The sequence below is a fragment of the Musca domestica genome, unplaced genomic scaffold (assembly GCF_030504385.1).
Source record: "Musca domestica strain aabys unplaced genomic scaffold, Musca_domestica.polishedcontigs.V.1.1 17, whole genome shotgun sequence".
NCBI classification, from domain to species: domain Eukaryota; kingdom Metazoa; phylum Arthropoda; class Insecta; order Diptera; family Muscidae; genus Musca; species Musca domestica.
In genome coordinates, this window is record NW_026712230.1 from 12690883 (window position 1) to 12751830 (window position 60948).

The following is a 60948-nucleotide window of genomic DNA, read 5'->3' on the forward strand; positions in this document are numbered from 1 at the left end:
TATTTTTTGGCCCAATCAAACCTATTTACCATAACACATATGTCGATACCATAGAGAGAAAAGCAATTATCGTTGTAAAAATGTTTATAATCTTGCAGTTCTTTAACGGTATAAAAACATTTGCTCTGTTCCAGAACCTGCAAGAGTCTACTGGTTTTGCATTTTTTTTTCGAAATCATAAAAGGAAAATCGGGTATGGTAGTAAAAGATTTTACCTTCTTGCAGTTTATGATCATACCAATTAATTCTGGTATTCTGTTTCACCCAAATAAATATAAAAAGTCTACAAACATTCCGTAAATACTAAATTAAAAATCGATTCAAAAAGCCAACTTATCAACTCAAAATGCCGATACATCGATTAATCGAAAGTCGGTCTACGTATAACCTACGCTAATAGATACGGTTATTTTTGTGGAGAGAAAATATTAAAATAAAGGAGTTCCTCAAATCTAAATGTGTTCAATCACTTCCCTGTCAGACCAATTAATAACCTTTGCTCTGAAATAGTGGGAAAAGTCTCTTCGTATGCGTTTTACCGTCCTAGGCCACTACTGATAGTGTTTCATCGTTAATGTCAAATAAATTTACAGATCTATTTATCTTCATTAGCGCAGTTTTTATTTATGTATACCACCTTTGACTTACTTAAAATTTATTAAATATGTGATCTGGGATGCCAAGTTTGTGGTTTTTTCCGCTACTTGTGGTGTATGTTTTGCTCTTAGCAAGTAAAGATTTGTTGTGGGTTTTAACAACTTGTCTGTAGGGATTTTTACTTCAAACGGGTTGGCATCCCTGCATCTGATGTTGAGAAATTAAGATAAATAATTTAGTAGAGTTTTCCACCCCAAATCGATGACTACATCCTAGCGCCACAACAAAATCCTGCAACCATATGTTACTGATACGTTGCAGTTACGTTAACCTAAACGTATGTTATATATGTTGCACTTTATTGTCGACCAACATGAATATGAAATACTCTGCTACCGATAATATTTGGTTTTCACCAAAGACACAATCCTTATTAGAAAAGGGACAATGTTGGAATTCCAATTTAGAAAAGTAAAGACATACACCGTTGAAAACTGTTCTCACAAGGATGGTAATGCAGTTCCATACAATTATAAAGGTATAATCAGCGTTTCTAGATGGCGCTGAACACCAGTTGACAAACAGACTAAACTGCTCTATCATTTTTAACTTGCTTATCAACAATATGTTTAAATTCAAATACTACTAACTGGCTATTTCCTAATATGGTAATGCAGTTATGGAAGTTTATAACGAGCTTTTCAAACGCGGGGCGTTGCCTAGATGGCGCTTATGATATTAGTGTATTTTTGTCAATTGACACATATTCTTCTATTCATATAAAAGAGGAAAATGTTTGTACATTTGAATGTTCCTTCAAAGTTCCGCACATACTATAGTACCCCCTGAAAGTAATATAGGCTATTTACATTTTTTAAATTCCACTTGGAACTGGAGATTTAGCATCAGATATACACAGTATTTAAATTTAGAGTGTGTAACGGAATTTGGTATAAAAAAAAAATTGACAAATTATAGTGAAATGTGTTCAGATTTGGATGTAGCTCCTATATGCATATATTCGGCCAAATTCATGTATTTGATGCACCAAACTCACTGTTTGCAATTACATTTGGAATATGTATCGGAATTGGTCCATAAAAATATTTGCCAAATTTTATTGAAATTAGGTTATATAATTTGTAGCATCAAACAAGCTATGTTTCCACAATTTCAATGAAATTTGGAATATTTTATATTAAAATCGATTCAGATTTGGATATAGTTCCTATATAAACTTTTCGGCCGATTTTGGGTACTTGATGACTAAACGCGCTATATATCTCCAATTTCAATGAAAATTGGAATGAGTGACGGAATTGGTCTAAAAATATGTTTAGTCATTTTATAATGAAACCGGTTTAGATTTGGACATTATTAAGAAACATAGATCCACCATGCCTTTGTAATGGTGCAAGGCTAACACAACAATTTAAATGAGTCTACTTTAATTATGTGGAAGTATGTAGCTTCAGATGTGTTTCTACCTCGAATCCCTATAATAGCAACAGAAATACCATTCAAATTTAAAATATTGCAGTTCATTTTTTAATGTAAGTCTCGGAACAAAAGAAATGTACAAACTTGATAAGTACCATAAAAAGTATAAATTTCCGTTTTCTTTCGAATTCGCCGCAAATTTTTTTTTGTAATATTACTGTCTAATTGCCAGTCAGTGTTTTGGAAAATTTGATTGAATTCGGTTTGTTGATACCCTAGTATGCATTTTTAGTAGAACTCCTGCAACAAAAAAATTTATTTGAAGTATTTTAAGTAGATCATACCACTTATTAATCTTTGGCTTTAGAGCAGTTATAATTTTGTTTCAGAGGGAACTTATATCGAATTGATTTTTACTAAATTTGAGGTAGACATTCTTATACCAAATAGGATTTTTATAGAATGCATGATATCACTTCGAGAAAGGTTATATTAAAAACCAGTAAAGAAAGTCTTAAAGTCGGGCGGTCATACACGCTATGATTATAATTATAATTTAAAATTCAAAGGACTAAATATGCCGAAGCATTTGTATCTTTTAAATTCGGACTTGTATTGCCCATTTGGTGCACATTTGAAATTTGAAATCGGATAAATATATATATGGGAGCTATATCTGAACCGATCTCGATTAAATTTGGCAAAGATATATCTGAGCTGTATTTGATATATTTCCCTGAATATCGATGTTACGGAGTGCATATTACGATTGTGGGTAACATATATAACAATGAACAATATATATGGGAGCTATAGCTATATCTGAACCGAATTTCACCAAATTTGACATACTAGCTTCTAGACTCAATTCGTTCGTAAGTGCCAAATTCCATCCCATTTGGACGAATATTAGACGTTTGGCGCACAATAAAAAGTAAGCCGGACGAAGTTATATATGGGAGCTATATCCAAATCTGAACCGATCTCGATAAAATTTAGCAAATGCATTTCTGAGCTGTATTTGCTATATTTCCCCAAATATTGTTGTTACAGAGTGCATATTACGGCTGCGGAGGACAAAAATAACAAATCGGATGAACAATATATATGGGAGCTATAGCTATATCTGAACCACGATCAAATTTGGCATACTTATTTTTAGGCCTAATTTGGTTGTATGTGTAAAATTCCATACTATTCGGGCTGATATTACACGTTTGGTGCACAATAAAAGACAAATCGGACGAAGATATATATGGGAGCTATATCTAAGTTTTGACCGATTTTCACCACTTTCAATAGGGTTCGTCCTTGGGCCAAACAAATGATCTGTGAAAACTTTCATCTGGATAGGGCAATAAATGCGAACTGTACTTTGTTTACAAAAATACATGGACAGACGGACAGACAGACGGACGGACGGACGGACATGCATAAATCGACTCAGAATGTGATTCTATGCAGATCATAAAAGGAACTTTGGGTCTATCTCGTCTCCTTTTGCCTGTTACAAACAAATGCACAAAGACATAATACCCTGACCACTTTGTGGTGTAGGGTATAAATATATATAGCAGCCGAGTTCCACCAAATGGAAACGTTCGTCCCGAAAGTCACTCCAATTGGGCTGATATCAGCCATTGTTTGCACAATAAACCTGAAATCGGATTAAGGATATAAATGGGAGCTATATCCAAATCTGAGCCCATGTCTATAAAATTTGGCAAAGGTATTTCGGAGCTCTATAAGATATCTGTTACCAAATATCATTTTTGTCGAGTGCATATTACGAATATGAGGGACTTAAAGACCAAATCAGATTGCTTCTGGACTGAATTCGGTCTGATGTGCCAAAATGCAGGTCATTTCGACTGATTTTAGTCATCTGGTGCTTAATTAACCCGAAATCGGTTGAAGATATGCATGGGAGCTATATCCAAATCTGAACCAATCTTGATAAAATTTGGCAAAAGTATTTCTGGCTGTATCTGAAATCTGGTACCAAATATCATTCTTGTGCAGTACATATTACGAATGTGAGGGATTTAAACACCAAATCGTATGAAGCATATATATATGAGCAATAGCTATATCTCAACCGATTTTCACCAAATTTGATGTACTTGCTTCTAGACTAAATTCGGTCGGATGTGCCAAAATTTGTACTGAAATTGGCCATTTGGTGCACAATTAACCCAAAACCGGTTGAAGATATATATTAGAGCTATATCTAAATTTGAACCGATTTACAAATTTGAAGTACTGGGCCTCAATTCTTGTTCTATGAAAATGTGAAATGAAAACTTTTATAAAGAGAAGAAATGTCAAATGAGAAATTTTATAAAGGAAATTTTCTTTATTTCATATTTTCATAGAACAAGAATCAAGCCCCTGGTTTATAGGATGAATTCTGTCGGACTTGCCAAAATGCAGTCCATTTGGGCTTATATTATCCATTTGGTGCACAATAAACCTAATCTGGACCGATCATGATAAAATTTGACAGATTTTTTTTCGAGCAGTATATGATGTCCGTACCAAATATTATTCTTCTGGAGTGCATATTACGCATGTGAGGGGCTTAAAACCCCGAATCAGATGAAACATCTGAACCGATTTTCTCCAAATTTGATTTATTTGTTTCTAAACTCAGTTCAGTGGGATGTATCAACATACAATTGGTGCACAATTAACCCGAAATCGGTTGAAGATATATGGTAGCTATATTTAAATCTGTTCCGATTTTCACCACTTTCGATAGGGTTCGTCTGTTGTAATCACGCTATATTTCGAACGAATTGAGATAGAAGGCTAGAATTTTGCACATATGTTTATTTTTCCAGTAGACAGTTAAGAAGTTAGAAGATGACAGTTAAGTTCGTAAATGTGCCATGTAGGTCCACGTTTTCATATAGCCCCCATATAACGGTACCTCCCGATATTTGGTATTTTGATGATTTTAGCGATATTATTTCACGGAATTGTTTCAAATTTGGTATTTGAAGTTCGTAATGAAAACTACAGCCTAAGACAGAAAATTGTTTGTGCAGGTCCACGTCTTCGTATAGCCCCCCTATAACTGTACCTCCCAATATTCGGTATTTTGATAATTTTAGCGTCATTATTCACCAGAATTGTTTCAAATTACATATTTAGAGTTCGTAATGGGAACTACAGTCAGTTACATAAAATTGTCTAGACCTCATACATCAGTACTTCCCTATATTCGGTATTTTGACGATTTTAGGTACAATACCCACCGAAATTGTTTGAGTTGTCATATTTGAAGTTCGCATTGGATGCTACAGCCTGTGACAGAAAATTGTCTATGCTGGTCCAGGTCTTCGCACGGTACCTCCCTATATACCATATTTTGATGATTTTAGCTTCAACGTTTATTTCAAGTTTCGAATTTAAATATGGCTTATGACAACGAATGCCTATGTAGTTTCACGTCGTATAGACCCCAATATAAGGGCTATATTCGGTATTTTTAAAATTTCAACAGAATTTTTTAAGGATTTTATTTTTTGAAAATTTCCAAATTTGTTCCCAATGGTGGAGGGTATTCAAAGTTCGGCCCGGCCTAACTTACTATTTTTTAACTTGTTAACTCTACTTTCGTAATCTGTTGAATTTTTCCTGTAATTTTTGAAATTTTTTTATTTTATCGCACAGTGTTATATGATAGTAACGGCATCTAAATATTGTTGACGGCAAACTTTATTTTGTTCCAAATCCTATGGCATTGGGTCTTAAAATAAAAACCAAAGCGGAAACACTACCCTTATTGTAAAACTGCATTTTTTTCATTTTAACAGTATCCTCTGCCATAATATATATGTGGCTTTCAAGTCTCTCACACAAAGCTTTTACACACAACAGGACAGCTTTCAATATGACACGGCTGTGTCGTTATTTCAGAACTCTCAGTTCGTTGTCAACGGTTGTACGCGCGTGTTGTAATTTCGAACTGTAGCAGGCACAACTGAAGGAATTCGGAATATTACAACTACAAAAGAAAATTTCTTTTTTTACAAAGAAGAAAAGGGAGCATTGCTCGGGACAAACAGATTTTAAAAATTTGTGTGTAAGCAAATCTGTGGAAATAGTGAATTTTCTAAAAGAAAAATCCATAAATATATTTGGAAATAAGCAAATCAAATAAATCTAAAATGAAAAATGCAGATTATGTAGCAGTGAATGAAAGTTATATAAAAATAATCTAAAAGTGTATATCTAGGATTTGTAATTTCCCCCCCGCACCAACAGGACCTCCACAACCACCACCACCACCACCACCGCAGGAAAAATAACAACGAAGTATCATCTAAAAAACCAGGTGAATGAAAGTGGAACATGAATATTTTTTTTTTACGAAAAACAAAATCCTAAAACGGAAACACCTACAAAAGACTCAAATATCTACACCAACAACACAAAGAAAAAACTAACAAAAATTTGCTCATAAAGTTTTCCATAATTTGTTAGGAAAACCACACCAAATGGCCATAAAGAAAAGTGTGTCCTAACAATAAATAATTCGACTATCAGCAACACCCCACACCCCAACTCCAACCACTCAACAACTCCCCCACAATACAGCAACACATTTTGGCCCCATGACTGTCCAGCAACAACAAAACAACAAAAACAATAATGCGAACAATATAATAATTTTGGTATTTGCGTGAGTTGTAATGAAGACGAAGACAAGACCCACTCTGACAAAAAGGGAAAAAAATTCACCATGAAATCATACCTCCTTGATTAGTTACATTCAACAATTATACTAACCCGACATCGACGACGACGACGACAACGGCGAAGTAGACGTTCTACCCGCCAAGAAAACAAAAAGGAAAACAAGATAGGAAGACAACAACTTAAAGCCTTAACATGAAAAACAACACACATACATACCTGCTGAAAACTTGTGCTTTAACTTTTTTCCTTTGTATAACTCGGAGCGGGGTCCAAGGGCGGGGGGGTTGTAAATAAGATTTAGTCCTTATTTTATCCTCGGGCTGTATACGACCGTGTATGTGTGTGTGGGGTTGCTATCGATTTTCCCGCCACAACTTGTTATACATACACAATTTACACACATACGCACACAGCGGCGAAGATTTCGACGACCCAACGACCGAGTTTTACGCACAGCAGTGCCCCAAAGTTGTAGACTGCCATCAGCACCAGTACCATAACCACAGCTGCAGCAGGCAACATCAGCTCCACCAGTAACAGTTACAAAAGTGTATCTGTTGCCATTTCAAGTCAAATAAAAACCCACACCACCCACCCCAACCCCCTAAAAATACACACAAAGAAAACAAATGTGTTACTCTAAGGATAACCTTTTTTTCGTAGAATTATAGACTGAAAGTTAGCAAACAAACAAAATTCCTTTTGATCTTTTTTGAGGGATGGGGAAAGGGGGTTGAATGATGTGACATAGCTAATGTTTAGGAATTTTTAAACAACAGGTTTTGGTTTTCAGTAGTTTAGTCTGAGTCACAACCAGAAGATACTTGGTATGTACCACTAAGAGGGGGCGACAAGTCAATTAGTGGGTCTCTTAAAAAGACCGGACTTGAATTGCATTGGAAGGTCATGAGAAGACATTTAAAACTTAAACACGGGAATATTTTGAAAGCAAGTTCTTCATAAAAGATCCAAGGGATTGCATATGAACCAAACCAAGGAGGTAGAACGGAACATACACACTACAGTCAGTAGAGTACTTATAAATATAAATGAAATCAGTAGTTATAGACTACCTAGATATATTACAGGCGACCAAAATATGGCAGAAAGGAATTTTTATACATGAAAATCAATAGAGCATTTCAGGGAACCTGAGAAAATAGTACTTATATTCCTATCTTTCTTATCAGAAAAGTTAATTGTTTCTAGTTTTCTCACTGCCACATTTTACCACACCTCACCTTGTACTTGATACGAAATATTTCTAGTTTTAGTGTCACTAATTAAACTACCTTATAAGATATCCTCCAAGGGCAATCAAAATGCAATCTGTGCCGAATTCTACAGAGAAAATTCAGTAGCTACCCTTTACATAACCGAACAAGTAAGCAAAGGTTATAGTCGTGCGGGGCCGACCATGTGATACCCTACAACACTAAAATGGAAGATTTCGCTTTTGAAACTCTGTGCTAAACCCTAACTTCATGCGAGATTTCGTGTCCTTTGGTTTCTATTTGTGACCTTTATAACGGCTGCAAAATCAGGAACATATTTAGTTGTTGGTCCATTTCAACCACTAAATATATTTCGGATATATTTGAAAACAATAGGCCTAGCTCAGAGCCTATCGGACGATAATTGCAATATGTATATAATAACCCCAACCTGTGTTGTAAGGTGAAAAAATATTACAAAATGTACACTTCATTATTATAAGTCAAATTGAAACAAGAAAAAAAAACATTAAGTTCGGACGGGCCAAACTTTTAATACCCTCCACCTTAGGGTACAGGAAACATTAGAAGAAACGTGGCAAAAATCATTAAAATGCCGAATATCGGGAGGTATCGTTATATGGGGGCTATACCAAATCGTGGACCTACATATGCAATGTTTCGCCAACGGAGCTAGAACCCATTATGACCTACAAATACCAATTTTCAGACAAATACGTGAAAAAATGTGGCAAAAATCATCAAATTTCCGAATATCGGGAGGTACCGTTATATTGGGGCTATACCAAAACGTGGACCTATAATTAGAATGACTCGCCACACGAACTGGGACCCATTATGATCTACAACTACCAATTTTCAGAGAAATTCGTAAAAAAATGTGTCAAAAACATCAAAATACCGAATCTTGGGAGGTACCGTTATTTGGGGACTATACCAAAACGTGGACCTATACATACAATATTTCGTCTCACGAACTAGGACCCATTATAACCCACAATTACCAATTTTCAGACAAATCCGTGAAAAAATGTGGCAAAAATAATCAAAATACCGAATATCGGGAGGTACCGTTATATGGGGACTATACCAGAACGTGGATCGATATATCTCATTTTCAATACCAACCATCCTAGACACAAAACAAATTGCTCTGCTAAATTTTGGCGCTTTACGTCAATTAATGTGGGCTGTATCGTGATTTCAACAGACAGACGGACATCATTAAATCGACTTAGAATTTTATGCTGATTATGAATATATATTTTATGGGGTCTACGACGAATATTTAAGGATGTTACAAACGGAATGACAAAGTTAATATATCCTCCTTTCCAAGGTGGAGGGTATAAAAATCGAATGCGATAAAAAATATGAAAAAATAAAACAGATGTCACAAAATACTACAACATCTATATTAACATCATTATTGGCATCATTTAATGCGATTTTTTACATGTTATACTTTTATGCCAAGAGGGGATTCTGAATTGACAAAATTTGTCAAAATCGGTCCAGCCATTCTTGAGATATAAGCATTTTAGTTAACATCGCCTTCCTTTGTATATACACATTGTATATATTTCGCCATATATATCCGATATGTTTACTATCAGCATCTATGTAACGGTCAGAATTGACCTGTTCGTCTATTTGTGATTTTGCCGGGAATAAAAATATTCGCGGTTTAATGTAAAATTTGACTTGTATTTAACACAAATGTTATGGTCTATTTCTCGCACTAAATATTACCCGATGACCATCAAAATTGGAAGGCTTCTATCCAGCCTTAAGCTCTAGCCACTTGCTCACTTTCGGTTCGATTGGTCCATAATTGCGACCTGTACATCAACTGCAAAATCTGGAAATTGTTCAGTTTTTGGTGCATTTCAACCCTTAAATATTATGCGATCATCTCCAAAAGCAAAAGGATCCTATTCTTTAACAAATGATCAAAGGGACTTTCCACAGCTGACCAGAAAAGACTCTTCGTGGACGACGAAAGTGAATTTTTAGACAGCAAGAAAGGAGTCTTCTTAATTAGCAATGTGACAAACAAAAACCAGTAAGGAAAAGTCAAAAGTTGGGCGGAGTCGACTATATGATGCCCTACACCACTATGCATATTTAGTAGAGCTCCCGTAACAAAAGAATTTATTTCAAATAGATCATAATACCTATCAACATTTGGCTTTAGAGCAGTTTAAGTTGACTTCGGGAGTGCATATTACGCATGTGAGGGACTTAAACCCCCAAAGGGAATGATTATGTGGGAGCTACAGGTATATCTGAACCGATTTTCTCCGAATTCGATGTGCTTACTTATAGATTGAATTTGGTCGGATGTACCAAAATTCAGGAGTTTTGGACTGATATTGGCCAATTGGTGCACAATTAAACCAAAATCGGTTGAAGATATATGGGAGCTATATATAATCTGGCGGGCACACTTAGAAAAAAATTGTAATCAGCTGGTAGCTCTATCTTAATTTTTATTGTTCCATGGCAGAAAGTATTTCGAATTTGGGTCCTCATTGCATGAAAAACATAATATACAAAAACTACACTGTTTCATCTCACATTAGGAAAATAACCTTATATTGAGGTAACGACACTAAGGCAGAGAACATTCACGCTATCATGGAACGACCGCTCCCAATTATTCGTATCTTGAAGATTTTACTTACAGTTTTCCGCTGAATGATCTACAGTTTGGTATCGTTGGTTTGTAGTCATTAGAAACCATTGTATAGCCCAAGAAAAAATCCTATGGAAAATTGATGTAATTTGACAAGATCTTTTTTGGCACATATGACCGAATTCGAACTCGAAGTAAGTATATGAAATATCCAAATACGTTGCAGCGTTCTAGGACTTTTGTGATTTCTTTACCATTTCTGATTGTTTATTACAACTGTTTTTAAAAACTTCCACTTCTTATTTCATCAAAAAGTTTTCGTTGGTGTCGTCCTGGAAAAATAAAGAATATTTGTATACCCTCTACCTTGAAAATTAGGGTATATTAACTTTCTCACTCCGTTTGTAACATCCCTAAATATTCGTCGTAGAACCCATAAAGTATTATATTCATGATCTGCCTGTTGAAATCACGATACAGCGCAAATTATTTGACGTTGAGCTTCAAAATTTGGTACAACAATTTGTATTGTGTCTAGGATGGTTGTTATTGAAAATGAGATATATCAGTCCACGTTTTGGTATAGTCGCCACATAACGGTACCTCCCGATAGTCGGTATTTTGATGACTTTTGTCACATTTTTCCACGGATTTGTAAAAAAAAAATTGGTATTGGTAGGTCATAATGGGTTCTAGCTCCGGTGGTATTGGTAGGTCATAATGGGTTCTAACTCCGGTGGTGGAACATTGTATGTATATGTATACGCTTTCGTATAGCCCGATATTCGTAATTTTGATAATCTAATTTGGCATTTAAGACTCGTAATAGAGAATAATCGTTGTAAAGTTGTCTACAGGGTTGTCCATATTCGATGGACCCATCTGGCAGCACCATAACTTTTGACAGAGATGTCACATCGCTTAATGACATACCGCGTTTGAAGCGTCAGTCCAAGCAGATTTTTACCATGAACCAATACACGCCAAGCGAGCGCTCTGAAATTTACATTCAACAGAAGAAGTCAATTGTGAAAACTCCACGTGCTTTTAAAACATTAAAAATGTGAGAAGTGCGTCTTCTAAGAACTCCATTAAGCGTTTATACGAAAAATGTTCGACTGGTAAGGCTCTTTCTAAACCGAAGAGGCCATATAAAAGTCGACCAAGGCGATCGGCCGAGAATATCGCTGCCGTACGAGCCAGTGTTGAGAGGTCCCCAAGAACATCCCAAAAACGCCGTTCTCAGCAGTTGGGCATGGCTCGGTCCACTTTACAACGGATTATTCGCAATGATTTGCATTTGTTCCCGTACAAAATTCAATTGACGCAAAGAATGTTGCCTGCGGACAAGCCTCGTCGATTGGAATGGGCCCAAAGAGTCATAGGTCCGTCGAATATGGGCAAACCTGTATATAAGTACCCGTTTTTGATACGAGCTGCATTATCCAAACAGTCTTATTGGTAAATGCAGTTTAAAGTGGAACACATTTGAATATTTTATACCCAATGGTGGAGGGCATTAAAAGTTCAGCCCGGTCTAACTTAATGTTTTTATACCCTCCACTATAGTATGGACCCCACAAAGTATATATATTCTTGATCAGCATAACATTCTACGTTGATTTAGCGATGTCCGTCCGTCTGTTCTTCTATCCGTCTGTCCATCTGTGGAAATCACTCTAGCTTCCGAATAAAATGAATTAGGTTGATAAAATTTTACTCAAATGTATATTATGTCTGCAGGACTTTTGGTAAATGGGTCATGTAGGTCCACGTTTTGGTATAGCCCCCATAAAATGGTACCTCGCTATTTTCGGTATTTTGGTGATTTAAGCGACATCATTCACCGGAATGATTTAAAATTTTGTATTGAAAGATCCGAATGGGTACTACAACCTATGGCAAAAAAATATCGTATGCAGGTCCACGTCTTCGTATTGCCCCCATATGACGGGTTTTTTAAGTGGTAGTTTTCGAATATTTTTTGAATTTTTTCAAATTCCTTTCAAATGGTGGTGGCATTAAAAGTTCGGCCCGGCCGAACATAGCTCATTATACCCTACACCACAAGGTGGTCAGGGTATTATGTCTTTGTGCATTTGTTTGTAACAGGCAAACGGAAACGAGATAGACCCATAGTTCCTTTTGATGATCTGCATAGAATCACTTTCTGAGTTGATTTATGCATGTCAGTCGGTCTGTCCGTCCGTCCGTCCGTCTGTCCATGTATTCTTGTGAACAAAATGCAGGTCGCATTTATTATCCGATTGAGATGAAATTTTCCAAACAACATTTGTTTGGCCCAAGAACGAACCCTATTGAAATTGGAGATAATCGGTAAAAATTTAGATATAGCTCCCATATATATCTTCGTCCGATTTGCCTTTTAATGTGCACCAAACGTGTAATATCAGCCCGAATAGTATGGAATTTTGCACATACAACCAAATTAGGCCTGAAAATAAGTATGCCAAATTTTATCGAAATCGGTTCAGATTTGGATATAGTTCCCATATATATTTTATCCGATTTCAAATTAATTTCGCACCAAATGGGCAATACAAGTCCGAATTTAAAAGATACAAATGCTTCGGGATATTTAGTCCTTTGAATTTTAAATTATAATTATAATCATAGCGTGTATGATTGAATTCTCCCATAAAAACTTTTAATTATTAAGTGGAGCTCAACTAAATTAGCAAAGTGGTGTAGGATATCATAAAATCGGCCCCGCCCGACTTTAGGACTTTCTTTACTGGTTTTTACTTGTTATATATTGCATCAGTAAATTCAGTAATGTAGCTATCTCTACCAAACCTAATGAAGTAGTTATTAATCGAAATGGCTTTCCATCGAATATGTATAAAATAAAATCCATTCTGATTATACCCCGAAATGTATGCATTGTTTTCATGAAATCCCTGATTCGAGTTAACTTTGATTAAATATCATCCCCCAATAACTGTCTTGTAACTTTATAAAAGTTACATTAAAAAAACTTGACATTTGAACAGAAAGTTTTTTTTTCGCATTCTATTATTGTTTTATGGAGTCCCAGAGACACTTACCTTTCAAAGATTAACTTAGACCCTTCTAATTTATGTCATTAAAATTTCATAAAATCAAGGAAAACATTTCGTTAACGTTAGCTTTTTTCACGTGTACCCTTTTTCGTGGCTGCTCGTAGAATATTAATTATGTTTTTTTTTCTCTTTCCTTTCGGGGAACAAACATGCTACTGCAAACCGCATTTTACTTCACACAAAGACAAAATCGCCATAAAGACACTGACTCATAGAGTTTAGTGTCTAATTTCTAAAAATATAATTCATTACCCACCACCCAGGTTTGTCATGATTATCATCACCTTAAACCCCACCTCCCATCATTCAATTAACTTGAAAATAATACTTTTTAATTAGAATTTTCAAGAAAATAAGAAATAAAATGGTGGTCATCGACCCCTTCAGGAACCGCCAAACGACATTTGTTAATTTGTCATTTGACTTCAACGAAAACAAACCTGGGAAACACTTCAAAAATGCCAAGTTTCATTAAACCTTAGGGTCAGTCAATGGCTGTTACTGATAGGCATTTTGGCATGACAAGTGCTAACCCTCTTTACGTCCATTCGAAGCTGCTAAAGAATCCTTGTTGAGCTATGACACAACTCGTTACTGTAAATACTTTGATTGCAATCAGATTTCAAAAGAACAAAATCAGATTTCAAAAGAGCAAAAAAAAATCATGTTTTCATAATCTTTTTAGTATAACCCAGTCGGTTAGCACTGTAATTGACCTACATTGTCCGCCACATTCATTTGCCCAGAAATGGAAATGAAAAGGATGACGACAAAAGGGGTCGAACATAAAAGTTTGCATATTTACAAGGGAAATCCTCCTCCTAATGGCTATGTACATACATATGTAAATGAGTAGCTTTTACTGTGTACGAATTGGTATTCAGTCGGCTGTGTGGCTTTGTTGGAATTCGATGTAGGCAGTATTTAACCAGTGGTGTCAACTTTGTAATAAGAGAAGCTCGCTAGGGCGTTGGAATTTCAATCAGAGGAAATAGATGAGGAAGTAATGGTATGGTGCTGTTGGTTGGTTGTATCAAACCGGGCGTGGAAACATTTGAAGGAATTAAATAGTTGAAAGAATTTAAGAAAAAATGGATAATTGGGATCCACTGTTCTACCCATGACAAATAAACGTTTATATAAACGTAATATGACTTTAGAGCGGTTGAACTTTGAAATCGTGAGGAACTTATACATGTTATCCCTCAGGTATTTAAATTTAAAACGATTTTCAATAAATTTGACAAAGCAGTGTATGTAACCTCTTGTAACAGATACCACGGCTATAGGGTGCATTTTATGATTCTATGAAGGCTTAAAAGAAAAAATCTATGAAACGTATGTATGGGAACTATAGCTATATCTAAATCGGTTTATTCTAAACTTGGTACAACTTATTGTAGTCGAGATTTGAACGTACGATCTAAAAATCCATCTAATTAGACAACCGTAGCATGCGGTATCAAATTAGAGTGAAATACAGGGCGAAATTAAAAAACTGGAACCAATTTCAGACTGCTGTCATTTCTAAGCCACTCGTCCGACAGCTGTTAAAATAATTCTAGTGACAGCTCATTATATTGTTTACAAGCGTACAAAAGCATTTTGGTGAAAATTTTCCAGAAAAAAAGTTATTTGTGATGAAATTTAAGCGTGTTATTGTGATTTCTTTATATTTGGCTGGAAAACCACAATTGGCTATCGTTAGAGGACTCCAGAATTTAAATGTGAATAAATCTTTTATGTCTCGTACCATCGCTCGTTACCGTGGTACTGGTAGCGTAGGCCGACGTCAAGGAAGTGGACGGAAGAAAACAGCAACATCAGCAGAATCGGTTCGAAATGTTAAGAAGCGACTTGATCGAAACCCACGTCGCATTGGACGAAAAATGGCTCGTGAGCTGAACATATCGCAATATTCCATTCGGCAAATATTGAAAAATGATCTCGGGGTAAAGCCATTGAAATTCCAAAAAGTGCAAGAAATTACACCGCAACAGAAAGAAAATAGACTCAAAAGAGCTAAAAAGTTGCTTCCCTTCACCGAAAGTGGTGAACTGCCGAATTTGGTTTTCACCGATGAAAAAACATTCGCTGTTCAGCAGTTTGTAAACAAACAAAATGACCGTCTTTACTTGCCAAAGGGACCAGCTGAAAATGTGCACCTTCAGTTGGTCACCTGAAATCAAGCGCCGGTTATGGTGATGGTGTTGGTGATGGGCCGTCATAATAGCCGATGGTCGCTGTCCTTTCGTTATTATCGACCGTGTCATCAGAATAAATGGGGAATATTATCGCGAAAATATTCTGGAGGGTGTATTAAAACCTTGGGCTCGCAAACATTTTGACCGCAGACATTGGACATTCCAACAGGACTCAGCACCATCGCACTCAGCACGCGCCACCCAAGAATGGTTACAAAATGAGGTTCCTCACTTCAATTCCAGCGCACAATTTCCACCAAAATCTCCGGATACCAATCCGTTGGACTGTTGTGTCTGGGGTATTTTGGAAAGCAAGTTTGGCACTGAAACACACCAAAGTGTCGATCACCTCAAGCAAGCACGTCGCCGGGAATGGGCCAAAATACCGCAAAGCAACATTGGGGCAGCGTGTGACGGTTTCATTGGCCGTTTGAAGGCCATAATTCGTGCCCCCTAAGGAACATCCTCATATCCACTACTTCGTTCTTTGGGAAGGACAGATTTCCCATTATATTTTAATGTATGTTTTGGTCCTTTTCATTCTCGAAATAATGTCACACAATCCTGAAAACAATTTATTTTGGCTTTCGATTGAAACCACAAGGTCATGCAAATCTTCGAAGCATCTGCCCTATATTTACGTTATGTGTCGTATTAATGGGTGATGAAAACAATATTTGAAAATATAGATTCCTGTATATGATTTCCTATATCTCCGATATTTGCCTATATTCGTCAACGAAATCAGCATCAATGTAAAGGTCAGAGGCGCGCCTTTCATCTGTTTGTGATTCCGGTAATTTTAGTATTTTTTTCAAACAAAATTCCATTTCCATGTCTACAACAAAATATTATGACCACCCAAAATGGTAGGCTTCTGCGCTGTTCCAAACTCTAACTTCATAAAAAAATCCCATCGGTCCTTGGTTGGGAACTGTAGTACAACTGCAAAATCTAGACCTTAGGGTCGGAATAGAAGCCTATCGTTTTTGAATATGTACATTTAGTAATTCAAATGGACCACAAGCGGAAAAACTTCTAATTTTGTCGTCGCTCCACAGGACACAATTAACCAGTAAAGAAAGTCTTAAAGTCGGGCCGGGCCGACTTTATGATACCCTACACCACATTCCTTATTTACTAGAGCTCCACATAACAATTGAAAGTTTTTTAACTCTCCAATCATACACGCTATGATTATAATTTAAAATTCACAGGACTAAATATGCCGAAGCATTTGTATCTTTTAAATTCGGACTTGTATTGCCCATTTGGTGGGAAATTAATTTGAAATCGAATAAAAATATATATGGGAACTATATCCGAATCTGAACCGATCTCGATAAAATTTGGCAAAGATATTTCTGAGCTGTATTTGATATATTTCCCTGAATATCGTTGTTACGGAGTGCATATTACGATTGTGGGTAACAAATATAACAAATCGGATGAATAATATATATTGAAGCTATAGCTATATCTGAACCGATCCTTACCAAATTTGACATACTAGCTTCTAGACTCAATTCGGTCGTAAGTGCCAAATTCCATCCCATTTGGACAAATATTAGACATTTGATGCACAATAAAAGGTAAATCGGACGAAGTTATATATGGGAGCTATATCCAAATCTGAACCGATCTCGATAAAATTTAGAAAATGTATTTCTGAGCTGTATTTGATATATTTCCCCAAATATTGTTGTTACAGAGTGCATATTACGGCTGCGGAGGACAAAAATAACAAATCGGATGAACAATATATATGGGAGCTATAGCTATATCTGAACCGATTTCGATAAAATTTGGCATACTTATTTGGTTGTATGTGCAAAATTCCGTTACTATTCGGGCTGATATTACACGTTTGGTGCACAATAAAAGGCAAATCGGACGAAGATATATATGGGAGCTATATCTAAATTTTTACCGATTATCTCCAATTTCAATAGGGTTCGTCCTTGGGCCAAACAAATGTTGTTTGCAAAATTTCATCTCAATCGGATAATAAATGCGACCTGCATTTTGTTCACAAGAATACATGGACAGACGGACGGACAGACAGACGGACTGACATGCATAAATCAACTCAGAAAGTGATTCTATGCAGATCATCAAAAGGAACTATGGGTCTATCTCGTTTCCTTTTGCCTGTTACAAACAAATGCACAAAGACATAATACCCTGACCACCTTGTGGTGTAGAGTATAAATCGATACGGAATTTTGCATGAGGTTAGAGTTTAGGACAGGGCAGAAGTCTAGCATTGCGTTATATTTATTGAGGCGAATATTTCGAGAATGACAAGTTCATATTTAATGATTTCTAAATTTTTACACAATATTTATTACTTCCCCAAAACCTGAGCCGTCTTTCACCCCAATTATATTTGTCAAGGGTATTGTCCTCTCACTCCTAGCTATGGATTTTTCATACCTTAACTTCGAAAGTCTAATTTTTCATATCGACAACTGTATGTTAACCACAAAAGCGCTACTTTGGCATTACTTTTCCATAGAAGAGTTCATTGTAAACATGAGTGCTTACATTCTCTTTTTTCCCTTCAGTCAGATTTTTGATATGCCACTGCCTTTTTACTTCATTCTTGTTGCCAACACAAAATGTCCATGAAAAAGTCCTTTTTTGACTGCGTTCAAAATTCAACAGAAATAAATGTGATTTGAATGCATACAACTGAGGACTCAAAGGATAAAGTTACACAAGAAAAAAAGAAAGTGGTAAATGCCAAAAGCAATAATCATCATCAGCATGATTGGCAAAACCTCAAAAATGCCACTTTGTACAACAAAAATGATATTGATTCGAAATCAATTATGTAAATGAAACTATTCGTAGAAATTTTCTTTCGGGAAAGTTTTTTAGTTTCGGTTATAAAAATGAAATGCATGAAACCGAAAAATGGGATGAATAGTTTAGTTTGATTGCTGAGAAAAAATTATCGAGAGGTTAACACATAAAATATGTATTAAAGTATCGGACTAGAAGGATGTGGCAAAAAAGGGTTCAAAGGGTTCAAATAATGAGAAAAAATGACAACTTTTATTTCCACTCTTTATAATTAGCAGCATCAACCCGCATCCTGTGGGATGTATTAAGGTAACTCTCAAACAAGGTTGAAGAGTAGAGTCGAACCGATAGGGGTGGAATATTAAAATTTAGAATTGGGATTACTGTGGGAGTGTAGAATTGGGGCATTTAGGAAGTTTTGGAAATTCGTTCTTATTTGCACTGAACTTACAATTTGGATCCGTGTGAACCGGAAGAGCTGGAATCCCGAAATTTGATATAAAGGTCGAATTTGATATTGTTAAAATATGGAGATGGTGTACTATAATTGTTCGAAAGATTATAAGTGGTAGTATATTGGTTAATAGGGGAGAGATGGAATTCGAAAATTTATATTGTAGTCTCTGCTGATGCTTAACAAAAATTTGGTATAAATGTGAAGGAATAGAGCCGTGAGGTTTAATATTGCGATAACTGTTGATGTCTAGGACTGAGATATGGAACGATTCTTTGTATAGTGCCCATATATAGTTCTCAGTAGGAACTTCAAAAACGAAATTTGAAACAATACCGGTGAATAATGTATCAAATTTCGTATTTGAAGTTCCTATTGAGAACCTAAGTCTTTGATGAAAATTTGACTGTGCAGGTCCCCCATATAACGGCACCTCCTTACTTTCGGTGTTTTTAGGATTTTTGCGACATTCTTCAGATCTGTTTCAAATTTCTTTATTGAAGTTCCGAGTTAGAACTTCAGTCCATGACGTAAAATTGGCTGTACAGATCCAGGTCTTCTTATTTGGCTGTACAGATCCAGGTCTTCTTATAGCCCCATATAACGGTACCTTCTTATATTCAGTATTTTTAGTGGCGTTAATCACCAGATCTGTTTCAAATTTCGTATTTGAAGTTCGTAATAGGTATTACAGCCTATAACAGAAAATTACATTTCAGATCCATGTCTTTGTATATCCCCCATATAACCATATCAACCGTTAGTTTGAGGATTTCTTTCAAATTTCATGTTTGCACTTCAGCATGCATGTGAAAGACCTCCACCATAGTATGGAGGGTATATTAAGTATGTCATTCCGTTTGTAACACCTCGAAATACACATTTTAGACCCCACAAAGTATATATATTCTTTATCAGCATAAAATTCTATGTCGATTTAGCGATGTGCGTCCGTCTACCCGTCTGTGGAAATCACTCTAGCTTCCGAAGGAATTGAAGAAGATTGAAAAAATTTTGCTCAAATGTATGTTATGTCTGCAGGACTTTTGGTATTGAAAATTGGCCATGTAGGTCCACGTTTTGGTATAGCCCCCATATAACGGTACCTCCCAATATTCGGTATTTTGAAGAATTTAGCGGATTTATTCACCGGAATTGTTTCAATTTTGGTATTTAAAGTTCGTATTGGATACTACAGCCCATGGTACAATGAATACAAGGTAGGTTAACTTTGAAAACTGTTTGACTTGTAATGTCAGAATTACTATCAAAACAATAAAAAAGCAAACAACTTTTTGCATTGATTTTGAATAAATAATTTAAAAACGCGAAAACTCAATGAAAGGTCAACATTTCTTTTCAAAATCATGTTCTATATATCTCATATGGTTTTTTTTTCGCGACAAAAACTGTAGATTTTGTCGATGCGTACGTCGCAATAAGCATTTTGAAAACACCCGAATTTGAATATTTTCTGAATAATTTTTTTATTATTGAAAAGAATACACACACATAAACAAATAAAGTTGACATATTAAGCCAGAACAATAAAAAAATTGAAATTATATGGTAGTTCTGCCCTACCTTGAATTCATTGTACCATGCTACAGCCTAAAACAGAACATTGTCTGTGCAGGCCCACTTCTTCGTAAAGCCCCCATATAACGGTACCTCCCTATATTCGGTATTTTAATGATTTAAGGGACATTTTTCACTAGAATTGTTTAAAATTTGATATTTGAAGTTCGTAATGTATATTGGACAGCCTACGACAGAAAATTGTCTATGCAGGTCCACGTCTTCGTATAGGCCCCATATAACGGTATCAACATTATAACCATTTGGTATTATAATACGTTTTGGTATAGCCTCTATATAACGGTACCTCCCGACATTCGGTATTTTGATTTTATATCGCATTTGAATATTGTAATAGCTTATGACAAATGTTACCTACGCAGGTTCATATCGTCGCATAGACCCTAATATAATAGCTACATTCGGTATTTTTAAGATTTTAACAGAATTTTTAACGGATTTTATTGTTTTTGAGAATTGCCAAATTCGTTCCAAATGAAAGTTCGGTCCGGCCGAACTTACAGCTTTTTTACTTGTCTAAGATTTTAAGAGAATTTTCAACAGATTCAATTTTTTATTTATTTAGTTATTATTATTATTATTATTATTATTATTATTATTATTATTATTATTATTATTATTATTATTATTATTATTATTATTATTATTATTATTATTATTATTATTATTATTATTATTATTATTTTTATACCCTACAACACTATGTGTTGGGGGTATTATAAGTTTGATTGGGCCAAAAATTATGTAACACCTCGAAATATTGATTTCCCACATAGGAAAGTACATATGGATCTTCCTAGCTCGCCGAGCTGAGTCGATCTAGCTATGTATGTCCGTCCGTCCGTCTGTCCGTCTGTCCATGTTAATTTGTAATCACTCTACAGGTCGCAATTATGGTCCGATCTTCACGAAATTTAAAATGGAGGTGGGGCTTTTGGTGATGATCGCATAATATTTAGGGGTTGAAATGGACCAAATACTGAAAAAATTCCTGATTTTGCACTTACTCTACAGGTCGCAATTATAGACCAATCGACCAATCGGAATTTCGCATGCAGCTAGAGTTTAGGGCTGGCAAGAAGCCTACCCATTTGGGTGGTCATCGGATAATATTTAGCGGGTAAAATAGACCATATATTTTTTGTTGAAAAAAATTCAAAATTTTTCATTAAACCGCGAATATTTTAAATCCCGGCGAAATCACAAAGCCATGACAAGGTTACTTCTGACCTTTACATTGATGTTAACATCCAACAAATCGGATATATAGCAAAATATGTGCGATATATATGTTTATCAAAGAAGATATGCTTGAAAAATCTCTTATATGTCGAGAACGGCTGAACTGATTTCGACAGTTCTCATTAATTCAGAATGGCCTCTTGGCAGGAAAGAAAAAACGTCTAAAAAAATCGCATAAAAATATCTCTCTAAAGATGAAAATATTGATTTTGTAAAATTTTCTCATATTTTTTCAATTTTGTCATATTTTTGGCATATTTTCATTTTGAATTAAACATTTGGTAATATTTCTACAGCTAACAAAACTAAGTAGTTAGGATATCAGGATATCATATACAGGGCATTTATTGGCCCGATCCTTACGAAATTTTACATGGGGATAAGCTGAGGGTCAGAATAGAAGCCTACTCTTTTTGGAGATGATCGCCATATATTTAGGGGTTGAAATGGACCAAAAAAACTGCGAAATTGTCAGCAGGTCGTAATTATCGTCCGATCCTCACGCACATTTGAATGGGGGTTACCGGACATTGCAAAAGCCAAGCAGTTTTGGATGGCCATCCAAAAATATTCAATGTGTGAAATAGTTTGCCAACTTTTGTAGACAAAATACGAAAATTTTCATAACAGTGACTTTTTGGAGAATTCACAAATACAGGAAAGACGCACTTCTGACTATTTCATTAAGGCTGATTTCGTTGAAGAATAATATCAAATGTCTGTATCTTATATAGATGCGTTTCAGTCAAAAACCAATAATAAATGTTAATCTTTTGTCACTTCTGAGAGATTATAGGTCTTTGGGAAATATTGGTTCCATTTACATGCAACATCTGCCAATAAATTGGAAATTAGCAAATTAGTTTAAGTTGCTATTATTCGAAAATTAGAGAACGACACCTGATGGTTTTCTTTTATTATTTGTCACAATATCTTGTGGAATTCTTTCGAGTATCTCTCCTATATAAACTGTATCGTTTATTATAGTGTTGTAGGGTATTTAACGGTCGGCCCCGCTCGACTGTAGCCTTTGCTTACTTGTTTTTTTTTTTTTTTCTCTCTCAGCTAATTATTTCCCATAAGCCCATCTCAAAAATTTATTTTATGAAGATAAGTTAAATCTCCTCTTGATGGGCTGAATCGTTCAAAAATTGCAAACTTCAGATTAATTTCATAGAATTATAGAATTTCAATAAACTGCTCAGTATCCAACATTTAAAAAAAATATCTTGCAAATTGTTATAATATTTCTCCCCCACCATCAACTTTTCTATCCCACTTTATAGTGGAACTAATAAATAGTAATGCAATTTAGGCAACATTAAATAAAATCTATTTATAAATGCACTTTCAGTGCATTTTACATTTTTTGCGGTGGTGAAGGAACCCCCCGTCAACTCACACCCCATTTGTAAAGCATGCAAAAAAGGGAAAAAATCAGACAATTCATAAATTTATAATTTAGTTAAGTCCAAACAAAAACAGCGCCAAATCAAATGATGCAGATTTGAAGAAAAAAAGTATCCATTTACCCTGCCACTGTGGCGTATTATGGCACTTCTCTTTATTGGATCAATTTAAATTCCGCTTGAGCCCAACAGCAAGCACAGAATACCCATACAAACACGCTCAAACACACTAACGAGCAATCGTTACAAATAGCTGTAGAAACGTGTGAGAAATACGCAAATGATGAATCGCAAGTCGCATAAATTCATCTCCATTCACAGAATGCAAAAACGTTCATTTATTTATCTCTTTTTGAGTCAGACCCCCTTCCTCCTACTTCCTCCGTTCAGCAGCAAGCAGCATCATTATTCGTGGCAATAACCAACCAGCCAGCTTACCGCCAACCACCCATCCATCCGCTCAACAGCGTAAACAAAGCACGTTTTGTAGTCATCTGTTGGATGTTTTCTTTAGCTTCTTCTGCTTTGGATATGCCCCAGTCATTCATTCATTCGTTCTTTATGAGCTTTGCACAGTGAAAAGAAAATTGGGGGGCCAACATGGAAAAAGTTTAAGTAGCAATTTAAAGGTGAAGAGGAATAAATAACAACAGATATTAACATGTGGGTGTGTTATTAACATGATAACAAGGGAGAGATACATGAATTACCCAATATTTTGCCAGATATTATACATAAGTATCCCATTTAAAGTGGGTTAAGCAAAAACGCCCATCTGGAGTCAGAACAGAGATTTTGTATTCTGTAATTTTTGTAGCTAAATTCAAAGGACATCATGACTTAACATGTGTTTTGGATTTCATTTCTGATCATTTACAGACACGCTGTGGATCGACAATGATAATTAAAAATACATTAAATATATTAGATTTAGCCCTACGATAGCGGTCTATTTTTAAACTACTACTTTTAAACTACTTAAACTAGGGCTACGGAGGGTATACATAATTTGATACAATCAAAACGTTCCTCATGGAAATAATGTTTCTAGGTGAGTTTGGACCAAATCCGTTTCAAGATATTTAAAGTCGATCTAGGGGTTATTACTAAAACTACATCGAGATCGGAGATATACAATACTGGTTCACTCCTTCTGGTACCACCCCTCACAAAAGTTCAGCATTTTTACATAAACTAATTTACCTTATAGAACGAGAAAGGATCGCAGAATTTTGAGCAAACTTTTGAGCAATAGTTTTATCAGAGTTAGTTCAGGAACGAAAGTGAAATATATTGGCTCACTCCATCAAGTACCTTCCCCACAAAGGGTAAGCATTTTGAATAATTATAACTCTAATGAAATGTGAAATAAGAGTCCTATAATACTGAATTTTCCCACATCTCAATACATTTGCCAACACAAGATCTTGCATGCAGACTAAATATATCTGACCACTCCTTCTGGTACATTCCCCACAAGGGGTCAACATTTTTGAATAACCATGACGCTCATAAAAGGTGAAACGAGCATCCGATTCTTTTCAAACTTCTTAATATTTCTACAAACACAGGGGCTGGTTAAAGATGGGATTCATCCACCTACTCCTTATGGTATCTCCCCTACAAAGGGTCCAAATTTTTCACCGCATTTTGATCGCATAAGATTTTTATACCCTCCACCATAGTATGGAGGGTGTATTAAATTTGTCATTCCGTTTGTAATCACCTTGATTCTACATCGATTTAGCAATGTCCGTCCGTCTATCCATCTGTCAGTCTGTGGAAATCACTCTAGCTTCCGAACGAAATGAAATAAATTGATAAAATTTTACTCAAATGTGTATTATGTCTGCAGGACTTTTGGTCCTTTGCGGTATTTTGATGATTTTAGCGACATTTTTTTACCGGAATTATTTCAAAATTGGTATTTGAAGTTCGTAATATATATTACAGCCTAAGGGTCAACATTTCAACAACAATAACAAAACGCCCATAAAATACGAAATAAACATTTGAATATCTTCAAAGTTCACACATCCCAATATCTTTACTAACGCATGATATGGTGTGAATTTGGTAGATATCGGCTCACCGCATTTTGATCGCATGAGATTTTTATACCCTCCACCATAGTATGGGGGGTATATTAAATTTGTCATTCCGTTTGTAACATATTGATTAGCATAAAATTCTATGTCGATTTAGCAATGTCCGTCCGTCTACCCGTCTGTCCGTCTGTAGAAATCACTCTACCTTCCGAACGAAATGAAGTAAATTGATACAAATTTACTCAAATGTGTATTATATCTGCAGGACTTTTGGTATTTAAAATGGGTCATGTAGGTCTACGTCTTCGTATAGCCCCATATAACGGTACCCCCCGATATTCGGTATTTCGATGATGTTAGCAACATTATTTACCGGAATTAGTTCAAATTTTGTATTCGAAGTTCGTAATGGATACTACAGCCCACGTTTTATAACCCGCATGGTGCCTCCCTAATTTCGGTATTCTGATGATTTTAGCTACATTATAATCAGATTTTTTTCAAATTTCGCATTTGAATATTGCAATAGCTTATGACAAAGAGCTTTTAGTGAAGAAAAGAGTTGCCACATTGCAGGATGTCTTTTAGTAAAAGTTTTACAGGTTGAAGAGCTTTCATTTCCTTCTGTATTTATGAAATGTCTACAAGATCTTTCACAGTTATACTGTAGATAGCAATCCTTCCATCTGATGCCAACTTCAGTCATGCAGAACGATTAACCGGATTAACGAGTTAAGTCAGAATTACTAAGTTCATATATATACTTCCAAATCGAGGGGCAATAATATAACGAAAATATAAATGTTTCTCAATGAAATAATAGGATTCTTTGGTATAACATTTTAGTCGATGTTAAAATTACACAAATTCGCAGTGTTGGATAAAAGAAAAGTGAATCAATAGAATAAAAGCTAAGGTGAATCAAATAAATGCTAAGGTACTGGTGGTGTAGGCCAGGTGACAGACAAAAACAGCCTATTGTTGTTAATGCTTTTTAATTATAACAAAACTGTGCTTTATTTTCAAATACAAGCTACATTCAAACCCCGGCATATATATATTCCAGCAAAATACATAAAACAAACAATAAATTAATCTAATTTTCTCTCTCTCTCCTTTTCTGTTTTATCTCTTTCTATGGCGCACCGATTCCGATGCTCACCCCAAAGCTGTCTGTCGTTGGTCAGGTCAGTCAGTCATCGTTCATTTAACAAAGATTTTAATAGAATCCAATAAACAAACAAGTCCAAAGCTTTTGGATTAGCAAACGAAGAAAGAAAAGCAACACAAAATACAAGAGAAACATTCCAAAGAGAAGATCCATTCCCTAAAAGAGCTGAGTAGAGACACTGCTGCTACAACGACGACAACAAATCTAAGCGAAACGGAGACTAGTAACATTTGTGGCAAGTTGTTCTCACCCCGACATCATAGACATCATTCAGCGTTGATTCAGTTTACAAAATGCCATTAATCAGCTTAGCTCGTTCGCGTGCGACATCGCCGTCATCATCATCCTCTTCATCAACATCGACGATGACAACAAAATTTCTCACAACCAACACCATTGTTCTGGTATTGTTGTTGACATCATTCACCCTCCTGAGCTGGCAACCGGCAGCAGCTCAGGGCAATCAGACGCCACAGCAAGTTTGTCCCGAGCACAATGAAATTGCTCCTTGTGTCTGTAGCGTGAAGAAGAATGGCCTGGATATCCTGTGTGAAACCACCGATCTGTCTCACATCACCAAATCGATGAGTACTCTGAAGGGCAAAAGTCCCATCATCTTCTATTTGAAATTGCGCCACAACAATTTGCCGAAACTTCAGGGTTTCCTGTTTCTGGCATTGGACATTCGTCATTTGACTATTCACAACAGCAGTTTGGCAGCCATCGAGGAGAATTCTCTCAGCTCTTTGGGTAAGTAGTGACATATAAAAAATATATATTTGTGTGTAGACTTATACGTCCAAATAACGTTACCCCCCATATTCGGCATTTTGATGATTTTAGCGACATTATTTACCGGAACTATTTCAAAGTTGGTATTTGAAGTTCGTAATGAATACTACAGCTTATGACAGAAAATTGTGTAGGTCCACGTCTTCGTATAGCCCCCATATACCGTACCCCCGATATTCGGTATTTTGATGATTTTAGCGACATTATTTACCGGGAATTTTTTAAATTTCCATGTGAAGTTCGTAATGTATACTTCAGCCCATGCCAGAAAATTGTCTGTGCAGGTCCACGTCTTCGTATAGCCCCCATATAACGGTACCCCTGATATTCGGTATTTTGATGATGTTAGCGACATTATTTACCGGTAGTTTTTTCAATTTTCGTATTTGAAGTTTGTAATGGATACTACATCCTATGCCAGAAAATTGTCTGTGCAGGTCCTCGTTTTACCATGGGAGTACCTGCAAATATTAGGTATTTTTATGATTTTAGCTACATTATAAACAGATTTTTCTCAAGTTTCGCATTTGAATATTGCAATAACTTATGACAAAAGTTGCCTATGCAGGTCCACGTCGTCGTATAGACCCTAATATACGGCTACAATCGGTATTTTTAAGATTTTAACAGAATTTTTAACAAATTTAATTTTTTTGAAATTGCCCAAATTTTTTTTTTTTTTTTTGAAGTCGGAATTATGTCTGTTTTTTTTTTTTTTTTTTTTTTTTTGGTTTTTTTTTTTTTTTTTTTTTTTTATTTTGAAAAATTGGTCGTCTATAGATACATTCTTCCTATAAAGGCGTCCTTCTGTTCTTCTATAATGACGTCATTCTGGTCGTCTATAAAGACGTCCTTCCGCTTGTCTATAAAGATTCCCTTCGTCTATAAAGATACCTTTCTGGTCGTGTATAAATTTCCCCTTCCGCTCGTGTATAAAGATGCCCTTCTGGTCATCAATAAAGACGCCCTTACGGTCGTGTAAAATTTTTTCTTCTCTTCGTCTATAAAGACGTTGTCCGCTTGTCGTTAATGACAATCTTATATTTATATTAAACACTATCCGGTTTTGATGGTCTATAAAGCTTTGGCTCACTTGATCTATTAAGCTATATTAAGCGTTATTTAAAATCTTCTCTTAGACAGTCTTTAAAGACTCGCCTTTACTGACTTTCTTCTGATCGTCTTCAAAAGTTCTCTCTTGGTCGTGTATAAAGATTCAATTTCTTTCAATTTATTCTTTGTTGCTCTTTCTAGGTAAGGGTCTCACTCAACTGGATGTTTCTCTCAATCAAATGAAAACGGTGCCCTCGACGGCCTTGAAACATCTTTATCATCTTTTAATTTTGAATTTGAATCACAACAAAATAACGGTGATTCATAACAATGCATTTGAGGGTTTGGATACATTGGAAATTCTGACATTGTATGAGAACAAGATCAACAATGTGGAACCAGAAGCTTTCCGGGGCTTAGAAAAGTAAGTACTACCACTAAAACAACTAAACAAAATTATGAAAATCTCTAAAATTTCAGGAAACTCAAACGTTTAAATTTGGGTGGCAATGAATTGACCATGGTGCCACAACAGGCACTTTCAATCCTAGACAACCTTAAGAAATTGGAAATTCAAGAAAATAAAATCAAAATCATTCGGGAAGGCGATTTCGCCGGTAAATATTAAAATGTCTGAATCATATTCGAAAATTTTTAATATTTCTCTATTTCCAAGGTCTTGAAAGTTTGGACTCCTTGATTTTGGCCCACAACATGATTACTTCGGTACCAGCCAATGTTTTCTCTCATCTCGGTTTGCTAAATTCTTTGGAATTGGAAGGCAATAAAATTTCCAGCATTGACAAGGACGCTTTTAAGGGATTGGAAGGTTTTTATGATCTGAAACAACAATCTATTCTTATTTCAAGAGTTGTTCTTAAAATGCTGTTGCAATTTCTATTTCAGAAAATCTTCAATATCTCCGTTTGGGTGATAACAATTTGCAAGCCATACCCAGTGAGGCACTGAGGCCGTTGCATCGTCTACGCCATTTGGATTTGAGAAATAATAATATTAGCGTTATAAGTGATGATGCCTTCACTGGTTATGGCGATTCCCTGACCTTTTTAAATCTGCAAAAGAATGAGTAAGTTAAACATGAATATAAGATTTAGTATTTTTATTTAAAAGAATATTAGGTTGTGTTGGAAAGAGAGACATTCAATCTTCTAAAACAAAGACAATATTTTGGGATTTTACAATCATGCTTCGTTGAAGGGTTGCAATATATTTAAAAAAAAAAACAAAGTGGATGTCGTTTGTTGATCTAAAAACTTTTAAAACGAACTAAACGAACTTTTAGGGTAAAGGAAAAATTTTTATATAAAATTATCTCAATTGAAGCGTGTTTCTCTTTAAACTTCATATACCAGTATGCTCTTTCGCATAATGCTGTTAAACTTATCAAAAAACCATCAAATCAGTGAGTCCGTTATTTGGAGCCAAACCAAAACGGGAACCTTTATCGACAATTTTATACTTTAAGGATTGCCATCTATCAAATCTTCTAAAATACGAATATCGGTGGGTATCGTTATCGGCAGGTACCGTTATATGGGGGCTATACGAAAACGTGGACCTATACATACAATGTTTCGCTACCGGAGCTAGAACCCATTATGACCCAAAAATACTAATTTTTAGACAAATCCATGAAAAAATATGGCGAAATCATCAAAATGCCCTTGTATAGGGGCTATACCAAAACGTAGACCTATGCATATAATGTTTCGCTATACGAGCTAGAACCCATCATACCCTACAAATATCAATTTTTAGACAAATCCATAAAAAATTTGGCAAAAAAATCATCAAAATACCGAATATCGGGAGGTACTGATATATGGGGGCTGTACCAAAACGTGGACCCATATATACAATGTTTCTCCACACAAGCTAGTACCCATAATAACCTACAAATACCATAATAACCTACAAATAAAAAAAAATGTGGCAAAAATCATAAAAAACCGAATATCGTAAGGTACCTTTATATGGAGGCTATGCCAAAACGTGAACCTATACATACAATTTTTCGCCACACGAGCTAGAACCTATTATGACCTACAAATACAAATTTTTAGACAAATCCGTGAAAAAATGTGGCGAAAATCATCAAAATACCGAATATCGAGAGGTACCGTTATATGGAGCTATAGCAAAACGTCATTTTCAATACCAACCATCCTAGACACAATACAAATTGTCCTGCCAAATTTTGAAGGTCTACGTCTACGAATGTTGGCTGTGTCGTGATTTTTGCAGACAGAGATAGGGACATCGTTAAATCGACTTAGCATGTTATGCTGATTATGAATATATGTACTTTATGGGGTTTATCATGAATAGTTAGGGATGTTACACACAGAATGACAAGGTTAATATAACATATTAAGCCAAGAAAATAAAAAAAATTAAAATCATATGGTATCATAGTCCTACCTTTATATCATTGTACCATGGGGCCGACTATGTTATACCCTACAACACTACAATATGTTAGAAGCCCCCTTATGCTCAAATCCATATTGGAAGATTTCGCTTTTGAAATTAGGATTTTGAGTAGGGACATTTGCCCTACATTTATGCACTCCGTCGGGCTGTTAGTTGTTGTAGTCCATTTTACAGCTAAATATAATCCAATGGTCATCCAAAATGATAGAATTCTTCCCTGTCCTTAACTCTCTTCACAGGCGTGTGGATTGGCTTCAAGCATCTCCAAAAGCAAAAAGCCCCTCTGTATCTTCAAATTTAGACTCATCTATATGATTTGCTTGTCTATGATATTTGGCTATATTCGGCAACGAAATCAGCATAAAAAAGCCAAAAGTTCGCCTTTTGTGTATTTCGGATATCGCCTGTAAGTAATGCTGGTATTTTTTCACACAAAATTTGTGGTCCATTGTACCCGCTGTCCTAAACTCTAACTTTATGCGAGATTTCGTGTCCTTTGGTTTCCATTTGTGACCTTTATAACGGCTGCAAAATCAGAAAAATGTTTAGTTGTTGGTCCATTTCAACCCCCTAACATATTGCGAACATCTTTGAAAACAATAGGCCTAGGCCTTCTGAACCCAACCCTACACTTGTGAAAATTTTCGGGGGGATCGGACGATATTTGCAATACTTATATAATATCCCCCAACTGTGTTGTAAGGTGAAAAAATATTACAAAATATTAAAAGTCAAATTGAAAAAATAGCATGCGATAAAAATTATGAAAAAATAAAAATATTTCACAAAATACTACAAAATCTATATTAACATCATTATTGGCATATTTTTCTGCGATTTTTTTAGATTTTATACTTTTATGTCAAGAGAGCATTCTGAAATGACAAAATATGTCAAAATCGGTCCAGCCATTCTTGAGATATTAGCATTCTAACTAACATCCCCTTCCTTTGTATATACACATTGTATATATTTCGATGTATATAACCGATATGTTTACTATCAGCATCTATGTAACGGTCAGAATTGACCTGTTCGTCTATTTGTGATTTGGCCGGGATTAAAAATATTCGCGGTTAAATGTAAAATTTGATTTTTATTTAACACAAATGTTGTGCCTATTTCACCCTCTAAATATTACCCGATGACCATCAAAATTGGAAGGCTTCTGCCCAGCCCTAAGCTCTTACCCCATGCTAACTTTCTGTCTATAATTGCAACCTGTAGAGCAACTGCAAAATCAGGAATTTTTTCAGTTTTTGGTCCATTTCAACTAAATATTATGCGATCATCTCCTAAAGAAATAGGGTTCTATACTGACCCTAGCCCCACCCCTATTCTAAATTTCGTGAAGATCGGGCCATAATTGCGACCTGTAGAGTGATTACAAATTAACATGGACAGACGGACAGACGGACGGACGGACATACATAGCTAGATCGACTCAGCTCGGCGAGATAGGAAGATCCATATATACTTTCCTATGTGGGAAACCAATATTTCGCGGTGTTACATAATTGTTCGCCCAATCAACACATAGTGTTGTAGGGTATAAAGATATATATTTGTCCTCATTTATATATAGGTATCATATAATATTATCTTCTAATATTCTTCAATGCCAAATGTACTCTACTTTGGAATTTGATGATTTTAGTACAGTTAAATCTAGTCCTTTAATACTGTTTATACCCATATAACTTGCCGATTTCAGGGATTTGGAAGGAATCAACAGCATTTTCGAGCTTATAAATCCACCGTCAAAAAAAAAAAAAATCCAATTTATGATTTATTACCTATACACCAATACCTCTTTATCTTTATATCGTCGTATTCCATTACATTTTCCAACCTCAATTATCAGTATTATTTAAAGGTCTTATCAACATTTTCCAAAACAAAAGTAATTTGAATTCGTAACTTTTAAAAGACCATGTTGTAAGTTTTTTTTTTATCAACCTCATGCATTCTAAAAACTTTATACAATAATCCTAGGATGATATGTGTTTATGTTTAATACTGCCACTAAACATTCGTCCTTCTGCTTGTTATTGTTACACTTTCTATAACTGCTAATTGGTTAACTGTTAACTGTTGGTTCCCCATAGCCGCAACATAAAAGTATGTTAAGATTTTGAGTGTTTTGATGCTTTAAGAAGTATTTTATAATCATAAACCAGTAAAGAACAAGTTAAAAAGCAGTAAGTTCGGCCGGGCCGAACTTTTAATACCCTCCACTATTTGCAACGAATTTGGAAAATTTCAAAGAAAAAAATCCTTAAAAAATTCTGTTAAAATTTTAAAAATACCGAATATAGCCGTTATATTGGGGTCTATAAGACGTAGACATACATAGGCATTGTTTGTCATAAGCCATTACCATATTCAAATTCGAAACTTGAAATAAACGGTGAATAATGTAGCTAAAATCATGAGGTGCCGTTAAATTGGAGCTGTGCAAAGACCTGGACCAGCATAGACAATTTTCTGTCACAGGCTGTAGCATCCATTACGAACTTCAAATACCACATGTCAAACAATTTCGGTGGGTATTGTACCTAAAATCGTCAAAATACCGAATATGGGGAGGTATTGATATATGGGGCCTATACGAAGACCTGGACCCGCACAGACAATTTTCTGTCACAGACTGTAGTGCCCATAACCAACTTCAAATACTAATTTTGAAACAATTCCGGTGAATAATGTCGCAAAATCATAAAAATACCGAATATAGGGAGGTACCGTTATATGGGGGCTATACGAAGACGTGGGCCTGCACAGATAATTTTCTGTCTTAGGTTGTAGTATCCATTTTGAACTTTAAATACCAAATTTTAAATTACTTCCGGGAAAGAGGTCGCTAAAATCATAAAAATACCGAATATCGGGAAGTACCGTTATATGGGGGCTATATGAAGACATGGACTTGCACATACAATTATCTATCTTAGGGTGTAGTATCCATTTGGAACTTCAAATACCAAATTTGAAACAATTTCGGTGAATAATGTCGCTAAAATCATCAAAATACCGAATATAGGGAGGTACCGTTATATGGGGGCTATACGAAAACGTGGACCTACATGGCTACTGGAAAAAGAAACATGTGTGCAAAATTTTAGCCATCTATCTCAATTCATTCGAAAGATAGCGTAATTACAACAGACAGACAGACGGACATAGCTAAATCGACTTAGAATTTTACGCTGATCAAGAATATATAAACTTTGTTGGGTCTGACATGAGTATTTCGAGGAGTTACAAACGGAATGATTGATTGGGCCAATAATTATGTAACACCTCGAAATAATGGTTTCTCACATAGGAAAGTATATATGGATCTTCCTTTCTCGACGAGCTGAATCGATCTAACCATGTATGTCCGTCTGTCCACGTTCATTTGTAATCACGATACAGGTCGCAATTATGGTCCGATCCTCACGAAATTGAAAATGGAGGTGGGGTTATGGTAGAAGCCTATTGCTTTGACTAATCGACGCGGAAATTAGCATGGGGCTAGAGCTTAGGGCTGGGCAGAAGCCTTTTAATTTGGATGGTCATCGGGATATATTTAGTGGGTGAAATAGACCATAACATTTGTGTTTAATAAAACTTTAATTTTCCATTTAACCGCGAATATTTTTAATCCCGGCGAAATCACAAATAGACGAAAAGGTCAATTCCAACCATAACGTAGAGGCCAATAGTAAATATATCGGATATAAATAACGAAATATATGCAATGTGTATATACAAAGGAAGGGGAGGCTAGCTAGAATGCTTATATCTCCAAAAGTGGCTGGACCGATTTTGACAAATTATGTCAATTCAGAATGCCCTCTTGGCATAAAAGTATAAAATTTCAAAAAATCGCATAAAAAGATGCCAATAATGATGTTAATATAGATTTTGTAGCATTTTGTGATTTTTTTTTTATTTTCTCATATTTTTTATCGCATGCGATTTTTTCAATTTGACTTATAATATTGAAGTGTACATTTTGTAATATTTTTTACCTCATCTTCCGATCCTCCAAAAAAAAATGTATAAGCGTAGGGTTAGGCTCAGAAGTGCTAGACCTATTCTTTTTAAAGATATCCTCAATATATTTAGAGATTGACCAACAATTAAAAATTTTCCTAATTTTGCATCCGTTATAAAGGTCACAAAAAGAAACGAAAGGACACGAAATAAAGGTAGAATGCACCACTAATTTTGTGCGAAAAATTACCAATATTTTCGTTCTACCGAAACGCTGAAAATAACTTAAAGGCGAAATCCGAAATACACAAAAGGCGAACTTCTGGCTTTTTTATGCTGACTTCAATGACGAATGTAGCCAAATATCGTAGACAAGCAAATCATATAGATGAGTCTAAATTACAGAGGGACTCTTGCATCTATATATGATCGCAAAATATTTAGGGGTTCAAAAGAATCAAAAACAGAAAAATTTTCCTGATTACAAAATTGAAACCAATCGACAACAAATTTTGCATGAAAAGAGAGTTAAGAACAGGAAAAAAATCTAGCATTTTGAATGATCATTGGATTTTATTTAGCTGTAAAATGGACCACAATCAATAGCAGCATGACGGAGTGGGTAAATATTGGGCAAATGTCCCAGGTCAAAAGCTAAGGGTAATATCTGGGACATCATTTCAAAGCGAAATCTACCAAAATGGATTTGGACATAGGGGGGCTTCTGACATATTGTAGTGTTGTAGGGTATCACATATAAAAATTCATAACGTCTCTTTAGAACCAGACCATTTATTTAAAAAAAATCTTTGAAAACAAAAGCAAAATTTACAAAATTTTTTAAAAATAGAAAAAAATGTATCTCTATTTCGTTTTTTTTTTTTTTTTATTTGAACATCTGTAATTAATAAACCTTTCTTTTAGTATCAAGGTATTACCTAGCATGATATTTGAAAATTTAAATTCTCTGGAAACATTAAATATTCAAAATAATAAATTGACTCGCTTACCGCAAGACATCATGGAGCACATCATCGACACGCTGCGAATAATCGATATAACAGGCAAGTACACAATATCTCCGGAAATAGCTCGAACAATAAAAGTTCTCTTATGACAACAATTTACTTTCAGATAATCCTTTGGTGTGCTCGTGCGAGCTAACCTGGTTCCCCAAGCTCCTGCAGGATCTCAAGAACAAAGACGATGAAATGGCTCAGAAAAAGAAACCCATCTGTCATATGCCCGTGGAGAATCGGGATTATTTCGTACAGTCGATGCCGCTGGAGAAAATGCACTGTGCCGGTCTGTCGTCCAGTGAAGCAAGTGATTTACTGGACACAAATGGTGTGTTGTTATGGCGTTTACTGCCAGTAAATATGCTTGTGACGTTTTTGTGTACTTTTTAAAGGAATCATGTGGTGGAAGTGGTAAACAAACGCACGCTACAATATATAACTATACCAACTACTACTACTACGACTATCGACACTCTCTTATTTTGTACAACAACAACAACTACTACACATGTATGTGTGAGACACCAATGAAAAGCTAAGTTAAAACAAACAACACGAAATGTTGCTAAAATAACAAATTGTTGTAAATTATTTGTGCAACATACAGACACGAGTTTTATGATCAGCAAGACGTACAGAAGAAACAATTACATATCAGAAAAAGAAACAGACTAGAATATCAACTACAACTGCAACAACATCCAAAAAAAAATTAGTTTTAGTACGAGCATTGCTATTTCTCGGGGTTTTTTAATGATGAGGAAAAAAAATAGCAAAGAAAAGGAATATATATGTACATCCTTATTATATTTATATAACATGTAAGACAACTGTTGAACACACACACACTAAACTTTACAATATATGTGTCTGTGTAATCTATTATTAAGGTTTGGATTTCTTTATTTCCCTTTTAATTTTTTTACACCACATCTAAATGTATTTATCAATCAAGTAACTTCTAGGGATAAATGGTTGCAACTTTTTGAAAAAAAAAAAAAAAAAAAAACAAACAAACATAAAACAAAATATCTACACTATATCGAAAACATATCACTAGTTTTTTAGGAAAACACTAATGGAAATGAGAAATTAACAAGTAACCTTTTTTGTAGCATACTTTATGGGGAATTCAAAAAAACGTACTATTAGTACTATTTTTTCGATACCATACACGAAAATTGGTTAATGCAGTACTTTTTTTAAATCCGTGCAGATTCTGGAACAGAGCATCTACACATATATATTTTTTTTTTTTAAATTATAAAGCATTTTATATATTATTTTTATAATTTATATGTTTTTTATTTAATTTTTATCTTTATGTTGATTTTTAATGATAACTAACATTATGTATTTATATTTAATTTTGTAATTAAGGATTATTTTTTACTTTATTTAAAATAATAAACTAATATAAACAATTTGAACATAATCACAATGTTAATTTATATTTTAAAAATATACCAAAAATGAATTAAAAAGTTTATTTTTAATTTTTTTGTGTTTAAATTTAAATAAAAGTTAATTTTTTTTTTTAAGTTTGCATTTTTAATGCTAAAAATAATAATTTATATTTTTTTGGAAGTTTTCACTGTAAGTTTCAGTGTAACGGGCCTAAAAGAAAAATGCGATCCTCAATAGACTCGAGGAATAAAATGGAGAATTGGGAGGAAAAATGTAATCCTCAGGTACCGAAAGATTTTCTATATATACTCCTAATGGTCGCAGAGTTTTAAATAGTAATTCTCAGGATTTGAATTTTCCCTGATAAATCAGAGACCTTTGTAGGATTTTTTCTATGGAAAAATATTAAATAATAAAAAAAATTATATTATCATGAATGAAAGAAACTTTTTTGGCAGCAAAAAAGAAAAATTACTCCAAAGAGACCTGAAGATTTTTTGTCTACGTAAACCTTGGGGAATCTGATGATATCTTAGGCGGCTTAAAGAATACTTTTTATGGAAAATTCTAAAGTTTTAGTTCTCTGGTTCTAAGTATTACTCTTAGAAAGTCAGGGATTTTTTTTTATGGGAAACATCTTACCCCATTTAGATGTTGAATTAAAAAGTTCTTCAAAGGAACCTAATGGATTTTTTCTGCAGAAAAATTAGACCTCAGTCTATCTGAATAATACTTTCTTTGTAAGAAATTCTAAAGTTGTATTCGTCAGGAATATGAGCATTCTTCTTGTAAAATGTCGGAGTTCCGAAGTTGTTTATTTTATAACATAAAGTGTAATTCTCATCAATACCGGAAATTCAGTCATAGGGAAATCGTAGCATTTTTATACCCTACACCACATAGTGGTAAGGGTATTATGTCTTTGTGCATTTGTTTGTAACATGGAGAAGGAAACGAGATAGGCCCATAGTTACTTTTGAGAACCTTCATAGAATCACTTTCTGAGTCGTTTTATGCATGTCCGTCCGTCCGTCTGTCCATGTATTCTTGTGAACAAAATGCAGGTCGCATTTATTATCCGATTGAGATGAAATTTTCCAAACAATATCTTTTTGGCCCAAGGACGAACCCTATTGAAATTGGTGAGAATCGGATCAAATTTAGATATAGCTCCCATATATATCTTCATCCGATTTCTGGTTAAATGTGCACCAAATGTCCACTATCAGTCCAAATTACCTGAATTTTGGCACACGCAACCGAGTTCGGCCTAGAAGCAAGTATGTCAAATTTGGAGCCAATCGGTTCAGATATAGCTATAGCTCCCATATATATCTTTCATCCGATTTGATCTTTAAGTGCATTTGTTTGTAACATGGAGAAGGAAACGAGATAGACCCATAGTTACTTTTGAGAACCTTCATAGAATCACTTTCTGAGTCGATTTATGCATGTCCGTCCGTCTGTCCGTCCGTCCGTCCGTCCGTCTGTCCATGTATTCTTGTGAACAAAATGCAGGTCGCATTTATTATCCGATTGAGATGAAATTTTCCAAACAATATTTTTTTGGCCCAAGGACGAACCCTATTGAAATTGGTGAGAATCGGATCAAATTTAGATATAGCTCCCATATATATCTTCATCCGATTTCTGGTTAAATGTGCACCAAATGTCCACTATCAGTCCAAATTACCTGAATTTTGGCACACGCAACCGAGTTCGGCCTAGAAGCAAGTATGTCAAATTTGGAGACAATCGGTTCAGATATAGCTATAGCTCCCATATATATCTTTCATCCGATTTGATCTTTAAGTCCCTCACATTCCTACAATGCACTCCACAACCGTGATTTTTGGTACCAGGTATTAGATAGAGCACAGAAATAGCTGTTTTAAATTTTATCGAAATCGGTTCAGATTTGGATATAGCTCCCATATATATCTTCATCCGATTTTGGGTTAATTGACCACCAAATGGCCAATATCAGCCCAAATGGCCCGAATTTTGGCACATGTGACCGAGATTAGCCTTAAAGCAAATACAACAAATTTGGAGAAAATCGGTTCAGAAACAGCTATAGCTCCCATATATATGTTTCATCCGATTTGGTGTTTAAGCCTCTCACATTCGTAATATGCACTCCACAAGAATGATATTTGGTACCAGATATAAGATACAGCCCAGAAATAGCTGTTTGTAATTCTATCGAAATCGGTTCAGATTTGGATATAGCTCCCATATATATCTTCATCCGATTTCGGGTTAATTGTGCATATAAGTCCAAATGGACTGAATTTTAGTACATCAGACCAAATTCAGCTTAGAAGCAAGTATATCAAATTTAGTGAAAATCGGTTCAGATATAGATATAGCAACCATATATATGTTTCATCCGATTTAGTGTTTTAGTCCCTTACATTCGTAATATTCACTCCAAAACCGTGATATTTAGTACCAGGTATGAGATGGAGCACAGGAATAGCTGTTTTAAATTTTATCGAAATCGGTTCAGATTTGGTTAAATGTGCACTAAATGGTCAATATCAGCCCAAATCACCTGAATTTTCGTACATAAGACCGAATTCAGTCTAGAAGCTTATACGTCAAATTTGGAGAAACCCGGTTCAGAGATAGCTATAGTTCGTAAAATGCACGATAGAATTATATAGATTTTGATTTTGTATCAAATATCTCATAGAGCTCTGAAATGCCCTGTATAAACCTTTTTACGAGAGCTCTACTAAATATGCATAGTGGTGTAGGGTATCATATAGTCGGCCCCGCCCGACTTTTGAGCTTTCCTTACTGGTTTTCTATAGAAAGAACTAACTTGAGCGAAATTCAAGAATTGTTTTCAATAAATAAAGAAATCCTCAGAGAATCTAAAAATGTTTTTGGGAAAATTATCCTTAGGAAAACCAATGAATTGGGTTACATTTTGTGAAAGAAAAACATTCTTTAGGTATCCTGTACTGTACACATTTTTTGAAATTTAATAACATTTCTTGAATTTACGAAAAAAGAATTCAACAAGATCCCTGGAAATATTCAAACTCTTAAAAAAAACTTCAGGATACTGAAGGTAACATTTTTTCACAGAAATTGCCTCAATTCCTCTGATGATATTTTTTTTCGCATTCAAAGTCCTTACAATATCAAAAAGTGAGAGATCTTTATAAACTTCTTTTTTATCAGAACAGCTTATATTTAAACTAATTTATGTATGTATTTTAACAACCAATCAGTGTTGTAATTTTCCCCCAAAGTAGTCTACGAAAAGTCCACTTAACTAATAAATTGAAACATTTTTCTGAGCTTCTTTTGAACAAAAAATAAAAAAAATTAAATTACAAATTTTACAATAAATGTGTAAAAAAGTCACTTGCCACGCAAATACTATTTCTACAAAGAAAACCACCTGCTTCAGAAACGGCAATTCTCAACCCAAGTTGTGTTAAAATGTTAACTGTTTTTTTTAAGACACAAAGGATATTGATGCAAGCAATGCGAAAAAGGGTCTCTAATGCAGTAAAAAATCATCCATATTAAATAATAAAAAAAAAATTAAGTCCGAATGTTGATCGATTTTATGTTTTGGAATAAAATATCTATAGAAAATGTTCCACCAGAATGCAAATTTAATTTTCCAAATTCTTTATAGATATATTTCACTTTTTAAAGGGACTTTGCGGAGTTCTATGTATCCTCTAAAAATACATGTATCAAATAGAACGGTTACTGCCTATGGAATACCAACAGAGTATACTCTGTATACCAAAAATATCGAAGATCTTAAATCTATGGTTCACCTATACGAGTTATACTAATTAAAAAAAAAACATGCTGAAGAGGGGATACGAAGGAAGTCTTTAGTTACACGATTTCTTTATAATTTCCTCGCTTGGAAACGACTTATAACCATATCGAAGTCCTTGTCCGTACCGTTGAAAGATTTACATCTACAGACACTCATACCTCGAACGTAGCCAGAAAGCCATTCGGCAAAATATGAGCTTTCACAAGCAAGCCGTTCCAAAAATGTCTGACAAATGACCACTTCGAGGGACAGGAACATACATATACATAAAAATCGACATGCAACTAAGGTCATTTCCTTGTAGGTTTCCCCTTTAACATCTGATGGAAAATTCAAACAAGTCCTTAAATCTTAAATATTACAAATGAAAAACCCTAAACCCGCTTACCGGTACAAAAATCACATAAAAATATATAGACAGTACATATATATATAAATGTTATCGTTGTTGTGAGATACAATCATTAATGAATTCTTTATTTTTTTGTTTCCTTTTTACTAAAACGTATTTATGGAAAATATTTTAGAGAAATTTTATAAAAAAAAAAGAAATATACAAATAAAATTAAATGTTTACAACTAAGTGTAATGAAAACAGAAGCTACAACTACACAAACTCTACAAAATTAATGCATAACAGTTAAAAGAATTAAAAAAATCACACATCCCTTTCTTTCTTTCAAGGATCTGAAAAAGTAATATAAAATGCTTGAGAAAAAATTAATGAAAATAAAAATTAAATGCAAAATAAGAACTGATTTAAGGGCAAAACAAAATTAAAAATAAGTGGTTTGTAGCTCATTTTTTTTTTTTTTTTTTAAAAACTAAAAAATGAAAAAAAAAAAAAAAAAACTATTTTTGAAAAACTATTATAAGAAAAAAAACGCTAATAGCTTTTAAAACGAAATACATATCATCTCAGAATTTTTTTTGGAGAAAACAAAAAACCAAAACCAAATTCAGACGAAACATATCATCTTAAGTGCCACAGGAAAAGGGGCTTTTTAAGAAGCACAAAAACCAAAACAAAACTAAATGCAAATATTTTAAAAAATATATATATATTTTGATATTGTTTTTATTATTTCTTTTTTAATTTCCAAATATTATTATTATTATTTTTTATTAATATTTTTGGTATTGCGTTTATGTATTTATAATCAAAACCTTCTAAATTATTTACAACTGATCTGCTTATTACATATCAAAAGGTCAGCATATAAAATATAGCAGACAGGCAAATAATTCTACAAAGTTCCTTTTTATATGCAGACTATTACTTTTTTTATAAATTATGTGCTTACATAAAAACTATGTTATAACTCTAATTAAACTATGTAATAGTTAACAATATAAACCGTTATTATGCTACAACTCCAAATAACACAAGGGTCAGCTTATTAAAAAGAGTTGATAATATCGCTTTATATTAATATATGTTATCTTTTTTTTAACAATGGTATAAAAGTATAAAACTTTTTTAATATAAATTTTTATAATTTTAATTCTTCAATTTTTATAATGTACTTTATATAAAAATTTTATATAGAGCGATAACAAAAATTTATATTCATTTTTTAAATAAATGGAGCCGAAAATGTAATGGGGATGCAATACATCCATTCCACAAAACTTTAGAGCGGAGTAAACAAAATTGGATAGACTTCTTTTTTGGGGAAAACACTTCAAGGAAGATGGTAAGTATAGCAGGGCCTAACTATGATACAAAAAGATATGTTTTCTGAGTATATTCAACTTTTGCGAAATTCTTGTTTATATTTATCATTTTGAAAAAAACAAAGCATTTTCTAAATCAATGATTGTTGGGAGCGCATTAAAGATATTAACCAGTTTGGAACAATACAGGGTGAGATGTAAAAACTTTAACCAACTTCAGACTGCTGTCATTTCTAAGCCACTCGTCCGACAGCTGTTAAAATTATTCCAGTGACATCTAATTATATTTTTTATAAGCGTACAAAAGCATTTTGGTGAGAACTTTCCAAAAAAAAAAAGTCATTCGTGATGGAATTCAAGCGTGATGGTGTGATTTCTTTATCTTTGACTGGAAAACCACATGTGGCTATCGTAAGAGCACTCCAGCATTTAATTGTGAATAAATCTATTGTATCTCGTACTATCGCTCGTTACCGCGATACTGGTAGCGTAGCCCGACGTCAAGGAAGCGGACGAAAGCAAACAGCAACATCAGCAGAAATGGTTCGAAAAGTAAAGAAGCGACTTGATCGAAACCAGCGTCGCAGTGGCCGAAAAATGGCTCGTGAGCTGAACATATCGCATTATTCCATTCGGCAAATATTGAAAAATGAGCTCGAGGTAATGCCACTTAAATTCCAAAAAGTGCTAGATCTTACACCACAACAGAAAGAAAATAGACTCAAGAGAGCTAAAGAGTTGCTTCGCTTGGCCGAAGGTGGTTTTCCCAGGTGAGAAAACATTCATTGTCCAGTAGTTTGTAAACAAACAAAATGATCGTGTTTACTTGGCAAAGAGGTCAGGTGAAAATGTGCACCTTCGGTTGGCCACCAGAACTCATTTCTTAAAGATTTTTTTAAAGGCGTAGATTTCTTAAAGATTTTTTCAAAGGCGTGGATTTATTAAAGATTTTTTTAAAGGCGTGGATTTCTTAAAGATTTTTTTAAAGGCGTGGATTTCTTAAAGATTTTTTAAAGGCGTGGATTTTTGTAAAGATTTTTTTAAAGGCGTGGATTTTTTAAAGATTTTTTTAAGGGCGAGGATTTCTTAAAGATTTTTTTAAAGGCGTGGATTTCTTAAAGATTTTTTAAAGGCGTGGATTTTTGTAAAGATTTTTTTAAAGGCGTGGATTTTTTTAAATTTTTTTTAAAGGCGTGGATTTTTTTAAATTTTTTTTAAAGGCGTGGATTTCTTAAAGATTTTTTAAAGGCGTGGATTTCTTAAAGATTTTTTAAAGGCGTGGATTTCTTAAAGATTTTTTAAAGGCGTGGATTTCTTAAAGATTTTTTAAAGGCGTGGATTTTTTTAAAGGCGTGGATTTTTTTAAATTTTTTTTTAAAGGCGTGGATTTCTTAAAGATTTTTTAAAGGCGTGGATTTTTTTGAAGGCGTGGATTTATTTAAAATTTTTTTTAAAGGCGTGGATTTCTTAATGATTTTTTAAAGGCGTGGATTTCTTAAAGATTTTTTAAAGGCGTGGATTTCTTAAAGATTTTTTAAAGGCGTGGATTTTTTTAAAGATTTTTTTAAAGGCGTGGATTTTTTAAAGGCTTGGATTTTTTAAAGGCGTGGATTTTTTAAAGGCGTGGATTTCTTAAAAATTTTTTAAAGGCGTGGATTTTTTTAAAGGCGTGGATTTTTTTTAAATTTTTTTTAAAGGCGTGGATTTCTTAATGATTTTTTAAAGGCGTAAATATTTATAAAGATTTTTTTTTAAAGGCGTGGATTTTTTTAAAGATTTTTTAAAGGCGTAAATATTTATAAAGATTTTTTTTAAAGGCGTGGATTTTTTTAAAGATTTTTTAAAGGCGTAAATATTTATAAAGATTTTTTTTAAAGGCGTGGATTTTTTTAAAGATTTTTTAAAGGCGTAAATATTTATAAAGATTTTTTTAAAGGCGTGGATTTTTTTTAAAGATTTTTTAAAGGCGTAAATATTTATAAAGATTTTTTTTAAAGGCGTGGATTTTTTTAAAGATTTTTTAAAGGCGTAAATATTTATAAAGATTTTTTTTAAAGGCGTGGATTTTTTTAAAGATTTTTTAAAGGCGTGGATTTTTTAAAGATTTTTTTAAAGGCGTGGGTTTTTTTAATGATTTTTTATAGGCGTGGATTTTTTTAAAGATTTTTTATAGGCGTGGATTTTTTTAAAGGCGTGGATTTTTTTAAAGATTTTTTTAAAGGCGTGGATTTTTTTTAAAGATTTTTATAAAGGCGTGGATTTTTTTAAAGATTTTTTAAAGGCGTGGATTTTTTTTAAAGGCGAGGAGTTTTTTAAAGGCGTGAATTTTTTTAAAGGCGTGGATTTTTTTAAAGGCGTGGATTTTTTTAAAGATTTTTTTTAAAGGCGTGGATTTTTTGAAGATTTTTTTAAAGGCGTGGATTTTTTTAAAGGCATGGATTTTTTTAAAGATTTTTTTTTAAAGGCGTGGATTTTTTTAAAGATTTTTTTTAAAGGCGTGGATTTTTTTAAAGATTTTTTTTAAAGGCGTGGATTTTTTTAAAGATTTTTTTAAAGGCGTGGATTTTTTTAAAGATTTTTTTTAAAGGAGAGATATTATTTAAGGCGTGGATTGTTTAAAGAAATTAGTTAAGGCGTAGATTGTTAATGGTGATGGTGTGGGCCGCCATAACAGGCAATGGTCGCTCTCCGCTCGTATTAATCAACCGCGGCATCAGAATAAATCCCGAATATTATGTCGATCACCTCAAGCAAGCGCTTCGCCGGAAATGGGCCAAAATACCGCAAAGCAACATTCGGGCAGCGTGTGATGGTTTCACTGGCCGTTTGAAGACCATAAAGGTGATCAAAGGTGACCAATTCGAACAAATCTAAATTTATTCTAAAATATGATGTTATTTCCGACATTTTTTGCTTTCATACAATTTATTTAAATTTAAAAAAAATGTCAAAATCATGGCATTATATTTATTTAAAATTGGATATTCTTATTTGAAATTTGGATGCATTCCTAATTCTACCATGCAGGTTCTTAAGTTTACCCCAGATGGATGAAAGCGGACAGCCTAAATTCACTTAGTTTTGTAAACGTCAGATTTTTTGTAATGTTTCATAAATGTCCTTATTGATCATGAAATAAATATTTTAACACCTTTTGTTCTTTATCAACTTCCAAATTCTGTACATAATTTATTATTATTTCCAATATTAGTCAGATTTTTGCTTTATGGAAATATAAGATTTTGGGTAGCATAAAACCATTGAACGGGCTGGCAATGGGTATTGTGTAAGCACCCATATTGGGAAAGGCCAAGAAATCACCGCATTTCAAATCGGGCAATTGTAAATCTTCGGCGATCTTAAATGAGATGCATGGGTCAGTGTATTAAAGACAAATTATCTGCACAAATAATTACCTTATCCAAGGCATCGCATGTTGGACCCCATATCAGGGAATTAAATTTCGGTACTTCGGCGTTTTCTTCGTCCTAAAAATATAAATTTGACATTTTCAACAATTAAAACAACAAATAAAAAAATATTTTTAAGTATAAATTTTTAAATAATTTTCTTCGTTTTTTAAATCTTTTTAACATCTAACCTGACCTTCTTCTCTTTTATTTTGAAACAATTCACACTGAAAACCAAAAAGTCAGCTTTGAAGTGCCACTTAGGCGCACACATACGTAGGCAGCAAGTCACTTTGACATTCTTAAGAACTCTGAAGGATTCTCAAGAGTGTGAAAGTGACCTGAAGAGCACTTCGTTTGCAGCGAAAAGCTCTTTAAGTGAAGATGTGATGCAGCAAGGGAAAGACTAAATTTTTCTTGATACACAAAAACAGACACGGCTGTACTGACCCCAGTGGATGAGTAATCCATGTTGATATATGGGTTTGCTTCGCTCGATTTCACTTTTTCCCTAATACCTTCTATACATTTCGATTACTCACCACAAAATGTTGCACCTCAGCATGTTGATGATCATACAAAATGCAATTGAATGACCCATAAACGCCATCATTCAGATAATACATTTTAGTCAGCAGCTTTCCATTGGGCAAGCGGGCTTCACGCTTAGCATGAATTTTACAAATCAAAGTATAAGCGGAGGCGACAAAAAATCTACCCGGCTCAGCGATAATATTAACCTTATCATCGGGAAAATGACGCATCAGAGATTTGTTAACAATCTCGGCAATCTACAAAATACAAAACAAAAAAAAAAAAAAAACAATAACATAAAAACACAAGTCTCATTCCGAACATGGCAACTAACCTTTTCAAATTTCTGATTATCGCTGCCCGGAAAACCACCACCAATATCAAGCAAATTCATTTCATAGCCAAGTAATGCACCGAATTTGAAGAGATTTTTAGCTATGGTAATGGCTCGATCATAGGCTGGTAGATCGTTGCAACCGGAACCAACATGAAAACTTGTGCCAATAACCTGGAATTTGGCAAAACAATATGAAGTTCACCTTAGAAATTAAATATAAATTGCAATACCTTCAAGTTCAGACTCTTTGCCAAAAGCATTAGAGATGTGGCCTCATTTTCAGCATCACATCCAAATTTATCTCCCAAGGGACATTGGGCCTCCTTGGCCTCACAACGGAAACGTATGACCAAGCTATAAGGAAAATACAAGAAATGTTTTTTTAGTGAAAATAATTCTTCGTTTTACAATTTGTTCTATGGGAAGAATCCCAGCAGCTGAAAAACTTTCTATAGAAAAAACCAAATTTTAGGGACCTGAAGAATTTTCTTTTCTATTTCAGGGATATTATGGAAAAACAATAATCGGATCATAGACTTTTTTATAAAAAACCCGGCCCTCGGAATAAGAAATTTTGAGGACATAAGAATAATTTTCAGATTTTTTCCAAAAAAAAAAAATTGTAAGTGAAAATCCAATACCCAGGGTTATACTTACTTTGATTCTGGAAAATGTTTATGCAGCTTATGGATTTCAAATTCAGTATCCACAGTGCTGGTCATAACACCCATTTCCTTGGCATATTCCAGATGTGAAATTGGTTTACAGGGCTGGGCGAAAATTATACGATCCGGATGGACACCCAAATCCAGAACTTGTTTTATTTCACCCTTCGAAGCGCAATCAAAATTAGTGCCCAGCTCAGCTAAGGTTTTGACAATATGACCATCATCATTGCATTTTACAGCTATATGGTAGGAAACGCAAAACAAAGAGTCATTCACTGAATTTGACTTGGAATTCGGCACTTGCTACTTACCATAATAGGGCTTCACTCTTGGCATATATTTCGTCCACATGTCATATTTCTCCTTTAAACGGGTCAAATCACATACAAATAAAGCCTCATCGGCGGATTGTAAATTTTGTCCGGCAATCACTTGTTTCAAATCGATTTTATTTTCATAGAAATTAATTTCATTTTCTTTGAACATGTTTTCAGATTAGAAATTTTATTCGATTTAAATCTGGGTTGACTGCTGTGCTAGACGTATAGGGTGAGACTATTTTGAGAATTTAGTCCATCACATTTCACGTATTGAGTTTGTTCACTTAAGATGTGGTCAGAGGTTATCAGTACAAAATGAGAATTTTTCCGTATGCATTGAAAAAAAAAACACTGTTGACTTACTATTGACTGTGTCACCGGTACTCACGATTCACATAAAACTGATCGGTCTTTAAAAGTCTTATTATACCCTCCACCATACTATGGAGGTTTATGACAACGACAAAGGTAATTCCGTTTGAATCTCTTTGAAATACTCATGTTAGACCCAACAAAGGACAAATATTCTTTATCAGTGTAGAATTCTAAGTTGTTTTAGAGATATCGGACTGTCTCTTGTTATCACGCTATCTTTGAAGCGAATTGAGAGAGAAGGCCAAACAATTTTTTAAGTTCGTAAATGGCCCATATCGGTCCATGTTTTCATTTATCGCACCCATATTAAGTTCGGTGTTTTGACTGTTTATATCAAAATTTCTAACAGAGTTGTTTAAAGCTTACGCTTTGTAGCAGATTCCACCTCCTGTGACAGAACATTGTCTCTATATGTCTATGTTTTTCTGTAGCCTTCATATAACGTTTCTACTCGATATTCGATATTTTTACGACTTACATCACATTTTCTAACACAATTGTTAAAAATTCGGTACTTCAAGTATTTAACGGGTTCTACCTCCAGTGAGAGAACATTGTCTAAACAAGTCCACTTTTTCTTATAGCCTACATATAACTGTACCACCCCAAGATTTATGCCACATTTTCAAACGGAATTGTTTAATATTCGTACTTAGAGTTTGTAACAGATTCTACCTCCTGTGGCAGCACATTGTATATATAGGTTCATAATGGGTTCTACCTCGACAGATTATTGCATGTATAGGTTCATATTTTGCTATAACCCCTTCCATTTTTATACCCTCCACCATTCTAAGGAGGGTATATTAACTTTGTCATTCCGTTTGTAACTCCTCAAAATATTCATAATAGACTATAAAAAGTATATATATTCTGGAACAGCGTAAAATTCTAAGACGATCTAGCGATGTCCGTCTGTCTGTCTGTCGTAAATGGGTCCACGTTTTCGTATAGCCCCCATGTTACGGTACCTCTCCATATTCGGTATTTTCATGATTTTAGCGACATTATTTACCGGAATCAAATTTCGTGTTTGAAGTTCGCAATGGGTACTACAGCCTATGACAAAAATTTTTGTATGCAACTCCACGTCTTCGTATAGCCCTATATAACGCTACCTACCGATATTCGATATTTTAACGATTTCAGCAACATTATTCACCGGAATCGTTTCAAATTTCGTATTGAAAGATCTTAATGGATACTACAACTTATGGCAAAAAATTTCGTATGCAGGTCCACGTCTTCGTATAGCCCCTATATGACGGTACCTACCGATAGCCTGTATTTTCATGCAGGTCCATGTCTTCGTATAGTCCCTATAGGGTACTGAAAGTTTGGCCCGGCGGAACTTAGCTGTTAACATGTTTTCTTCTATTATTTTTATACCCTCCACCATACATAGTATGGAGGGTATATTAAGTTCGTCATTCCGTTTGTAACTCATCGAAATAATCATTTTAGACACAACAAAGTATATATATTCTTGATCAGCGTAAAATTCTAAGACGATTTACGTCCGTCCGTCCGTCTGTCCGTCTGTTTTAATCACGTTACAGTCTAAACGAATTAAGATAGGAAGCTAAAATTTTGCACAGATCTCTCTTTTGTCTGCAGGCAGGTTAAGTTCGAAGATGGGCTATATCGGTCCACGATATCGTATAGCCCCCATATAACGGTACGGCCGATATTCGGTATTTTGGTAATGTTAGCCACATTTTTCAATGGAATCATCTTAAAATCCACACAAGGAGTTCTTTGTGGGTACTTTATACATCGGCAGAGAATTATCTATATAGGTCCACAATATCGTATAGCCCCCATATAACGGTACCCCCACAGTATTCGGTATTTTGTTGATTTTAGACACATTTTTCAATGGAATTGTCTGAAATTCCGCAAAAGGAGTCCCTTGTGGGCATTTTACCCCCTCAAAAATAATTGTCTATATAGGTCCACGATATCGTATATCCCCCATATAACTGTACCCCCCGATATTCGGTATTTTGATGATATTAGCCACATTTTTCAGTGGAATTGTCTTAAAATCCACACAACTAGTTCCTTGTGAGTACTTTACCCCCTCAGAGAGAATTTAGGTCCACGATATCGTATATCCCCCATATAACGGTACCTCCCGATATTCGGTATTTTGATTGTTTTACCCACATTTTTCATCGAAATGGTCTGAAAATCTACACAAGGAGTTCCTTGTGGGTACTTTATACCTCGGCAGAGAATTATCTTTATAGGTCCACAACATCGTATATCCCCCATAAAACGGTACTCCCCTATATTCGGTATTTTGATGATTTTAGCCACTTTTTTCAATGGAATTTTCTGAAAATCCACACAAGGAGTTCCTTATGAGCACTTTACACCCAGACATAGATTTGTCTTTATAGGTCCACAATATCGTATATCAGCACCTTCCCATATTAGATATTTTAAAGATTTTAAAAGAATTTTTAATGGATTTTATATTTTTGAAAATTTTCCAATTCGTTCCAAATGGAACTTACTGGTTTTTTACTTGTTAATTCTTTGGTTCCTCATAAAGCGGTACCTCCGAATATTTCGTATTTTGGTAATTTAGTCACATTTTTTTCAGTAAATCTTTTTAAATTTGGTATTTGACACTGTGTCAACTTCTTTGGCAGGAACCCGGTACCATCGAAATTACGGATTTTTCCAACCGATTTTACCTGCAAAAATGTAAGTGGACCCAATATTCAATCCCATCTTCATGGTGAAGGGTATTAAAAGTTCGGCCCGCGTTTTTGCTTATACGTTTTTTTTTTTTTCAATTTTATCACTTTTTCGTTTAATTATTATATCTAACAACATAGTGTTGTTAGGGGTATTTAAAGTTTGATTGGTTTAATGTATATATTAGGTAAGAGGATAAGCTATGAACAAAATAAAAATCAATATTTTATGGTGTACGAACGGGTTTTTCGATTTGATAAACTTTACTTAATTGACTCGATTTATTGAGAAATGAAATTGCAGGTGGGTTACATTGAAGTGTAGTACCGAATTATGTGGTGGCGAAACTGAATAGACGATGTCGAAATATATGAATGCGGTAACACCAAAGTTAATAACTTTTTCAAAATCGCTAAAAAAATCAAAAAATAGAGTCTATCTCATTTTTCATTGACAAACTTGGTAAGGACATTTAAACACTTGCCGTAAAAAAAACCAAGGAACAAGTTGAAGTTTTTTTCTTTTTTCAATTCGTTTTTCTTTTCTGTCAATTTTATACAATGTATGATTTTTTTCAATTTGGCTTATCACATTGAATCCAATCGTTTTTTGTGAACAAAATAAAGAATTATTTTCACCACATAAAAGAAAGTTTTGTTCGTTACTGCGCTTATAACTCAAAACGGTGGCCTGATTTTAACAATTCACACCGTTTAGGAATGATCTCTTGAAAACGATAAATCCAAAAAATGGATACAAATGTGCTAATAAAAATGTATTTTTAATTTTTCGAAATTTTTTATGGTTACAATATATGGAGTATACAAAATGATGGAACGAATTTAACATTTTGTAAGAAAAGGATTCATATCCTCCGAAAATTCTTCCGAAATCTTTAACATACTTAAATCATAGGTATCGTTTTATGCAATAGCGAGTAACGACATTGTGCAACAGCCAATCTGGGGATGGAAAATTCTTAGTGAATAGTATTCGGTTAGTAGATCAAAATTCCAAATGGGTTTGGGGTTACCATGCTAAACTTTTTTAGGGTCCATTATATATAGCCTTAACCATACACAAAAGGCCTTAAATATTTTGCTCTATACTTCGCAAAATTTACGATGGATTCTTAGATTTGATACAATCCAATGATGTACGTTTTGATATTGTCCACATATGTATAAGGGTATATTCCGATTTCAAGTAATTTTTTTTCGAACTTATTTCGACAAAATGTTGTAACTTGAGAATTTAGAAAGAAGAAAATGTCTTTTCAAAAATTATAGCAAAGGTATCCCCCTGATTTAAGCTTTCCGGGGTCTTGCCATATTTTTCAATTGATCGGCCCATATTTGGCATCTTGGCTTCTAAGAGGATAGAAAACCTCTTCGTAATGAAGGTCAATGTTTTGCAGTAGCGCCTACATAAAGGAACCTAATTTCACATATTTCAAGGATTTGGCTAAAAATGTGTATTAAAGTGTAAAGTGTAGGTATATATTTTAGTATAGTCCCTTAAAACAGTATCTCCCAGTTCCGCCGATGTATAGATATTTTAACAGATTGGCGGAGAGACAGACTGATATCGTTTAATTGTCACTGCATTTTACTTTAATCAAAAAACAGCCTCTAGCCCACAAATTATAAATGGTGGATGTATAGTTTTTAATAGGTGTGTTTTTTTATTTAGGTTTCTAATTCTCAAATTACAACCTATGGCTGAAAGATAGGATCAGGTTTTTAAAACACTTTAACTCAACCGGTGCGAGTCATTATTTATAACAAATATTTTTTTCAAATATAACTACGGGCCGGCAACGCGGACCGGGCCAGCTAATAAACTATAAATTTTATATAAAAATACGAAAATTTCCACTAAACGGGTCACGATGACCGTTACAATAATGCCGATAGCCAAGATATCGAATATAGCTAAATATATGCAATTGCATATATCAATGAAGGGGACGTTAGTTAGACCACTTATAGCTCAAGAACGGCTAGACAGATGTTGACAATTCTCATCAGTCCAGTTTTTTTTCAGAATTGCTTTTTACAGAAAGTATAAGATCGCATAAAAAATGCTAATAAAAATGTGAATGTTTTGTGATATATTTTTATACCCTACACCACAAGGTGGTCTGGGTATTATGTCTTTGTGCATTTGTTTGTAACAGGCAAAAGGAAACGAGATAGACCCATAGTTCCTTTTGATGATCTGCATAGAATCACATTCTGAGTCGTTTTATGCATGTCCGTCCGTCCGTCTGTCCGTCTGTCCATGTATTTTTGTAAACAAAGTACAGTTCGCATTTATTGCCCTATCCAGATGAAATTTTGCACAAATCATTTGTTTGGCCCCAGGACGAACCCTATTGAAATTGGAGATAATCGGATAATAATTTAGATATAGCTCCCATATATATCTTCGTCCGATTTGCCTTTTATTGTGCACCAAACGTGTAATATCAGTCCGAATAGTATGGAATTTTGCACATACAAATTTAATCGAAATCGGTTTAGATATAGCTATTGCTCCCTTATATATTGTTCATCCGATTTGTTATTTTTGTCCTCCGCAGCTGTATTATGCACTCTGTAACAACAATATTTGGGGAAATATAGCAAATACAGCTCAGAAATACATTTGCTAAATTTTATCGAGATCGATTCAGATTGAATTCTCCCATAAAAACTTTTAATTGTTATACGGAGCTCTACTAAATTAGCAAAGTGGTGTAGGGTATCAAAAGTCGGCCCGCCCGATTTTACGACTTTCTTTACTTTACTGGTAAACTATACATTTTATGTAAAAATACGAAAATTTCCACTAAACGGGTCACGATGACCGTTACAATAATGCCGATAGCCAAGATATCGAATATAGCTAAATATATGCAATTGCATATATCAATGAAGGGGACGTTAGTTAGACCACTTATAACTCAAGAACGGCTAGACAGATGTTGACAATTCTCATCAGTCCAGTTTTTTTTTCAGAATTGTTTTTTACAGAAAGTATAAGATCACATAAAAAAATGCTAATAAAAATGTGAATATTTTGTGATATATTTTTTTACATTGTAAAAATTCCGAATGTAAGATGTTACAGTTATACGGGACTATATAAGAACGTGTACCTCTAGACCCAATTATTTGAAAGCGATACAAGGGTGCTTATAACTTTTTGAAAAATTTAACTAAATTAATCAAAATACCGCATAGTGGGAGGTACCGTTATAGGGGCTTATATGAAGACGCGGACTTATATATGCGATTTTCTGTCAGCAGAGGTAGTATCCACTATGAACTATAAACACCAAATTTAATACAATCCAAGTGGAAAATGTGACACAATTCAACAAAGTACCGAATATCGGAGGGTACAGTTTGCATGAGGACTATACCTAAACTTGGATTCAACAAAATACCGAATATCGGAGGGTACAGTTTGTATGAGGACTATAGATGTGTCAAAAATATGACTATATGGCTGGTAGTAAAGGTTCATTCCAAAAAAATTTCTGTCTTAAAATATATCTCAGCAAGATTTTATCAATCTACCAATCAATCGAACAATTTTTCCAGGACCATCAGATTAATGATCTACAAATTGTCAAGAAAAAATGATCCGTCGGTTCCATTGGACCTTACTTTATCCAAAATGATTGATTTGAACGATTTTCCTAAATGAATGCTTTACGCTGTCTAGAGGGGATTAATAATTTTCATGATCGGAATTGGATGATATTGATCTGAACAACAACAGAACCACTTAGCGTTTTAATTTTTTTTTTTAATGATATGGCTTTGGTGGCCATTCGGCTAATACAAATCTATTGTTCTCATAAATGGCATTTGATCATTTAAAATATTTCAATGCATTACAAGGTGAATAAAGCTACAAATATACCCACCATTCCATTGTAGGGTATACCATCCACTTCATAGTAGATAAAAACTTCCATAAAATAAAAATTAGATAGCAGATTGATCGCATAAACACACAAACAATAATCGTCTTTTTAATTAGTTGTTGATGTATTCTTTATGATCATCACAAATCAAATACTGATAAACATTTAGTGATAAAATAATAAACAATAATACCCTTATTTTGCTCACTTTCTACTTTTTTATATTTAAGATTTTTTCACTTTCACTACCCAACAAAAAAATCCGTCTTTGTTCGCTCGAAAACGTTGATCGATTCAAACATACATTTCAAAATCTTCTTTTCTCGACACAAAATGACGAAAGGCCACGAAATAAAATTTTATAAAAAAGAAATAAATATAAGGCAAGTGATTGAAGACCAGGCCCTGCAAGACAACGATGATGCGTTGTATGTCTGTGACATAAATGATTTTCGCAGGAAATATGAAATATGGGATCAACTAATGCCTGGAATTAAACCTCATTATGGTAAGAGAATTGTATTTTCGAAATTTCCTGAAGTGAATAGCATCAGCTGTATTTTCCAGCTGTCAAATGTAATGATGATATCATGGTTATTAAAACCCTGGCTAAATTGGGCGCCAATTTTGATTGCGCTTCGATGGGTGAAATAAAACTGGTACTGGATGCAAATGTTGAACCCGAACGCATCATATTTGCCATGCCTTGTAAACCTTTGACGCATTTAGCCTACGCAAAGGATAATGGAGTTATAACCAGTACAGTTGATTCTGAATTTGAAATTTTAAAGATGCATCGTCATTTTCCCGAATCAAAGTGGGTGATGTTTTGATTACAGACAAATTGTGTTTTTTTTTTTTTTTTTTTTTTGAGAATAATTTATTTTGCACTTTTTTTCGATAGGCTGGTAATACGAATACGTTGTGACGCTACCGATGTGAAATTGTCGTTTGGTGAAAAATTCGGCTGCAATGCTAAAACCGAGGCTCCTGCCATAATGTTATTGGCCAAGGAATTGAAATTGAATGTAAGTGATTTTATAACTAAATAAATCAGGTGAAAACGAACGAAAATTGTAAGAAGTTATGTGTATGGCCAGAAAAGAAGCCTATTGTTTTTTAAGATAATCGGAAAATATTTCCTGATATTGCAGTTCCTCTACAAAACACATTCAATATCATATATCAAAGAAGGGGATGCTACTTACACCGCTCATAATTTAAGAATGACTGGACGGATTTTGACAATTCTCTCCAATCCAGAATGACATTTTGACAGAAAAGAATAAACTCTATTAGCATCTGCATAAAAAAATGCAAATAAAAACCAGTAAAGAAAGTCTTAAAGTCGGGCGGGGCCGACTTTATGGTACCCTATACCACTTTGCTAATTTAGTAGAGCTCCGCATATCAATTAAAAGTTTTTATGGGAGAATTCAATCATACACGCTGTGATTATAATTATAATTTAAAGGACTAAATATGCCGAAGCATTTGTATCTTTTAATTTCGGACTTGTATTGCCCATTTGGTGCACAATTAATTTGAAATCGGATAAAAATATATATGGGAGCTATATCCAAATCAGAACCGATCTCGATAAAATTTGGCAAAGATATTTCTGAGCTGTATTTGACATATTTCCCTGAATATCGTTGTTACGGAGTGGATATTACGGCTGTGGGTAACAAATATGACAAATCGGATGAACAGTATATATGGGAGCTATAGCTATATCTGAACCGATCCAAATTTGACATACTAGCTTCTAGGCTCAATTCGGCCGTAAGTGCCAAATTTCATCCCATTTTGGCAAATATTAGACGTTTGGTGCACAATAAAAAGTAAATCGGACGAAGTTATATATGGGAGCTATATCCAAATCTGAACCGATCTCGATAAAATTTAGCAAATGCATTTCTGAGCTGTATTTGATATATTTCCCCAAATATTGTTGTTATAGAGTGCATATTACGGCTGCGGAGGACAAAAATAACAAATCGAATGAACAATATATATGGCAGCTATAGCTATATCTGAACCGATAATCTGATCGTGCGTGCAAAATTCCATATTATTCGGACTTATATTACACGTTTGGTGCACAATAAAATGCAAATCGCACAACTCAATTGTTTGGCCCAAGGACGAACCCTATTGAAATTGGAGATAATCGGTCAAAATATTAGATATAGCTCCCATATATATCTTCGTTCGATTTGCCTTTTATTGTGCACCAAACGTCTAATATTTGCCCAAATGGAATGGAATTTGGCACTTACGACCGAATTGAGTCTAGAAGCTAGTATGTCAAATTTTGTGAAGATCGGTTCAGATATAGCTATAGCTCCCATATATATTGTTCATCGGATTTGTTATATTTATTACCCACAGCCGTAATATGCACTCCGAAACAACGATATTCAGGAAAATATATCAAATACAGCTCACAAATATCTTTGCCAAATTTTATCGAGATCGGTTCTGATTTGGATATAGCTCCCATATATATCTTTATCTAATTCAAATTAATGGGCAATACAAGTCCGAATTTAAAAGATTCAAATGCTTCGGCATATTTAGTCTTTTGAACTTTAAATTATAATTATAATCATAGCATGTATGATTGAATTCTCTCTTAAAAACTTTTAATTGTTATGCGGAGCTCTACTAAATTAGCAAAATGGTGTAGGGTATCATAAAGTCGGCCCAGCCTGACTTTAAGACTTTCTTTACTGGTTTTTCATTGCTTATGCTCGCGAGAGATTGTAAATGCTTGTGCACTCTGCAACTTTATCGCTCGCGAGAATTAAGAAACAATCGAATTTTCGCCGTAAATAGTTGTGAGAAAGAGCGTATTACAATCGTTATCCTCACCCTATAGTATGAAGGGTATATTAAGTTTGTCATTTCGTTTGTAACACCTCGAAATATACATTTAGACCCCATAAAGTAAATATATTCTTGATCAGCATTAAATTCTATGTCGATTTAGCGATGTCCGTCCGTCAGTCTGTCCGTCTATCCTTTTGTCCGTTCGTAATGGATACTACAGGCTATGATAGAACATTTTCTGTGCAGGTCCACCAACTTCGTATAGCCCCCATATAACGATAACTCCCTATATTCGTTATTTTGGCGATTTTAGGTACAATACTCACCGGAATTGTTTCAAATGTGGTATTTGAAGTTCGTAATGGATACTACAGCCTGTGACAGAATATTGTCCATGAAGGTCCAGGTCTTTGTATAGCTTCGATATAACGGTGTCTTCCTATATTCGGTCTTTTGATGATTTTGGCGCCATTATTCACCGGAATTGTTTCAAATGTGTTATTTGAAGTTCGAAATGGATACTACAGCCTATGACAGAAAATTGTCTGTGCAGGTCCACGTCTTCGTGTAGCCCCCAATATTCGGTATTTTGATGATTTTTGCGTCATTATTCACCGGAGTAATTTCAAATTTGGCATTTGAAGTTCGTAATGGATACAAGAGCCTGTGACAGAAAATTGTCTATGAAGGTCCAGGTCTTCGTATAGCTCCGATATAACGGTACCTCCCTATGTACGGGAAATTTGATGATTTTAGCTACATTATTCACCGTTTATTTCAAGTTTCGAATTTGAATATGGTAATGGCTTATGACAAACAAAGCCCATTTAGGTCACGTCGAATAGATCGAAATATAATGGCTATATTCTGTATTTTTAAGATTTTAACAGAATTTTTAACGGATTTAATTTTTTGAAAATTTCCAAATTCATTCTAAATGGTGAAGGGTATTCAAAGTTCGGCGTACGGAACTCTATCCTTTCCCGTGGAGCGATTCATGTTAGAGAGTAAGAGTTATTGACAAAAATCTTTAACAATAAAATTCTAATAAATTCGGTAATTAACGACGTTTATTGGTTAGTGACCAAAATAAAGTAGACAATAAGTCCTATCGATAGCACCAGTGCTGTCAACTTTGATTTAAACTTTCAATTCATCATTTTACGTTTGCGACGAAATCATAGTCCTGATATACAAACCATAACGGTACTTAATCCTAAATTTCGCTTACTTCATCTATACTTTAAAATGACAATGACAAATCGTTAAACTGCAGCTGATCTACTTAACCTATTGACAGCTGATCTAAGTAGGGTAGTTCAGATTCATTCAGCAAATTTTAAAATGACATAATTTTTTATAACCTACGACACACTTCAATAGCTACCATCTTTTTTAGGTAATTGGTATTAGCTTCCATGTGGGTACCGGTTGCAATGAGCTGCCAGCCTACGATCGAGCCATAACTGAAGCAAAACAACTTTTCGATTTTGGAACGAAACATGGCTTCAACATGACTCTCTTGGATATTGGTGGTGGATTTCCGGGCAGTGATTATAACAAGTTCAAAGAGGTTTGTAATTATCCAAGTTTTTTTCTACTTTTAGCGAAATTTTTAAATCTAACTCTACAGATGTCTGAGATCATTAAATGCTCCATTAAGCGTAACTTTCCTGAGAAAAACATAAACGTAATTGCTGAGCCCGGCAGGTATTTTGTCGAATCCGCTTATATGTTGATTTGTAAAATCCATTCCAAGCGTGAGACAAAATTGCCAGATGGAAGTGTAACGAAACATTACTACATAAACGATGGAGTTTTTGTGTCATTTGCAAATGTTGTCGTGGAACATTATGATGTACTGGTGCGACATTTGTTGGTAAGTAGCATGGTAGAAGAATACAGGTGGTCGCATCGACACAGCTGCTGGGACAATGAACTGTCAAACCGATTTTGATATTGAAAATCGTGAATGAAAAATTATTGAAATTTGTAAAAAATTTGAAAAATACATATCATTACAGCCTCCGATTTGCGTCGTATAAGGAAACATATAAAAATCGATTTATTTTTGACAAATTTTGACATGTCAATGTTCCCAAGCGTTGATGCATCTACCTATATTCTTCTACCATGGTAAGAAGGGGATTGTGTTTCCACTCTAGTAAATGTTACAAAAATCGACTGTTGCAATTTGTTTCATTAATGTGGGTCCAAATTCTTGCATTCGTTTCGATCGAGATGAAATTATTTATGTGCATTTTAGATTGATGAAAATATCTTTAGCATAACATTCAATCATAACAAAATACATATTCTGTCGATTTTTTCCAAAAAAATTTGGCTCCATAATTGTAGAAGTGAAGTCTCAGGCTTTTGCGTGAACTTAAGGTTGATTCTTTATCAACCAACATACATATGTAATATATATTTCAGGATGATTTATTGCCCAAATTCAAAACGACAATATGGGGTCCCACCTGTGATGCCTACGATAAGGTAAGTGTCTATAAATATTATATACTACAATATAACCTATTATAAATAACCATTTCACCCTAAATTATAGGTCGGTGAAAACCTGGAGCTTCCTAACATGGAGTGTGGAGATTTCTTGATTTTTCCTAATATGGGTGCCTACAGCATACCACTAGCTACACGTTTTAATGGCTGGGGTCTATCTAATATCTTATACTTAGATAAAGCTACAACTGATGGTGGCAGGGAAAATAAAATAAGATGAATACATATTTGGGGACTTTTTATATAAAAAACTCAAGTTTTTTTATATTATTTTAAATCTATGTATATAAAAGAATGTTGTGTTAGTTACTACGCTTTTAACTCAAGAACCGCTGGTCTGATTTTAACGATGCAGAAAAAATGGATATTGCCCCTTGGCAGAAAAACATAAAATAAAAAAAAAAAAAAAAAAAATCGCGTAAAAATGTGAAATTTGAAAATTTCCATTTTGACTTTTGAAATGTACAGTCGTAATGTTTT

The 60948-nt window shown here is 34.3% G+C and overlaps 3 protein-coding genes across 5 annotated transcripts; 2 read left to right on the top strand and 1 right to left on the bottom strand.

Moving 5' to 3' along the window:
- Positions 1-5973: 5973 nt before the first annotated feature.
- On the top strand, positions 5974-41977 carry LOC101893159 (insulin-like growth factor-binding protein complex acid labile subunit). 3 transcript variants are annotated; one of them, XM_059120558.1, is made up of 9 exons: positions 5974-6379; positions 26634-27385; positions 28682-28904; positions 28961-29097; positions 29157-29309; positions 29387-29567; positions 35843-35982; positions 36053-36265; positions 36330-41977. In XM_059120558.1, the coding sequence occupies exons 2-9, from the start codon at positions 26929-26931 to the stop codon at positions 36350-36352; spliced, it is 1527 nt and encodes a 508-aa protein (XP_058976541.1). In that variant the 5' UTR covers positions 5974-6379; positions 26634-26928; the 3' UTR covers positions 36353-41977. The 3 variants fall into 3 exon arrangements, with proteins under 3 accessions (XP_058976541.1, XP_058976539.1, XP_058976540.1); XM_059120556.1 differs by having other exon boundaries at positions 36053-41977; XM_059120557.1 differs by having other exon boundaries at positions 5974-6127; positions 36053-41977.
- A 3890-nt stretch (positions 41978-45867) lies between these two features.
- LOC131801724 (ornithine decarboxylase 1-like) lies at positions 45868-48328 on the bottom strand. The gene is made up of 7 exons (XM_059120665.1): positions 48099-48328; positions 47777-48026; positions 47350-47473; positions 47117-47290; positions 46791-47039; positions 46255-46326; positions 45868-46196 (listed from the first exon to the last, which is right to left on the bottom strand). The coding sequence occupies exons 1-7, from the start codon at positions 48271-48273 to the stop codon at positions 46050-46052; spliced, it is 1191 nt and encodes a 396-aa protein (XP_058976648.1). The 5' UTR covers positions 48274-48328; the 3' UTR covers positions 45868-46049.
- Positions 48329-55368: 7040 nt separating this feature from the next.
- LOC131801725 (ornithine decarboxylase 1-like) lies at positions 55369-60691 on the top strand. Its single transcript, XM_059120666.1, has 7 exons — positions 55369-55618; positions 55678-55927; positions 56015-56138; positions 59345-59518; positions 59579-59824; positions 60382-60444; positions 60515-60691. The coding sequence occupies exons 1-7, from the start codon at positions 55444-55446 to the stop codon at positions 60686-60688; spliced, it is 1206 nt and encodes a 401-aa protein (XP_058976649.1). The 5' UTR covers positions 55369-55443; the 3' UTR covers positions 60689-60691.
- The last annotated feature ends 257 nt before the right edge of the window (positions 60692-60948 follow it).

What these genes read in the sequence shown, in the direction of transcription:
- LOC101893159 (XM_059120556.1), top strand. Translation starts at nt 26,929, where the DNA reads ATGCCATTAATCAGCTTAGCTCGTTCGCGTGCGACATCGCCGTCATCA. An exon ending in GAATTCTCTCAGCTCTTTGG is followed by an intron (nt 27,386 to 28,681) that starts GTAAGTAGTGAC and finishes TGCTCTTTCTAG; the next exon opens with GTAAGGGTCTCACTCAACTG. An exon ending in GCTTTCCGGGGCTTAGAAAA is followed by an intron (nt 28,905 to 28,960) that starts GTAAGTACTACC and finishes CTAAAATTTCAG; the next exon opens with GAAACTCAAACGTTTAAATT.
- LOC131801725 (XM_059120666.1), top strand. Translation starts at nt 55,444, where the DNA reads ATGACGAAAGGCCACGAAATAAAATTTTATAAAAAAGAAATAAATATA. An exon ending in CGTCATTTTCCCGAATCAAA is followed by an intron (nt 55,928 to 56,014) that starts GTGGGTGATGTT and finishes TTTTTTCGATAG; the next exon opens with GCTGGTAATACGAATACGTT. An exon ending in CCAAGGAATTGAAATTGAAT is followed by an intron (nt 56,139 to 59,344) that starts GTAAGTGATTTT and finishes CATCTTTTTTAG; the next exon opens with GTAATTGGTATTAGCTTCCA.
- LOC131801724 (XM_059120665.1), bottom strand. Translation starts at nt 48,273, where the DNA reads ATGTTCAAAGAAAATGAAATTAATTTCTATGAAAATAAAATCGATTTG. An exon ending in AAACATTTTCCAGAATCAAA is followed by an intron (nt 47,474 to 47,776) that starts GTAAGTATAACC and finishes TTTTCCTTATAG; the next exon opens with CTTGGTCATACGTTTCCGTT. An exon ending in CAAAGAGTCTGAACTTGAAG is followed by an intron (nt 47,291 to 47,349) that starts GTATTGCAATTT and finishes GCCAAATTCCAG; the next exon opens with GTTATTGGCACAAGTTTTCA.